This window comes from Macrotis lagotis, chromosome 8 (assembly GCF_037893015.1).
Source record: "Macrotis lagotis isolate mMagLag1 chromosome 8, bilby.v1.9.chrom.fasta, whole genome shotgun sequence".
Taxonomy (NCBI): Eukaryota; Metazoa; Chordata; class Mammalia; order Peramelemorphia; family Peramelidae; genus Macrotis; species Macrotis lagotis.
The window spans coordinates 78,337,728-78,409,816 of NC_133665.1; the positions used below are offsets into that span (position 1 = coordinate 78,337,728).

At 35.2% G+C, this 72,089-nt stretch overlaps 2 pseudogenes; one reads left to right on the top strand and one right to left on the bottom strand.

The window, feature by feature from the left end:
* Nucleotides 1-3,771: 3,771 nt before the first annotated feature.
* Nucleotides 3,772-25,888, bottom strand: LOC141496486 (GPI-anchor transamidase pseudogene; annotated as a pseudogene).
* A 19,322-nt stretch (nt 25,889-45,210) lies between these two features.
* On the top strand, nt 45,211-46,073 carry LOC141494860 (F-actin-capping protein subunit alpha-1-like; annotated as a pseudogene).
* The last annotated feature ends 26,016 nt before the right edge of the window (nt 46,074-72,089 follow it).

A 72,089-nucleotide genomic window follows, 5' to 3' on the forward strand; every position in this document is an offset into this window, starting at 1 on the left:
TCTGTGAGTTATTCCTTTTTTTTTGAAATAAAGCAAAAAAAATTAAAAGAAGTTACAACACATAAGAAGGGAGAGGGAGAGAAAAAAAGATAAAAGGACAGCCAAGCAGTATTAGATGAACCAACAGATCAGAGAAGACTGCAGCCCTGAGCAGGAGTCCAACCCAGGTTTTCATGTTTTCTCTCTCATTCGGGGGAAAAAGATGAACTCCCTTTCTCTTACCATACTGGGAATTAGGTAGAAGGTAAAACCTAAGGAGATCAGAATATAAATTTTACTTTAAATAATCAATGGTACATCAAGAATGGGGATCTCCACACAGTTTAATAAGATTCTACATTCAGAGTTCTTTATATCTTTTCTTTTCTTTTTTTGATAAGGTAATGGGGATAAGTGACCAAGGTCACACAGCTAAGTAATAATTATCATGTGTCTAAGACTGAATTTGAACTTAGGTCCTCCTGAATCCAGGGCCAGTGCTCTATCCACTGCACCACCAAGTTGCCTCTTGACATCTTTTCCATGGTACTCAAATAACATCTCTACCCAATTTCTTTCTGTTACATTCACAGTTTTCTTCATCTTTCCCCCCCTCAAAATTATTCAGGACCCAGATTCTTCTGGGCCTTTCAGAGTCCATTTGGAGATGAATGCATTACAGTGAAGACTTCAATGAGGCAGGGACCAGAGAATGATCAGCTAGCAAAGCTGGCTGGCATCCTATGGAGGCTGGTCTCAGAGACAGAGAAACAAAACTCAAAGGAAAAAAAATTGAGCAAGCAAAAACCAGGGATATTGGAAGAGAAAAAACTATTCAACAGAGGTCCAATATCTAGAAAAAAACTGGAAGGTTTATAAGGGATTAAGAATTATAAGCTAGCATCAAAATAAGAAAATGGATTCCAATATAAATTGGCATTTTCCAAAAAGTAATTTGCAAAAAAAATTTCTATTTTGCTTTGGCCATATTTAGAATGAACAAAAATTTCAGTTGAAGAGTGGATCTCTATTTAAAACAGTTAAAAATATTTATCAATAGGCATTATCATGAACCACTGGATCATTCTCATACTTAATTATGAAGAACCTGGAATGATCATGGAAATTTGCTATTACAGAACAGAGAGGGACATGATCCCTTATGAAGTCATACAGACAATCCTTTTCAATGAGCCAGGTGAGGGATTCCTTTAAGAGAATCCTAACCCATTTGCGGCTAGGGCTGTTATTTCAAAGGTCACTTACTCCATCTGCTGCAGCATTTAACAACAAACCCCATAGGGATGAAAGGTTTCATTGGCATACTGGTTTTGTATTTTAACATACCTGATGGCAGGCAGATCAATTATCAATACATTATAATATAGCACTTAGCTATAACCAGAGTTTCAGGTGGCTTGAGCACTAAGAGTGTACCAGGATGTAATTTAGTATAAGAGATCCAGGAAGAAAATTATAATCCAATTGTTTTTATAAAATCAACTTTTTGCAGTGAACCCATTTAGCTATTAACTATGGTGGTAGTAATTAAAGATCTCCTTTTGCCTAGGAAATTGCCCATCAACTCCATACTATTCATGTAACAATTGGCTAGAGATTGCCACAGAGAAATCTCAAATCACCATTATTTTATCTTTGCCATGTGACATAGGTACTTTTCCCACAAAGAAAATACCGCAATTTAGTCCCATTTGTCATATAGAGTTTTAAATATCTATACAATAACTTTTAACTACTAGCTTCTTTAAAATACAAATTATTACTTTCAGAATTGTTTTTTTCTTTAAGATTTTATTTATTTTGAGTTTTACAATTTTTCCCCCAATCTTCCTTCTCTATCCCCCCCACAAAAGTCAGTCTGTTAGTCTTTACATTGTTTCCATGATATACATTGATCTGATTTGAATGTGATGAGAGGAAAATCATATCCTTAAGAGAGGAAAAATAAAATATAATGGATAGCAGAATTACATAACAAGATGTTATTTTTTTCTAAATTAAAGTCTTTGGTTTTCTTCAGACTCCAAAATTCTCTCTCTGAATACAGATGGTATTCTCCAATCCAGATACCCCCAAATTGTCCCTGATTATTGAACTGATTAAATGAGCAAGTTCAACAAGGTTGGTCATCACATCCATGTTGCTGTCAGGGTGTACAAGGTTTTTCTGGCTCTGCTCATCTGGCTCAGCATCAGTTCATGCAAATCCTTCCAGGCTTCCCTAAATTCCCATCCCTCTGGGTTTTTAATAGAACAATAGTGTTCCATGGCATACCTATATCACAGTTTGTTAAGCCATTCCCCAACTGAAGGACATTTATTTGATTTCCAATTCTTTGTCACCACAAACAGGGCTACTATGAATATTTTTGTACAAGTGATGTATTTACCTTTTTTTTTCATAATCTCTTCAGGGTATAAACCCAGAAGTGGTATCGCTGGATCAAAGATTGTGCACATTTTTGTTGCTCTTTAGGCATAATTCAAAATTTCTCTCCAGAAATATTGGATGAGTTTACAACTCCACCAATAATGTTATAGTGTCCCAAATTTCCCACATCCCTTCCAACATTGATCATTGTCCTTTCTGGGCATATTGACCAGTCTGAGAGGTGTGAGGTGGTATCTCAGAGATGCTTTAGTTTGCATTTCTCTAATAAGAAATGATTTAGATAATTTTTTTTCATATGACTGCTTCTCTTTGATTTCCTCATCTGTAAATTTAGCTTTGCATATCCTTTGAGCATTTGTCAATTGGGGAATGGCTTTTTAGTTTGAAAATTTGACTCACTTCACTGTATATTTTAGAAATGAGTTTTTTGTCAGAAATTCTAATTGTAAAAATTGTTTCCCAATCTGCTGCATTTCTTGTTATCTTGGTTATAGTGGCTTCAAAATTCTCTAGTTTGTTTTCTTTTTTTTTTTTAATTTTGCTCTCTCTTATACTTTATTTTTCTTCCTTAAGGGTATGATTTCTCTCTTATCACATTCAACTTAGATTAATGCATACCATGGAAACAACTGAAAGACCAGCAAATTGCCTTCTGGGGCGGGGGGGGGGGGGAGCAAGATTAGGAGAAAAAAACTGTAAAACTCAAAATAAAGAAAATCTTTCTAAAAAAAGAAAAAAAAGAAAATCATTCCCTGACTTTCTTGTTCCTTCTAATCTTGGTTGCATTGCTCCATTTTACAATTTATTATGCTCTCTATCTCTTGTTTGGTTAAAAATTTCCCCTCATTCCATAAATCTGACAGAAGACTATTCCTGAGGCATTTAAGAATTGGTTCAAAGTGAAATGAACAAAACCAGGAGAATATTATGTATTAACAGGAATGTTTTAGGAATGATCAATTGGGAAAATTAGTTATACTATCAAGAAAATGATCCAAAACAATTCCACAGGATCCATGATGAAAAAAATGCAATCTACCTCCAGAGAAAGAACTGATGAATTCTGAATGCAAATCAAATTATATTTTTTAATTTTTTCTTTATTTTTCTTGTGGTTCTTTTGATCTGTATCTTCTTTTGCAACATGATGGAAATATGTTTTATATGACCTCAAATGTGTAATGAGTATCATACTACTTGCTTTCTCCAGAAGAAGGGAGGGAAAGAGAACATAAAAGTCAAAATTTTAAAAAATAAATGTTAAAAAATGTACAATTGGGGAACATTTAATGAAATAAATATTTAAAAAAAAACCACTTAAAAAAGCTCTGACCCTAGGGGCAGCTAGGTGGCACAGTAGATAGAGCACCAGCCCTGGAGTCAGGAGTACCTGAGCTCAAATCCAGCCTCAGACACCCAACAATTACCTAGCTGTGTGGCCTTGGGCAAGTCACTCAACACCATTTGCCTTGCAAAAACCTGGTGAATTATCTGAGCCACAGGAAGCTGTTCAGCATAATTGAGTGGTTCTGTGAGTTCTTCATCCTTTTGGCATTTGAGGTGACTGTATCCCATTGTGCTTAAATCACGCTTCAGTGAAACAGTCTCAGTGGTAATTTCCACCTTCCTCAAACTTCCAAAGAAATCTATTATTAATACATTTTGAGGATTCCTCTGAAAAAGGTCGGTCCGATGTCCAGGAGTCGAAACACACAAACTTTTGGGACACACCTGGGAAAGATCATTCATGTTGGCTTGACTTGCTGGGTGAATTTCTTCTAAAAATTCCAAGACATAAAATGTGTATCTATCCATAAGGTGGACTCCAATGGCCAGGTCAGGTTGATGTGAAAGGGAGTCTTCTCCTACTTGGCTACTGGCAAGTGCCATGACATTGGGGGAATAAAAGTGCTCATACATGGATGCCCCTTGACAAGTATGGATAATAAACAGTATTCCATGGTAGCGTCTTTTCTGCCACATTTGTTCAAATGCATCAGCAAGTTCAACATTGGTGATCTCTTCAGAGTCCTGGAATTTCAAGAAGCCATTCCCACCATGGCCTGTCATATAAATCAGAATATTACTTCTATCATCAGAAGACGTTTGGATGGAGGAGTGCTAGGTGGGACTCTCCCTGTTAGCACTCGCAAAAAATTCTCCACAGTCACCTCGTAGTTTCTATAATCAACTTCCACATCATCTCCATAAACATTCAGTTCCATGTTTTTGTGACTAAACACAGTGTCTGGCTTAGGATTTCTGGAGTTGCACGCCATGTCATCAGCAAGCATCAGAACAATGTGACTATCAGGAATCCCAAGTCTCTTGACACTTCTATAAACAGAGAGAGTGTTGGCCACATGTCTATAATTGAACCAGAATCTTGAAGTGCAGACCAGCACGGCCCAGTTGTTGTGTCCGCTCAGGAAGAGCTGCTCCGCTTGCTCCTGCGGGGGGGTGGGGAGGTCAGGGAGGGGCCCAGGGCCCCCCAGTCTGAGGGCCCGGGAGGGGGGGAGGCCCGTGCAGGCCACCCTGGAGAGGAGGGGGCACGGGGGGGGGGGCAGCACCCCTGGCCTCGGCTGGAGACCCCTCTCCACGGGGGCCCTTCTACCGCTGCCCCAACCCCTCTCGGCCCCCCACCCCGCCCCCCACGTCCCCCGCACCCCCGGGGGGTTCCTGGGGCCCCACTTTACAGAGGACACCCAGGCGGGGCCTCTAGTTTGTTTTCAATGATGTTCTCCATCTCTTCCTTGGTCAAAAACTGTTTCCTTTTCCATAGATCTGACAAGTAAACTATTCCTTGATCTTCTATTTTGCATATAATATTGTTTTTATGTGTAGAGCCTATATCCATTTTGATCTTATCTTTGCATTGGGTGTGAGTTATTGGTCTAATCTAAGTTTCTTTCATGCTAACTTCCAATTTTCCCAATTTTTCCAGTTTTTATCAAAGAGTTTTTATCACAATAGCTGGACTCTTTAGGTTTATCAAATGCCAGAGTACTATAATCATTTCTTGCTATTGCACCTAATCTATTCCACTGATCCATCACTCTATTTCTTAGCCAATACCAGACAATTTTGATGATTGATGCTTTATAATATAATTTTAGATCTGCTAAGGCTAAACAACCTTTTTTGGCACTTTTTCTTTGAATCCTGGGAAATTCTTGACTTTTTATTCCTCCATATGAATTTACTTACAACTTTTTCTAACTCATTAAAGTAATTTTTTGGAATTATAATTGGTAGCACATTAAACAGATATTTTGGATTTGGTAGAATTGTCATTTTTTTTATATTAGCTCGACCTATCCATGAGCAGTTGATCTTTGCCCAGTTACTTAAATCTGATTTTATTTGTGTGAAAAGTGTTTTGTAATTGTTTTCAAAAAGTTATTGAGTCTGCCTTGGCAGATAGACTCACAGGTATTTTATATTGTCTGAGATTAATTTGAATGGGATTTCTCTTTCTAGATCTTTCTGATGTATCTTGCTAGTCATATATAGAAAAGTTGAAGATTCATGAGAGTTTATTTTATATCCATCAAATTTGCTAAAGTTACTAATTATTTTTAGTAAGTTTTAGATGATTTGGGGAGATTTTCTAGGTATACCAACATGTCATCTGCAAAGAGTGAGTTTTGTCTCTTCCTTCCCTATTCTAATACCTCTGATTTCTTTTTCTTCTCTTACTGCTGAAGCTAACACTTCTAATAAGATATTGAATAATAGTGGTGATAGTGGGCACCATTGTTTCACTCCTGATCTTATTGGGAATACCTCTGGCCTATCCCCTTTGCATATAATGCTTGTTGATGGTTTCATATGGATACTGCTTATTATTCTAAGGAACAATTAATTTATTGCTATACTCTCTAGTGTTTTTATTAGTAATGGGTGCTGTATTTTGTCAAAAGCTGTTTCAGCTTTTTCATATTGATATGATCATATGATTTCATACTGATATAATCATATGATTTCTGATAGGTTTGTTATTGAAATAATTTTTATTGATATAATTTATTATACTTATGATTTTCCTAATATCAAACCAACCCTACATCCCTGGAATATATCCTATTTGGTCATAGTGTGTTATCCTAGTGATAACTTGTTGAAATAGTTTTGCTAGGATTTTACTTAAGAATTTTGCATCTATATTCATCAGGGAGATAGGTCTATAATTACCTTTTTCTGTTTTAACTCTTCCTGGTTTATGTTTTAGGACCATATTTGGGTCATAGAAAGAGTTAGTCAGAATTCCAACTTCACCTTCTTTTCCAAAGATTTTATGTAGAATTGGAACTAATTATTCCTGAAGTATTTGATAGAATTCACTTGTGAATCCATCTTGCCCTGGAGAATTTTTCTTAGGGAGGTCAATAATAGCTTTTTGTATTTCTTTTTCTGATTTTGGGTTGTTTGGATATTTAATTAACTCTTCAATTTAACCTATGAAACTTATATTTTTGTAAATATTAATCCATTTCACTTAGACTGTCAAATTTATTGGCATAGATTTAGGCAAAATAATTCTGAATTATTACTTTAATTTCCTCCTCATTGGTGATGAGTTCACCTTTTTCATTTATGATAATAGCAATTTGGTTTTCTTCTTTCTTTTTTAAACCAAATTAACCAAAAGCTTATCAATTTTATTGGTTTTATCATAAAAACAACTCTTGATTACATTAGTTCAATAGTTTTCTTACTTTCAATTTTATCAATTTCTCCTTTAATTTTTAGAATATCTAATTTGTTATTTAATTGGGGTTTTTATTTGTCCTTTCTCTAATTTTTAGTTGCATATTTAATTCATTGATTACTCTTTTACTAATTTATTCATGTAAGCATTTATAGATATAGAGATACAGTATTTCCTTACAGCTGCTTTGAATGAATTCCATAGGTTTTTGTATTTTGCTTCATTATTGTCATTATCTAGGATGAAATAATTAATTCTTTTTAAATATTGTTGTTTGATCCACTCATTTTTTTAAAATGATGTTATTTTGTTTCCAATTAGCTTTGGGTCTGTATCTCACTGGTCCAGTATTGCATATGATTTTTATTATATTATGATCTGAGAAACATGCCTTCACTGTTTGTGCCTTTCTGCAATTGATCATTAGGCTTTTATGCCCTAGTACATGGTCAATTTTTGTGTAAGAGCCATGTACAGCAGGAAAAAAAGGATATTTCTTTCTATCCCCATTAAGTTTTCTCCATATGTCTATCATATCTAAGTTTTCTAACAATCTATTTATCACCTTCACTTTCTTCTTGTTTTTTTATGGTTAGATTTATCTAAATCTGAGAGCATGAGGTTGAGATCTCATACTAGTACAGTTTTGATGTCTATGTCTTCCTGTAGCTCTTTCAAAAATCTCCTCTAAGAATCTAGATGCTATACCATTGAGTGCATTCATATTTAGTATTGAAATTACTTTTATTGTCTATGGTACCTTTTAGGAGATTATAGTTTCCTTCCTTATCTCTTTTAACACTATCTATTTTTGAAGCTGCTTTGTCTGAGATAAGGATTGATACCCCTGCTTTTTTCATTTTAGCTGAAGCAAAATATATTATACTCCAACCTTTTACCTGTACTCTATATGTATCTCTCTCTAATCCAAATGAGTTTCTTTTAAGCAGCATATTGGAGGAATCTGGTTGTAAATCTACAGGGCTATTCTATTACCTTTTAAGGGAAAGTTCATCCCATTCACATTCAGACTTATAATTACTAACTCTTTATTTCCCTCCATGCTATCTTCCTTCTGCTTCACTTTCCCTCTTCCCCCCCGCTTTATCCATATTCCCCAGTATTTTGTTTCTGAATACTGCCACCCTCATTGTGTTTGCCATCCTGTATTAACTCCCTCCCCTTTCTTTCCCCTTTTCCTCTTCCCCTTCTCCCTTTACTTCATTCTTTTATTTCCCCTGTTTCTCCCCCTCCCTATCCCCTCCCTGACCTTTACTCCTTTTAATACTTGAAAGGTAAGGTAAGTTTCTTTAGTCAATTGAGTGTTTGTGTAAGTTAACTTTAAGCCACCTCTGATAAGAGAAAGATTCAGGTGGTTCTCAGTTCCTCCTTTCCTCCCCTCTATTACAATAGGTCTTTTGTACCTCTTAATGTAATGAGATATACAACATTCAGTGTCCTCCATCCTCCTGTCTCTTTTTTTGTCCCCCTTTTAAAGGAGGCATTGTTTTTAAATCATTCTATCTGAGTCACACAAAAGTCATGAGTGTCCATCATTTCTGGCTAAGTATATTCTCTCTAATAGAGTTACAATTCTCAAGGTTATGAGAATCTTTCTCCATGGAGGGAATACAATCAGGTTCCTCTTAGTGGATAGCAGTTTTTTCCCCTTTAACCTTTGTTTTACCTTTTCATGTGTCTCTTAAGCCTCCTGTTTGATGTCCAAATTTTCTATTAACCTCTGGTCTTCTTATCAGGAAATATTGGAAGTGTCCCATTTTGTTAAATGTTCATCTTTTCCCCTGGAAGAGAAGGCTCAACTTTGCTGGGTCATGGATTTTTGGCTGCATTCCAAAATCCCTTGATCTTAACAATGAAATCCAGATCTTTGACCCCTTAATGTTGAGGCAGCCAGATCAAGTGTAATCCTTACTGTGTCTCCTTGGTATCTAAATTATTTTCTTTCTGGCTGCTTGTAGGATTTTCTGTTTTATCTGATAGTTCTGGGATTTGGCCACACAACATTCTTTGGTGCTTTTATTTTTGGATCTCTTTCCAGGTGGGATTAATGTACTCTTTCACTAACAATTTTGACTTCTTGTTCCATGATAATAGTGCTGTTTTCCATCATTAAAGTCTGTAATATGAAGTCCAGGATTTTTTTTTCCTTCTTCAGTGTTTTCATGTATAATTCTCAGGTTGTCCCTTCTTGAATGGTTCTCAAGGTCAGTGATTTTGCTGATGAAGTCTTTTACATTTTATTCTATTTTGGGGTTTTTTTGTTGTTGTCGTCTTGTTGTCTCATGAAGTCATTAGTTTCCACAGATTCCATTCTTTTTTTTTTTAGAGAAGAATGTTCTTCATTTACCTTTTGCAGCCCCTTTTCCAACAGGTCAATTCTATTTTTGAAAGAGTTTTCTATTTGACCAATTGAGGTTTTGAGAGAATTATTTTGTTTTTGCATTTGTCCAATTGAATTTTACAATGATTTGTTTTCTTGTTGCAAGGTGTTGTCTCTCCCATTTCTTCAAAGAAGTCTTTCCGCACTGTAGACTACTAGATCATATTCTCCTCAAAGGTTCTATGTCTCTCTGAGTTAGGATCTTTTCCTTCTAGGAATTTTTTTTAATTGACCCTCCTTTTCATTGACCTTTCTTCATTTTCCTAAGACCTTATGTTGACAAGGGGCTGGTTTATAGAGGTTTGGTGTTAAGATCCCTAGAGGCTTTACTCACTGGGTTTAGTAACTCCAAGTGGGATGGACAGTAGGCTGTGTTGGTTGCTTTCTCTGGAGTGTCTGTGACCCTAATTTGAGGTCCTCTTCTTTAGCCTGGAGGGGGTGGATGAAGCTTTTGAGTATTTTTATTTGTGATCAATGTTGGGTTTTGCCCTAGAGCAAGGTAATTGCTCTTCTTATTCACAGCTGAGGGAGGTCTGCTGCTCCACCTGTCTTTGAGGTAGAGGTAGGTTGCAATTGTGTTTGTTCAGGGATGAGGCTTCAGCTGAAATGAATGTATGGCTACAGCTCCCCCACATCAGAACTCTCCCTCCAGCTCTGCCGCCTCCAGACTGTCAGTGCCACAACCAAGGCCCTTGCTCTCTAGTTGGCCCACAGCCCTGTGGCAGATCAGGCTTGCCCCAATTTTAGGTTTTCAGGCTGTAGTCTGCCCCACTGATCAGGCTAGTTGAGCTCTCAGACCCACCCCATCATCAATCAGGCAGGTCCTATTCTCAGGGTCTCGGGATCTCAGCCATCGCACCACTCAGGCTAGTCAAGTTCTCAGGCTCTGACACTGTCCTGTGTTCCTAGTAGAGTCCACACTTTGCATCTAGCTCACCCACAATCCCAGAGGACAAACCCTGAGGTAGATTTTCTTCTCCGAGTTTCTCTTTCTGGGTTTTGTAGATCAGATTTCTGTTGAGAAGTTTGTTTCATATTATATTTGAGGGAAGATCAGGAGATTTTAGCACTGTTCCTCTCCTCTCTCCATCATCTTGGTTGGAAGTCCCAGAATTCTTTAAAAAAATAGAACATCTTAGGCAATCTAAAATTTCTTTTTTTTATTTTTTATTTTTTAAATTATTTCTCCAAATTTTTATTGACAATTCCTTTTTATTATATTTATATTTATTTTTTACAAATTATTTTTATATATTACTAAAATATTATTTTTAAGAGTAAACTTAATGCCCCCTCCCCCAAAAAAATATAGACCCTCATGTGAAATAAAGTAAAGGAAAGAGAAAAAAATGAAAATGAAAATAAAAAAATAATAAGGTATGGCTAGGTGGAGCAATGGACAGAGCACTGGCCCTGGAGTCAGGAGCACCCAAGCTCAAATCTGGCCCCAGACACCCAAGAATCACCCAACTGTGTGACCCTGGGCAAGTCACCCCAACCTCATTGACCTGCAAAAACCAAAACTAAAATATAACAACAATAATAATAATGATAATAAATGTGCTTCAATCTATGTTCCAACACCACCAGCTCTGTCATGGGTGGATCACATTCTTTATGATAAGTCCATCACAACAGCTACTTTGATATTTTTCAACTGTTGTCATTGCTGACTGCAACTCCCTTCATTCATACTTCCCTACTACCATACACAATATTTTCTCTCTCCTTTCACTCTGTCTTCTTAAATGTGCTGTAGGGTAGCTGAGTGGCACAGCAGACTGATCACCAGCCCTGAATCCAAGAGGTCCTTAGCCCACCTACCATCCCTAAGGCCCAGCAACCACCTGACCCTATGGTTCTGGATAGACCATCCAATCCCAGTCCCTTGCAAGAAGTAAAATAGAAAATGTGTTATATCTGACCACTCTCTCCCATGGTCTACCCTCTTCTCCATCACTCAAATCCCCCTTCTCTCCTTCTTACTCTAGAAGTCTATACCCCATTGAGTATGTATGCTGTTTTAGCCATTGACTCCATTTTTACAATATATTATATCTTCATATTCAGCTCTCTCCTGTGCTTCATCTATAAAAGTTCCTTCTACCTGCTTTAAATGAGAAGTTTCTTATGAGTATTATCAGTTTCATTTTTCCATGTAGGAATACATGAAGTTTATTATCATTAAGTCCCTCATATTTTCCCCTTTTCCTCCACTCTCTATGCTTCACCTGAGTCCTGTATTTGAAGATCAAACTCAGCGCTGGGCATTTTAACAGGAACATTTGAAATTCCACTAGTTCATTGAAAGTTCATCTTTTTTCCCTGGAAAAGGGCTTTCAGTTTTGCTGGGTAGTTGATTCTCAGTTGCATTCCTGAGCTGTTTTGCCTTTTGGAATATCATATTCCAAGCCCTAAGAGCCCTTAATGGAGTTGCTGCTAAGTCCTGTGTGATCCTGATTGCAGTTCCATATTTGAATTGTATCCTTCTGGATGCTTATAATATTCTCTCTTTGACTTGGGAATTCTGGAACTTGGCTATAACATTCCTGGGGGTTGTTTTTTTTTTTTGGATCTCTTTCTCAGGTAGATTGGTGGATTCTATCAATTTCTATTTTGCCCTCCACTTCTAGGATATCTGGGCAATTTTCCTGTAGGAATTCTTTGAAAATGATGTCAAGGCTCTTTTCCTGATCATGACTCTCAGGTATCCCAATAATTTTGAAATTATCATTCCTGAATCTGTTTTCCAGATCAGTTGTTTTTTCAATGAGATGTTTCACATTTTCTTCTAATTTTTCATTCTTTTCATGTTGAATCATTGTGCCTTTATTTCTTGCAAGGTCATCAACTTCCTTTAGCTCCATTCTGCATCTGAAGGATTTGTTTTCCTCAGAGAGCTTTCTTATCACTTTTTCCATCTGGCCAACTCTGCTTTTTTAAAGCATTCTTCTCCTCAATAACTATTTGAACTGTTTTATCCATTTGACCAATGCTAGTTTTTAACATGTTATTTTCTTCAGCATTTTTTTGGATCTCCTTGACTAAGCTGCTGACTTCTTTTTCATGTTTTTCCTGCATCTCTCTCATTTCTTTTCCAAATTTTTCTTCTATCTCCCTCACTTGATTTTCAAAATCTTTTTTTGAGCTCTGTCATAGCCTGAGCCCAATTTCTGTTTTTCTTGTAGTCTTTAGATGCAGGAGCTTGTACTTCCTCATGTTCAAGTTGAGTATTTTAATCCTTCTTGGGATCATAAACCATGTGTTTCTCAATGGTGTTCCTCTTTTTTTTTCTGTTTACTCATGTCCCCAGCCTGTTCCTGGTTTGGGGGTGCTTCCTGAGCTTTTTAGTATTATCCCCACTTGTATCTCAATGTGTGAGGCTCTGTCTTCCCCCTGGTCTGTGAATGACCACAATTGCACCCCTCTGCCATGAGATTGAGGTGGGGATGGGATGCTTTTCCATGGGGGTCCTACACTGTGATCATGATATGAATGTGGTCAGAACCCCAGAGTCCTATTCCAGGTACAGAGGACAGATCTCAGAAGTCTCTCTCCACTCCCCTCCATTTGGCAGGCTGAGCACTCAAGGCTCAATTGCCTGGGATCTTCTGCTTACTGGCTCTGCTTGCTTCTCTTTCCTGGATCTGGGCTGCCTCCACCAAGCTGCTTGCTGAGTGCCCTGAGGACTGCGTTTCAGACACTTGCTCTGGCAGAGGTTCCCCTACTGATTTTCCAAGTTGTACCCGGTGCTCCCAGGGATGTAAGTCAGGAAACTGCCCCAGGTTTTATGAGTGCCCTGGGGCTGCCTCCAGGAGGCTGAAATTTCTTCACTGTGGTGGCCGCCCCTCTAACTCCATCTAGCAGAGCCTTTCCACTATTTTCCAGGTTACCTTGGCTGGAGAATTGCCTCACTGGATCTTTCTGTGGGTTCTGTCTCTCAAAAATTTAGCTACAGTCATTATTTTATGAGTTTTGCAATATTAGAGAGAGAGAGAGAGAGCACCTAAGAGAGGTTCTTCTGTCATCATCTTGCTCTGCCCCTCCATCTAAAATTTCTAACATGTGTTGTTGATTCCAATGCAATAAAACAATAGTAAAAACAACCAGGCATTCAAGTCAATTAACATGAAATATTAAAATTTACAAAATAATATTTCCATCATTATATTATTCATGGATCCACAGGTGCATCTGAGGAGGTGTCATAATTGTTGATACTTCCCTTATCATCTCTTCAAAACAATGACATGTTAATCCAGGCTTTAACATTAAAATATTCAAATAGTTTACATGTTCACAAGAGAGCCAAACACTGTAAAAATGATTTCGTTAAAGTTACAAAAGAGTATTACATAACTGATAAATGTACAACAATTTAATATCAAAACAAATCACATTTAAAAATTTAGTACATTTCTCTTTCCCAAAAGAAATCAATAAATATATATTATATGATTCATTATTCCCAAATTTCTTGACATACAATTTATCCCAATTGTATTTTCCTTCTTAATATCACACCCAAATTCTCAAGACTTGTTACAGAACTTTCAAAGGTGACTAAATTACTCTCATTTAGCTCTCAGATATTTTCTTTTTTATAACACAAGGTGGTGAACTTTTCCTATCAAAGGTCTTTCTGCCCTCTTTTCAAATCCTCTTGAGGGTAGGAAGTCTACCTTAAAGTCTCAAGATAAGTTGAATATAGCCTTCAATCAATATTAGGTTAAAAAAAAACTTAGCTTACAACTGAAATAATTTCTTTTTTTTAAAGAAAGAATTTATTTGAGTTTTACAATTTTTTCCCATTCTTCCCTCCTCTCCCCACAGAAGGCATTCTGTTAGTGTTTACATTGGTTCCATGGTATACATTGATCTCAGTTGAATGGGATGACAGAGAAATCATATCCTTAAGGAAGAAAAATAAAGTATGAAATAGTAAAATTACATAATAACATAACACTTTTTTTTCTAATTTGATGGTAATACTCTTTGATCTTTTTTCAAAGTCCAAAATTCTTTCTCTAGATACAGATGGTATTCTCTGTTTCAAATAACTCAAAATTGTCCCTAGTTGTTGCACTGACAGGATGAGGAAGTCCATCAGGGTTGATCATTACCCCCATGTTACTGCTGAAATCATTTCACACACTTTGCCACTCACAAACTTTCAAATGATATAAGGGGATGGGCTCAGATCTCAAATTCATTAATTACTTAAAATTAGACCCTTTCAGGCAATTAAATTCAAAACCCAAACTAAAAGGAGTAACATTTAACTCAGATAATTGTAACTATTTCAGATCTGAGTTTACACACATAAGCAGACAGAGGCACAAACACACAGAAACAAATCTTTTGTACAAAAGTTTCAAATTTTATCAAAGTGAGAGTGTTGGACATCCTGATACCAAATCTCAGAATATAGAAACATTTTCCCACCTCTCCAGGCTAGTAGAGATATGTAAAAACATCTGATTGATGTTTAAATACATGTGTGCACACATATACACGCATATATTTATAGTATATATTTTTGAATGTACCAATTAAGATCAGTCAAAAAATAATTTTAGAAATCAATCAGAATTTCTTGAGGAACTCATATATATATATATATATATATATATATATATATATATATATATATATATGTATATACATACATATATATATATACTTTAAGATTTTGAAATAATCAATAGTTGAAATTGAATGCATTCTTAAGTAACTTTATACAGTTCAAATCTAGTTACTCGATTAAAGAGGTATCAGTTATTAGTACAGGCTTAATTAAAAGATGAAATATGAATTTCCTCGTCCCTGAAAAAGTTAGCTTCCTCTTTTTTTAACTATTTGATCACAAGACTTCTCAATCAATCTACCCATTTCCCCTTCCCTCTCACAAAGGTGGGACATTCTCAGCCCAGTTAATGTCTTTAGACAATGGGGCTCAGGATTGAAAACATGATCATTACCCAACTACCCCCTCCTCCCCAAACCAGGAAGATGGCATGGGGGTCCCCTGTTTTCTAAAACAAATTTTTTAGGGGTCTTACCCTTCCTGAGGTGAAGCATCCATTCCATCTCAAACAGGCTTGACTTTCGAAGTTCTGAAAAGGAATATTTCCTTTTCCCTCCCCCTTCCCTCTATAGAGGGTGGGGGCAACAGAGAACGAGAGAGAGCATTTCAAAGAGAGAGTCCAACCCAAAGATAATTTCCAGGAGCTCAGGTGTTTTGCTTTTGTCAAGTCTAATTCCTTCCAAGGAGCAAGCACACAGCTGAGAGCTGGGAGTCTTTGGTCCCAGTTTCCTCCCATATTTTAATTCTCCACCAATTTATAGGTAGGCAAATATATCAATTGAACATACACCAAACGTCCTTCTTTAACAACCCTCACTCTACAGTGAGGTATAAACCAAACACGTGTCAGAACTGCCTAGAAGAGTCAGTCTGAATAAAAGGGCATGCCCACATAAGGGCAGCCAAAAACAACACAGGCATGCCCACAGAAGCACTGCTGTGAAACATCACATAGGATCAGCTTAGCTGATTCCCCAGAAAACTCAACATTTTCCCATTTTCTGGAAAAAGGAAAACACAGAAGGTTAGCAAGAGGTGCAATAATTTTCCTATTTTTTGAAAAATCTAAGATCTAAAAAAAGGGGGCGTGCTTTTCACCTATGTAACAAAATCAAATTTTCTAAGTCTGGGCAGAGATTTTTATCCTAACTGGCTCGCCATTATGTGGCCACTGGTTACTTGAGTTCGATTCTGTCTATGAGGAATCATTATTCAGACTCAGGAAAGCAAAAATGGAAATAAAACAAAAATTTATTTAAAGAAGTTACAACACATAGGAAGGGATAGATAGAAAAAAAGAGGGAAAGATAAATGAACAGCCAAGCAACATTGATTGGATCAGCAGATTCTAGAAGACTATGAACTCTCTGAGCTATTTCTTTGAGAATAAAAGCTCATTCCCCCTCATCGTCCCCACTTCCACTCTATTACAAAATTTTTTCTTGACTTTTTTAATTTGAAATATCTTAGCCCAAACTACCTCTTCTTTCCCTTTTTCCCAGTACATTCCTATTTCATTCACTGACTCCATCTTTATATTATGTCATTATATTCAGCTTCCTCCTGCACCTTCTCTAGATATGCTCCTCTTAACGGCTCTTATAAATGAGAAGGTGCACATGAGTTATCAGTATCTTCTTCCCATGTAGTGATACTTGCAATTCAACATTATTAAAGTCCTCATAATTATCCCTTCCCGTCCACCCTCTCTATGCTCCACCTGAGTCCTGTTCTTGAAGATCAAACATTCTGTTCAGTTCTGATCATTTCAACAGGAAAGTTTGAATGTCTCCTATTTCACTGAATGCCCATTTCCCCCCTGAAAGAAGATGTTCAGTTTTGTTGGGCTATTGATTTTTGGTTGTAGTGCAGAATCTTTTGCCTTCCAGAATATCACATTCTGAGTCCTATGAGACCTTAATGTAGATGTTATCAAATCTTGTGCAATCCCGACTGTAGCACTATAGTAATTGGAATTGTTTCTTTCTGGCTACTTGCATTTTTTCTTTGGCTTAAGAGTTTTGGAATTTGGCTATAATATTACTGGGAGTATTTTGGGGTGGGAGGAGGATCTTTTTCAGGAAATGATCAATGGATTGCCTCAATTTCTAATTTGCCCTCTACTTCTATGATACCAGGTTAATTTTGGTGGATTATTTCTTAAAAAATCAAATCTAGGTTCTTTTCCTGATCATGAATTTCCATTAGTCCAATAAGTCTAAATTATTTCTCCTGGATCTGTTTTCCAAATCAGTTATTTTTCTAATGAAATATTTCACATATTCTAGTATTTCATTCTTTTGGTTTTGTTTGTTTATTGATTTTTTCATAAAGTCATTAGCTTTCCTTAATTCCATTCTTCATTTTAAGAAGATATTTTCTTCAGAGAACTTTCTTATCTTTTTTCCATCTGGCTAATTCTGCTTTTAAGACATTCTTGTCATTAACCTTTTCACTGTTTTTTCCATTTGACCTAAGTTGGTTTTAACATGTTATTTTCTTCAGTATTTTTTGTATCTCCTTCACTAAACTGCTGGCTTCGTTTTCATGATTTTCCACATTGCTGTCATTTCTCTTCCTAATTTTTCCACTACCTCCCTTCCTTGTTTCATCAAAGACTTTTTTTGAGCTTTTCCATAGCCTGAGATCAATTCCTATTTTTCTTGGAGACTGGATTCATGAGCTTTGAATTTATCATTTTCTGAGTGTACATTTTGAACCTCCATGAGTCCAAAGAAATTTTCTATGGTCAGATTATTTTTTTCTGTTGTTTGCTCATTTCTCCAACCTGATTTTGATGTGTTTGCTTCCAAAGCTTTTGGGGATTTGGGGGACACTCCCCCACCCCTGGGATCTTAATTTCTCCAATGTCATATGAGAAGCTCTGACCACTAGCCTGTCCTGTGGTCTGTGAATGACTACAAGGCACTCCCCTCTGCCCTGGAGCCTGAGGAGGATCTATGCTCTTTTATGGTAGTTGGAGGCCCAGACTGGGCCATAAATCTGAATATGAGCAATTCAGAACAATCCTGCCCCAGACATAGCAGAGGGATTTCTGCAGTCTCTCCCCACTTCCTTTCTGTCTCTGCTGAGCACTGCAAAAGCAGTTGCTGGGTGACTTCATAGGTTCCTGGGGTGGGCCTGCTCCAAGAACAGTGCTGGCTTGGGTTTTGTGCTCATTCTGGTGCAGCAGAGTTCTCCAGCTGACCCTTCAGGCTTTCCCTGATGATCCCTGGATCAAGAGGACTGGAAATCACTCTAACTGTCTTGGACCTAGGTGTCCCTAGGGACCCAGGCACCCTGCGGGATGCTCCTGGAGGGCTGGAGATAGCTTCTGCCAGTGCCAAGTAGCTGTGGCCTGGGTTCTGATGTTTTTTGCCTGGAAAATGGTTTCACTTAGTCTTTCTGTGGGTTCTGTCACTCAAGAATTTGATTAGAGTCATAATTTTACAGCATTAGGGTTTTCTAGGGAAGAGTTTCTAGGAATTCTAGGCTTCATGTCTCCATTTTAGTAGTGCCCCTCCCCATCATGGTCTTTTCCAGTGCATCCTATATTTTCATTATGTAGCCAACATATTTAAACTTCAGCTTCAGTATTGATTCTATGGCTCTCAGTTTTCCTTATAGTTTAATTCTCACAACCATATATTGCTCTAGCTATTATTCTTTATTTTTAAGGGTGTGTATATTATTGAACAAGTAGAAAAAAATACCTGTCTTTTGCAAGATGCAAGCTCATTTTCTTTAGCCTTATTGAAAGCCAACTATGAATAACTCTGAAGTTGATATTAACCTTGTACTTATTTTTAAATTTTCATGTATTATTATTATCATTATTATTATCATCATCATCATTATTATTATTATATCTAGACAGTAAAGGCTAGAGTTCTATTTAAATTAATGCCTTGTTTCAGGGTAGTTCAATCTGTTTAATCCTCAATAACATTTTGAAGTCTTTATTTCTAGTTCAAATAATGGTCAATTATTTTATTAAAGATAATAGACTTCTGGGGCAGCTAGGTGGCACAGTGGATAGAGCACCGGCCCTGGAGTCAAGAGCACCTGAGTTCAAATCCAGACTCAGACAATTAATAATCACCTAGCTATGTAGCCTTGGGCAAGCCACTTAACCCCATCTGCTTTGCAAAGGCCTAAAAAAAAGATAATATACTCCTGATATATAGAGATAGAGATAGAGATAGAGATAACGATACAGATACAGATACAGATATAGATACATATATATATATATATTATGTCATATCTTGCAAATATTAAGGGTCAAAGAATTATTTTTGAGGAAGATTATATCCCAGAAATTATAATGACATCCTTAAGAATCTTAGATTTACAGAAATAGAGACTTTCTGTTAAGGTAGAAAAATGACCATTACCTTCTATTTCTTCCTCTTCTTTTCTTCTTCTTATCCTCCTCCTTTTACTACTAAGCTATTATTAATACTAATAATACTATTAGTACTACTACTGCTATTACTACTACTACTACTACTACTACTACTACAACTACTGCTACTACTTCCACTGCTCCCATTGTTACTACCACTACTAATTCTACTGCTCCTGCTGCTGTTGATGTTACTACTGACTACTCTTATTATTACTATTATTGACAAAATATTTCTCATTAATGATAATAATAACAATAACCTGGACATAACAATTTAAGGTTTGCAAATTGCTTTATTAGTATATATATTTGATTGAGACAAAAACTTGTAAATTAATTCAAATTATTTTTCTTATTTTATTAGTGAGAAAACTGAATCTATGAGCCAATAAGCGATTTGTATACTAGAGACAGGTTTTGATTCTAATTCCTCTTGAATCTAATCTCTTGGAATTTTTACTTTCTCTCACCTTATCTTTTCTCCCTCCTTATCTCTTTCTCTCCTTTCTTTCTTCCATCTATACCTCTCCATTTTCTCTCATCATATATACAGATGAGTAATTAGTTTTCAAATTTAATCTACTTTAATTATTAAAAGAAACAAGGAGAGTATAAGCAATCTGTTAATTTTCCAGCACACAGAATCTCTCCTGGTTTAGTCAAACCCAAAGGTCTTTTATCTGCAAAGCACAATTGAGTGAGTCATGTTCATGAGCACACTACCGTTACTTCCCTTTTCTAAGATATATAGTCCTATAATCTTTTCAGGACATAAGTCTCTAAGATGTCTGTGCTTGACTTGATTAACCAGTAAAATCTTCAAAATTTCAGTTGTGCAAACAGAATGGCTTTATGCTCAGGTGCCAGGGCAAAGTTTAGAGAATGCAATCCTTGACAATGATATACATAGAGAGGACCATTCAAAGGATCATTATAATGTTGAGTGAACTGTCCTTGGTTTGCTTGAAATAATATATATATATATATATATATATATATATATATATATAGGCAGCTAGGTGGCACAGTGGATAAAGCACCAACCCTGGAGTCAGGAGGACCTGAGTTCAAATCTTAGTCCCATTGCTTTAAATAAATAAGAAAATTAAATATATATATATATATATATATATATATATATATATATATACACACACATATATATGCTCCTATATGCGTGTGTATATGTATGTATATGTAAAATAGCTTAGACCTTTCTGTCTTCCATATATGAGATGTTTATTGAGTTCACCTACAAAGCAAATGCAAGCTGCTCTATCATTCAAGAAACTGAAGTTAAGCTTTTGCTCCATTCTTTATAAGGTTATCTTCCCCATTTTCCAACCCCCCAAAATGATCATTTATTTACCCAAAGGTTAGTATGCTTCAATCTGTACAGAATATACACAGGATGAATTTCCATCTCCAATGTGAAAGGAGAAAAATCACTCAAATCTCAGTGTCTTTTTTGCCTACACATAAAATGATGCAAAAAGAGGCAGCTGTTGTTTCTCTTGATTTCCATGGTGGATTAGACAGTAAGAGAAATATCATTTTTGATGAAGATAATCATCCTTTGATGTTTCTGTTCATGGTTTGCTCATTTTTCAGCTTCTTTGATGCAAAGCAAATACTAATTTAGAATGGATGTGTCCAAACATCACTTTGAAGGCATATGAAAAGGCCCCACAAGGGTTAGCTCTGAAATTGTCTTCAGACAACGTCAGTTAATGACAGAATAAAAGGACTATATATTGAGAGTTGAAGGAGTGTGAATTGGTGAATTTCTCTAAGAGAGAACAGTCTGAGAGAACTTTGAGGTCCAGTCCCAGGGAAATTACCATCAAAGGAGGTGCAGCCAGAAAATGAATGAGGAATAATACAGCAAAATAAAAAAAAAAGGTTGAAATTTCAAAAGATTTAAGGAAGAAGAACAATCTGTTAAAGATCTTGAATATAAACAAATAAATCAATTATCCCTGTTAGTCTTCACTTTTTTACCTCCAGTCAATCCTAAAGATACAAAACTGATATGAGCTAGATTATGAGTTTTATCCTTCAGGCTTTATGGAGTGTCACATAATCATAGATGTGACCTCCATGAGTTCTTTTTGTTCCACAGCTCATTAACTAAATTCCATTGCAACAAAGAGTTCGGTTGCATCACTTTCCCAACCTGAGCAACCTTCTGCTTCTTTCTATCTCTGGGAGGAGGGGGTTGGGTAGATCTGGTTTCTATTGTGACACCATGTATTAGGTACATAAGTATTTGGAGAGTAACCTTCTTTGCTGTTAGTTCATTGAACTGTTGCCTAGATAGTGCTTTTGATGTACTAGATCAGATGTATCAGACTCTATTTTCTAAGTATGGGAAAACCAGCTTAAAATATAATAATATCTTTATTAATAATTATAAACATAATAGAAAATATTGATATTGAATTTTCTAAGTCAACACACACCCTTCAGAGATCCATTTGCTGGTTGAGTAGCCTCTATTTTTGAGCTTTACTGCAACTCTCCTAGGCTACGAAGACAGCTAAAATTATTGGATCTATTGTTCATAAGTCTATTTCAGAGAACTCTGAAAGATATTGAGGAACAGAGAAAATGTCTACTCTTCCATCATTTGGTTATATTATTTGAAAAATAAAATAAGATTAAAATCACTTTTAGAAGCAGTGTTATATTATAATTAGAGGTCAGAGTCTAACCCATTTTGGTAAAAATATTTTTCTCATCTGTAAATTTACTACATTAATGAAATCAATGGTCTTATCAGTATCATAGTGTCATAATTTACAAAACAATTTTATATCAAAATATCACTGGGACAGTTTGTTTTGTCCCATTCTGTTTTGTTCTTTGTTTTGTGCTATCATCACTTTAAAAAAAAATTCCCTTCTCCAACACTGAACATTACTGCTTTTGGATGAAAAAAAGAAATCAGAATTGGAAGAGATCTTAGAAGTCATTTGCCAGAAGGCAGAATGAAGATGACAGTGTAAAAATCATGGATTTGCTTAAGTTCTCCCTCCAAACCCTCCAAATAACTTTTAAATCATGACTCTAAACAATTTCTAGAGTGGCATAGCTTATAAGGAGACAGATTAAAATAATTTTCTAGCCCAAGACAACTTAGAAGGTCAGTGAAATGTCTGTTGCACCAAGGGAAGAGAGGAGGGCAGTATAGCTCAGGCCTCAGAAGCTCAGACCCAGTCCCAGCAAACCAGGAGCGGGGCTTTGTCATACATAAAAGCAGATATTTCCAGAGTTCTCAATTCACAAATAGTAAGAGGGTAGAATGACGAGTCAGAAAAAAGATCACAAGGATCACTGTGCTAACACTGAGGCAGAAATCTTCTGTTGTGCCAAAATCAAATATGGATTGTAGTCCTAGGTTGCAGCAGTCCCCAGAATGAGAAGGAGCTCTCGCACATGAGAGTTTGCTGCAGCAGAGATCCTCCTCATAGTTCCAGGGCAGAAAATGGTACTTGTGGTCACTTGCAGACCAGTAGACTAGTAAACAATTCTCCTTATATCATACCACTTTGGAATATCTAAAGATTTGTGGATCTCTAGGAGTCTCTCTGAAAGCATTTCCACAAAACCCACAGAAACTTAGGACAATGTGCCCTCCACATTAAACCCTAGTTTAACAAAGAGTTAAAATCATGTCATAGGCTGGGAAAATGAGCCAATAGAAAAAAGCAAAAGCTGACCATTGAAAGATGTTATAGTGACAAGGAGGATCAAAACACACATTCAAAATATAACAAAGCATTTCATTCAAAGCATCCAAAAAAATTTGAATTGGTCCCAGAGCAGGGAAGATCTCAAAAAGCGTTTTGGAAATCAAGTAATAGCAGTAAAGTAAAAACTGAGAAGAGGAATGTGAGTGATGAAAGAAAATCATGAAAAGCAATTTAGTGCTGAGCTTGATAAAGGAGGCACAAAAAATGATGAAAAAAGTAACATCTGAAAAAACAGAAGAGACCAAATAGTAAACGAGATCCAAAAAGCCAATGAGGAAAAGAATGTCTTAAAAAGCAGAATTGCCCACTTGGAAAAAGAAGCTCAAAAATTCACTAAAGTAAAAAACTTGTTAAAAAGTACAACTGAGGGGCAGCTAAGTGCCACAGTGGATAGAGCACTGGTCCAGGAGTCAGAAGGACCTGAGTTCAAATCCAGACTCAGACACTTAATAGTTACCTAGCTGGGTGACCATTTAATCCCACTGTCTTGCAAAAAACAAAGCAAAAAGTAGAATTGAACAAATGGAAAAGAATGTCCAAAAACTCAATGAAGAAAATAATTCCTTAAAAATCATAATTAAGTGAATGGAAACGAATTACTTATTGCAAAAATCAGAAAACAATAAAGCAAAACCAAAAGAATGAAAAATATAGTTCAATATGAAATATGTCTTTGGAATAAACAAATAATCTGGAAAATAGATCCTAAAATTTTGGCACCTGAAAGTCATGGTTAAAAAAAAAATAACCTAGAAATCATTTATCAAGAAATTATTCAAGAAAACTACCCTGATATTCTAGAACCAGAGGGGAAAATAGAAATTGAAAATCCACCAATCACCTTCTGAAAGAGATCCCTTAAAGAAAACTCCCAGAAATATTATATCTGAATTTCAGAGCTCCCAGGTCAAGGAGAAATATTGCAAGCAGTCAGAAAGAAATGATTCATGTATATTGAAGTCACAGTCAGTAAAACATGAAATTATCTTCTACTTAAAGGATTGCAGGATTTGGAACAGAGAAGACAAAAGTACATAAATTCAGCATGCTCTTTTCAGGAAAAAAGATTAATATTCAAGGAAATAAAGGACTTTCAACCTTTCCTGATGAGAACAGAGCTGAACAGGAGATTTGATTTTCAAATAGAAGGCTCAAGTGAAGAATATAAAGGGAAATAGTAAAGGGAAATCATAAGGGATTGATGAAGTTTAACTGTTTATTTTCCTATCTGGACTGCTAATGCACATGAACTTCCTCATTTTTAGAGCAGTTAGAAAGAGTATTTATAAACAGAAATCACAGGTGTGAGTTGATGATAAAGGTATGATATCTAAAAAATAAAATTGAGTTGATAAAGGGAATTGGGAGAAAGGGAAAGTAGATGGCACAATGGAATATATTACCTCACATAAAAGAGGCAAGAAAAAGGTTTTTCTGTGGAGTAGAAGGAGGGAATGAAAGAGAGAGTGAGTTAATCTTAATTCTCATCAGAATAGGCTCAAAGAAGGAATAACATACACATCAATTGGGTATAGAAATGAATTACACTATAGGGAAGTAGGAGGGAAAGGAAATTAGAAAGAGGGAGTGATGAAAAGAGGGCAGGTTGGAGAAAGGTGGTAGTCAGAAGCAAAACACTTCTGAGGAGGGACGGGATAAAAGGAGAACGATAATAGATGAAACATGGAATGAATAGGATGGATGGAAATACAGTAAGCAGTAGCAATTGAAAAACATTTTGAAGCAACTTTCTCTGATAATGGTCCCATTTCACAAGCATATAAAGAACTGAGTCAAATTTAAAAAAGAAAAAGCCATTCCCTAATTGATAAATGATCTAAAAGTATGAAGTTTTCATATGAGATTATCAATTCTATCTCTAACCATATTAAAAAATATTAAAATTCACTACTGAGTTGGAGAAATTCAAATTAAAACAATTATGAAGTACTACTTTATGACTATGATATTGACCAATAGAACAAAAAATTACAAATATTTGAGAGGATGTAGAGAACATGAGATATTGAGGTATTGTTGATGGGGCTGTAACTGATTCAATCATTCTGTAGAGTAATTTGCAACTATTTCCAAAGGATTATAAAACCAGCTATACCCTTTGATCTAGAAATGCCACTACTACGTCTGTTTTCCAAGAAATGGAAAGCAAAGAGGAAAAAAGGACCTGCATGAGGAAGGATATTTATGGCAATTATTTTCTGGTGTCAAGAAATTGGAAATTAAGGGGATTCCCATAACTTGGGGAATGGCTAACAAACATTTTATATCATTATAGGGGAATGCTACTCTAAGAATGATGAACAGGGACTTTGGGCCAAGATGGCAAGATAAGACAGGCACTGTGTGTGAAGGTCTCCTCTTCTTCCCATATACATATATATATATATATATATATATATATATATATATATATATATATGAAACAAACCACTTAAAAGAAATTCAATCAAGAAAACCCAGCAAAAGAAGCTAGGAGAAGAATATCTGCAAACAGCATCTGTCTCAGGGGATCATGGATGAGCCAGGGACAGAGAGGAGAAAACCAGCAGGAGTGGGGTGAGAGCTGAACTTACTTAAGATCAGCTGTGGAGGCTTTAACTGTGGAAGCCATGGTCCAAGAGCAAACGGGGGCACAGAGCCATTGACTGTGGGACTGATGATCTAGAGCCCTTCGTCAGGGCTGGAGGGCCAATTCCAACATGCTGAGCTCCAGAGTGCGACTGGACATTGATTCACTGGGCTTCTCTGGAAGACCTCAGACTCCATACATTCATTTCAGCTGAATGCGCTTCCTAGAACAAACACAGCAACAGTCCCACTCCTCACCCCCACCCACAGGCTTAGCAAGAGAGCAGCCTCAGATGAATAAGAGATTAATTATCTCGCCCCAGGGAACATCCCACTTTGTTTTGGGAGCTGCACCACCCATCCCCTCCAGGCCAAGGGAGAGGACCTCAAATCAAGGTCACAGACACTCCAGAGAAAGTAATCAGCACCCCCTACTGGCTGGCCCACTTGGAGCTACAAAACTCAGTGAGCAAAGTCTCTAGCATCCCCTACTGGCAATCCCACTTGGAAATACTTAACCCTGTGAACAAATACTATAGGGACCTCATCACCAAACCTCTGTGAACCAGTCCCTCACCTAACACAAGATATTATGAAAATTAAGAAAGGCGAGCTCCATAGAAAACTACCTAGAAGGTAAAGACCCTAAATCAGAAAGATCTAGAACCTCTGAGGAGAATATGACTTGGTCTCCAGTCCAGAAAGACTTCCTTAAAGAAATCTGAAAGGAGTTTAAAAAATCACTTGGAAAATTTGGGAAAGAAAATTAACACCTTGCAACAAGAAAACAAATCATTGGAAAATACAATTGGACAAATGCAAAAAGAAAATGATTCTCTCAAAACCTCAACTGGTCAAATGGAAAATTCCTTCAAAATTAGAACTGATCAATTGGAAAAGGAGTTGCAAAAGATAAAAGAAGAAAATTTTTCTCCTAAAAAAAAAAAGAATGGAGTCTGTGGAAACTAATGACTTCATGAGACAACAAGAATCTGTTAAATAAAAACAAAATATTGAAAAATTAGAAGAAAATGTAAAATACCTCATCAGCAAAACCACTGACCTCGTCAAGAAAATTAGGATACACAACTTAAGAATCATTGGTTTCCCTGAAAATATTAAAAGGGAAAGAAACCATAGACTTATTATTACAGCATTTACTCATAGAAAATTGCCCTGACATCATGGAACTAGAAGGCAAAATAGTTATCCTCTCCAGAAACAGATCTGAAAAGGAAAGCACCAAGGAATATTGTGGCCTAATTTCAGAATTATCAGATAAAAGAGAAAACCATACAAGCAGCCAGAAAGAAACAATTTAGATACCAATGACCACAGTAAGGATTACGCTGACCTGGCTGCCTCAGCATTAAGCGATTGAAGAGACTGGAATGCAATATTCCTAAAAACAAGGGAGCTTGAAATGTAGACAAGAATCTACTATCTGGCAAAAATAAGCCTTCTCTTCCAGGGGGACATGGACATATAATGAAATAGAAGACTTCCAAAATTTCCTGAAGAAAAGATCAGAGCTTAATAGAAAGTTTAGACTTCAAATAGGAGACTCAAGAGGCACATGAAAAGATTAAAAAGAAAAGGAAAAGAAAAAAGTCTGCTCTCCAATAAGATGAAACTGGATATATTCCTACCTGTGAGTAAGATTCTTATAACTCTTGAGAATTGCAACTCTATTAAAGAGACTATACTTACCCAGAAGTGATGGACACTCATGACATCTCTGTGACTCAGATAGAATTATTTTAAAAAATACCACCTTTAAAAGGGGGATAGTAAAGGGATAGAAGGATGGATAAGACTGAATGGAGTAAATCTCATTGTATTTAGAGGTACAAAGGACCTATTGCAATAGTGGGGAGAAAGGGAGGAGGTAAAAACTGCCTGCATCTTACTCTCATCAGATTTGTCTTAAAGTTAATATACATTCACTCAGTTAAGAAACTTATCTTACCTGTAAAGTATTAAAAGGAGAAGGGGGGAGGGGAACAGACAGAAGGAAGGGAAGGAAGGGGCAAAATGAAAGGGAAAAGAAAGGGGAGGGGTTGAATATAGGGGGCAAATACACTGAAGATGGTGGTATACAGAAATGAAATACTGGGTATTATGGATAAAGTGAAAAAAGGGGAAAAATAAAAGCAGAGGTAAGATAGCAAGGATGGCAATAAAGAATTATTAATTATAACTTTGTGTGTGAATTGGATGTACTCTCCCTTCAAAGGTAAGCAAATAGCAGAGTGGACTAAAAACCAGAATTGTACAGTATACTGCTTACAAGAAACTCATTTGAAGCAAAGAGATACATATAAGGTAAAGGTAAAAGGTTGGAGCAGAATATATTTTGCTTCAGCTGAAGTAAATAAAGCAGGGGTAGTAATTATTATTTTAGACAAAGCAGCTGCAAAAATAAATATTGTTAAATAAGGAAGGAAACTGCATCTTCCTTAAAGGTACCATAGACAATAAAGTAATTTCAATATTAAATATGTATGCACCAAATTCTTAGAGGACAAGTTGAAAAGTTACAGGAAGACATAGACAGCAAAGTTCTACTGGTGGGAGATCTCAATCTCCTTTTCTAAGATTTAGATAAATCTAATCATAAAATAAACAAGATGGAAGTTAAGGAGGTAAAATAGATTGTTAGAAAACCTAGATATTGATAAACCTAGGGAGAAAAATGAATGGGTAAAGAAAGGAATATAATTTTTTTTCCTGAAGAATATGGCTCTTACACAAAAATTGACCATATATAATAGGGAATAAAAACCCCAAAATCAATTGGAGAGAGGAAGAAATAGTGAATACATCTTTCTCAGAACATAATGCAATACATGTCATATGCAATAAAACAAATTATAAAAAGAATTAGTGGTTTCATCCTAGAAAAGGACAATAATAAAACAGCATATCAAAACTTATAGGATACAGGCAAAGCAGCTGTCAGGGGATATGTTATATCTTTAAAGATTCACATAAATAAATTAGTGAAAGAAGAAATCAATTAACTAAACATGCAACTAAAAATTAGAGAAAGTACAATTTAGAAACCTCAATTAAATATCAAATTAGAAATTTATAATAATTAAAAAAGAAATTAATAAAATACAAACAAGAAAATGATTGAACTAAAGAATAAAACCAAAAATAAGATCCAAGAGTTGGTTTTATGAAAAAACCAATAAAATGGATAAATTTCTGGTTCATTTGATAAAAAAAAAAAGAAGAAAGCAAAATTGCTAGCATCATAAATGAAAAAGGTGAACTCACCACTAATGAGGAGTAAATTAAAATATTAAATCAGAATTATTTTGCCCAACTCTATGCAAAAAATTTGACAATCTAAGTGAAATAGACAAATATTTACAAAAATATAAGTTTCCCAGGTTAAATGAAGAGGAAATTAAATACCTAAACAACCCTAGCTCAGAAAAAAGGAATTCAACAAGCCATTATTGAACTTCCTAAGAAAAGTCTCCAGGGCAAGATGTATTGATAAGTGAATTCTATCAAACATTTAAGCAACAATTGCTTCCATTTCTATAAAAATTCTTTGCAAAAATAGGTGAAAATGGAACTCTACCTAACTCTTTCTATCACACTAATATGGTTCTGATACTTAAATCAGGAAGAGCAGAGAAAGAAAATTATAGACCTATTTCCCTGAAGAATATAGATGCCAAAATCTTAAATAAAATCTTAGTAAAACAATTGCAAGGTATCACTAGGATAATACTCTATGACCAAGTAGGATTTATCCTAGGAATGCAGGGTTGCTTCAATAATAGGAAAACTGTTAGTATAATTAATTATATCAACAACAAACCTATCAGAAATCATAAGATTATATCAATAGATGCTGAAAAAGCTTCTGACAAAATACAGAACCCATTCCTACTAAAAACACTAGAGAGCATAGGAATAAATGGATTTTTCCTTAGAATAATAAGCAGTATCTATCTGAAAACATCAACAAACATTATATGTAATGGGGGATAGGCTAGAGGCATTCCCAATAAGATCAATGGTGAAACAAGAATATACATTTATCACCACTACTATTCAATATTGCATTAGAAATGTTAGTTTCAGCAATAAGAGAAGAAAAAGAAATTGAAGGAACTAGAATTGAGAGGAAGAGTAAAAACTCTTAATCTCTGCATATGACATGATGGTATTCCTAGAGAAACGCAAAATATCATCTAAATAACTACTAGAAATAATTAGCAACTTTAGCAAAGTCGAAGGATATAAAATACACCCTCATAAATCCTCATAACTTCTATATATGACTAGCAAAAATACAGCAGAAAGAGCTAGAAAGAGAAATCCCATTCAAAGTAACTTCAGACACTATAAAATACTTGGGGATCTACCTGCCAAGGCAGACTCAGAATCTTTTTAGAAAACAATTACAAAGCACTTTTCAAACAAATAAATTTAGATTTAAATAACTGGTCAAATATCAACTGCTCATGGATAGTTGGAGCTAATATAATAAAAATGACAATTCTAACTTAATTATACTACTTATTTAGTACTCTACAAACTAAAATTCCAAAAAAAATTATTTAATGAGTTAGAAAAAATTGTAAGTAAAGTCATATGGAGAAATAAAAAATCAAGAATTTCCAGGGATTTAATGAAAAAAATGCAAAAGAATGTGATTTAGCCCTACCAGATCTAAAATTATATTATAAAGTATTAGTCATCAAAACTGTCTGGTATTGGCTAAGACATAGAGTGGTGGATCACTGGAATAGACTAGGTGCAATAGCAGGAAATGATCATAGTAATCTTCTTTTGATAAACCCAAAGATTCCAGTTTTGGGGGATAAAAACTCTCTCTTCCATAAAAACTGTTGTGAAAATTGGACGTTATGGCAGAACCTTGGATTAGACCAATACCTCACATCCCATATCAAGATAAGATCAAAATAGATACAGGATTTAGATCAAAAATAACTATATTATAAGCAAACTAGTAGATCAAGGAATAGTTTACCTGTCAGACTGATGGAAAGGGAAGCCATTTATGACCAAGCATGAGAGGAAGAATATCAATAAAATAAACTTGAAAATTTAGATTATATTAAATTAAAAAGCTTTTGCACAAAAACCACTGTAACCAAGATCAAAAGAAATGTAATAAATTGGGATACATTTTTACAGCTAAGGTTTCAGGCAATGTACTCATTTCTAAAATACGCAGTTAACCGAGGCAAACTTAAAAAAAAGTCATTCCCCTACTGAAAAATGATCAGGGGATATGCAATGCCAATTTACAGATGAAGAAATCAAAGTGATCCATACTCATATGAAAAATTGCTCTAAATCATTACATATTGGAGAAATACAAATTAAAGCATCTCTCAGGTACCACTTCACACCTCTCAGACTGGCCAATATGACCAAATAGGACAATGATCAATGTTGGAAGGGATGTGGGAAATCTAGGACATATGCATTGTTGGTGGAGCTGTCTAGAGAGTAATTTGGAATTATACAAAAAGGGCAATAAAAATGTGCATGCCTTTTGATCTAGCAATGCCACTGCTGGGTCTCTACCCTGAAGAGATCATGGAAAAGAGCAAAAACATCACTTGTACAAAAATATTCATAGCAACCCTGTTTGTGTTGGCAAAGAATTGGAAATTGAGGTCCATCAATTGGGGAATAGCTGAACAAATTGTGGTGTATGTATGTATGTATGTTATGGAACACTGTTGTTCTATAGAAATCAGAAAGGATGGGAATTCTGGGAATCCTGAAAGCATCTGCATGAACTGATGCTGAGAGAGATGAGCAGAACCAGAAGAACAGCAGAGCACCCTAACAGCAATATGGGGGTGATGATCAACCTTGATAAACTTGCTCATTTTCAGTGTCACAATCAGGTACAATTTGGGGGTGTCTGTAATAGAGAATACCATATGTTTACAGTGAAAGAATTGTGGAGTTTGGTCAAAGACCAAAGACTATTACTTTTTTTTTTAAAAAAGTCATTATCTTGTTATGCAATTGTGCTATCTCTTATGCTTTATTTTTTTCTTGAAAGATATGATTTCTCTTTCATCACATTGAACTTAGTTTAATGTATACCATGGAAACAATATAAAGACTAACAGAATGCCTTCTGTGGGGGGTAGGAGGAGGGAAGCGAGATCAGGGGAAAAAATTTAGAATTCAAAATAAATAACTAAATTAAATAAAAAATAAAAAGAATGATGAGCAGAATGGCCTTGAGATGATGATTTATGAATGACTAAGCTTTTCTCAACACAACAGTAGAAAAACCAATCAGTAGTAAAAACAATGGTGTCATAATAGAGATTGATGCATACTTTAAAAAATTTTCTTGAGATTTCCTTTTTGATACTGTGGAGTGACATACTGTAGAGAAAGTAATATTAAAAAATTTTACAAATGAATCATAAGAGGTAAGGAAGAGTGAAGAGGTGAAAATAATGCTGAGATTAATAACCAGGAAGACTATAAGGAATGTGGTCCTTTAACAGCAAAAGGAAAGTTTTGCAAATGTGATGGTTTGAGGAGAAAGATAATGAGGTCCTTTGTAAACATGATGAGTTTCATTAGTCTCCACCACAATCTGCTTTAAATTTCCAATTGATAAATTTTATTCATCACTAAAACTGTGGAAGGAGTTGAGAATCTGGGACTGCATAATAGATCTATAAAGTCATTGATACTGCATTGATAAATGCATGAGAACTGATGAGGTTAGAGAGAGAGAGAGAGAGAGAGAGAAGAAAAGGAAAACACAAACAACCAAACTTAGAAGGTATCTTAAAGAATAGCCTTAATTAGAAAATGTGATGTGGTTGACAATCCTGTCCTGAAAACACATAGAGGTGATAGTATTCAGGGGGCAGTAGTGCTCAATATAATGAAATGCTGTAGGTATTTTGAAAAAAAAGAGTGGAAGAATGAGTAAAGGACCACCAATTAAGAGATCATAGATAACTTTATTTTTTTCTATTTTTATTTTATTTAGGTTTTTGCAAGGCAAACAGGGTTAAGTGGCTTGCCCAAGGCCACACAGCTAGGTAATTATTAAGTATCTGAGATCGGATTTGAACCCAGGTACTCCTGACTCCAGGGCCTGTGTTTTATCCACTACGCCACCTAGCTGTCCCTCCACTACACCACCTAGCTGCCCCTATAGGTAACTTTAAAGAGAAAAACTTTATTCATATGATAAGGTTGGAATTCAGATTTCAATGAGTTAGGAAGAGAGTGAGAAGAAAGGAAGTAGAAGCAGCAACTATACACAGAGTCATAAACTCTAAGGAAGTGATGTCAAAACTAAAGCCTTAGTTGCTCCTCAACATTCCATAGTTCAGCCAGAATCAGATTAAAATATAATTGGTAAATAAGAAAATAAATTAAAAATAAATAAAAATAGATAACTTACATTTTAAAACTATATTAAGAGCAACCCCACAGAAATGGAGTTTAATATATAAGTATGGATTAATGGCTCCATTTTATATCTGAATTTTAATATCACTAATCTTAAGGAAACTATGCCAACTTATCCCCATAACATGGCTACTATGTTCCTTCAGAGTTCATGGGGTATTCTTGAGACACTGGGGACTATGGCATCTGATTACTTAATATTATTAAATTTAGGATAGACTCTGGAAAGTAGAGTAGGGAAACAATTAGGAAGGATTTTTTTTTAAATCAACACACTGAATTGACAGATCAAATGAAATCAGTTAACATCTATTTAGAATATAGCTAGTCAAGGCAATTAAAAACTCCCCCCCTTGGGGTTCATCAGACAATAAGTAGAAAGGAGGAGGTAGTAGTAATATAGGACTAATTTTTGATAAAAGATAAGTGGTGGTAAAACAAAATAGTCAAGAACTCAACAATGCCTTTATAGGGTTAAAATGACTAATAGTGGAGACAAGTTACCCTTCATGACAACAATTTTTTTTTAACCCTTAATGACATTTTGCTACTATTAAACTTCACTAAAATTATATCTGTACTACTAATAGTCCTTCCGTATAGAAACTAAACAATCAAATGATTAGATGCAAGTGGGGCATATGCTATGCAAGGCATCCTTCTCTATTCCTTCAGAGTTCGTGGGGTATTCTTAAAGGAAATAGGACTATTGGAAATGGTCTGACTGCTACAGGAATATCTTGCCCTTAAGTTATTTTCAATTCAATAAGTTATTTTCAATTCCTCACTATTCCATGGCACTCCATCAACACTGGACAAGCACTAGCATGTGCTAATTGTCAACAGAATGTGATTACTAATATATTCTAACTTATTTCTTGATGGGCATGAGTGTGAGCTTTCCACATAGTAAGTCCTTGTTTATGCATCTTCTATCAGGGAAGTACCATGTCACACTATCAATACCAGACAAAAAAAAATGGAAAGATTGTGGTCTCTGGATGATGGGACCTAGGTTCAAATCCAATTTCTAGTACTTACCATCATTGTGTAATTAAGCAAGTTCCTTGATTCCCTGGACTTCAGTTTCTTCATCTCAGTTTCCTTCTAGATTTATGATTCTATGTTTCTATACATATTTAACATAAGTGATTGAAAGGCCCAATAATTTCATTAATCAATCACAGTGATTTCAGGTATTCATAATGCAAAAGAAAAACTATATGCCTAACATTGATCAAATTTCTCTAATTTGAGATAGCAATAGTTCCCTAATGTTGATTGAGTCATATCATATTCCTTTTTATTCCTATTCCTATCTATTCCTATCTATCCCCAGGATCTAAATCTCAACATTAATTAAAAATTCAGGGTATCACAATAAATTTCAAATATTACTATTGTTATTATAATTTTTGCCATCTTTACTGATAAATTATTCATCATAATGAAGTTAGTGTCAGTGCCACCAATCCCAGTTTTAGGTGAAAAATAAGTGAAAAGATGTTGATTTGTTTTATGCATTAGAACTCATTAGAGATAAAATACAAAATAGAATAAAGCTGCTTAAAACCACCATTCCACTATGTGTTTGTTTTTCCATAAGAACAAATTAATTCTATAATTATTTTGGTGTGTCCAAAATTAAATAAGAAATCTTAATGGAGACTACAATATGCCTCCTTTTCCAATCACATGTCAGAAAAGTATTGATCATCACTTCATTTTTTTAACTTGCTTATGTGAAGAAATGTTTCTCAGAACTGCTTCCTCTGTAGGATGATTCTTCTAACAATGATCTTTCAATGCCACAAATGCTAATTTGCTAGGGCTATATCATCAGTCGAGGAAGCTCTTCTGTTGGGAGTGATGTCACAGCATGGCAAGTTGGCCATTATTTGAGGAGTTATTTCAATAACGGCACAGCTCTTTGTCTGATTAATGAAACTGCCAATGGATTTATACCTCCAGTTAAGGAAATGTATCACTGGAGATTTGCTGAATGGTTTGTCATAAATTTCAGGCACCTGAGAACTTGAGGCAGAATGTGATTAGAATGGCTATTTTCATCTGCGCCCTTTCACTAAATTCACTTCTCATTATCTACTGCTCCCACTGCCTGCACTGAAGAGAGAGAGGAGAAGGAATAAAGCTATCTGTGACAAAGTATTCTGCTCACTAAACTCATTCATTCACACAATCTAAATTTTATTCTGGATATAGTTCAAAATTCCCAGAGTATCAAACTGAAGGACTCAAAGGAGGACCAAGGTCACAGAAGAGTTTCTTTGGTACTTATTATGTTCCTCATGACCAAGGGTGGCTATCCCAAATGATGGTGAAACTAAGCATTATGACTCAACAGTACATGAGCTATGGCACAAATATGTCATGCACTGTTAGGAGAGAAGCCTTGAGCTTAGTGTTGTAAGATACACAGGGTGTGAATTATTGTCCCATAACTCAAAATGGGAGGTACTAGGATATGATTATAAAACAGCAAATATTTTTGTTGTCCTTTTAAAAGAAGACACAAAACAACTCATTTTGAAAAAAAAGGGACCAAACTGTTCTTAAGTTCATTTCTTTAAACATCACAAAATAAGTTTTAAATAAAATTAAATCCCTAGAAAATTTTCAACTTTACTTAAATTAAGTGAATGTTCAGGTATTAAGAGTAAAACAAGCAAGTATCATTTAAATAAGTTCTATTACCCCCTCCACAAAAGGAGACTAGTGCTCAATATAGAGTGGCTATATGGAAACAATGGCTAATCATACATTAAGAAATTCACTGAACCTATATGACATGTTTATTGTATACATATACCTAGATACTAGTGGAATTACAAAGTTGAGATGACACAAAAGTTTCTGCCACTATGGAGTTTAAATTCTACCAGATAAGCCAAAATGTAATTATGATGTATCATGACGATCAGTATAATGGAGAGAAGAAAAACAAACACCATCAATAGTCAGAAGAGGATGAACATTGCAAGGAATGGGAAATTTCAGGGAAAATTTAAACAGTACTAGGCAAATTAATTCAAAGTCAATGTAAAAAGCATTGGATTAGGCCTCATGGCAAGTGGTTTCAAATGCTGGCTCTGTTACCTATTTATTTTGTGACCTTGAACAAGTCATTTCACATTCACTGAGCCTTAGTTTCCATATTTCTAAAATAATGGGATTGGGGAGGACCTCCTAAGACAAATTTCAATTTATATCCCCAAATTAATCCTATTTCATTTGATAATGCCATTATTTTGTCAGTAATCCAAGCTTAAAATTCTTATTTTCATATTCCAGTAGCCTCCTATTTGGATTCTTAGTTTCAAATCTTTCCTAATTACAATTTATCCTTAAATCAATGACCAGAATATTTTCCTAGAAACCCAGTTCAGACTATATCAGAGAGGTCCCCATTGGTTCATTAAACTTCAGTGGCTCATTCTTACTTCTAGAACACTATATAAACTCTTCTATTTGACTTTTAAAGCTTTTCCCAATTTGACTCACTGTTATTTTTCCCTTTCTCTCATACATTAATTTCCAAATACACTCTAAGATCTAGTCATTCTGTTCTAATTGCAGTTCCTCAAAATATCACTTGGTATTCTATTCCCATCCATTTGCACTGGCTGTCCCCCATACTAAGAATTCTTTGTCTCCTCATCTTCACCCCATAAAATACCTTGCTTCCTTCAAGACATTTCAAATACCACCTTCCACAGAAGAACATTCCCATCTCTCTTTCTATTAGTTCGTGTCCTCTAAAATTATCTATCCTCGGTATAATCTTGGAAAATTATAGATGCATAATAAAGCTGGATGATAGAATGATTTGCTTTTTTTCAGTTATGATCACCTATCCCTATTGCCTTCTCCTTATCCTTCTGCTGGACTATTGGAATATACTTCCATTGGTGTCTCTTTCTATAAACTCTCCTTCAATTCATCCTTAGAAGTGGCCTAGTGATTTTTTGGTTGCTTTGAGTTTTATTATTTTTTTTGCTTTTATACTATATAAATTTATAGGTTATCCACATTTCAGTAGAGTTCTCTTGTAACAAAGTAAAGCAGTGACTTCACCTGATAGCATATTCACCCATTTCTCTTATTTAAAAAAAATAGATTTCAATTTTCTCTCCCTCCCTCTACCTACTCAATTGGAAAAAATTGAAAAACAAACAAAAAAAATTCTTATAACAAATATGCTTAGTCATCAAAATAATTTTATTCAATACTTATATAACTACAAACATACTGGTATATGTCTGTGTTTGCGTGTTTGTATCACTGAAGATATGAGTTTGTCCCTATCTCTGATGCATGTTGTTTGTATGCTCCTGAGTAAGTCAAATTGATATACATTTATTAAGCGCCAAGGATATCAGGATAAAAAAAGTTTCTGTTCTCAAAAAGAGAATGAAAATATGCAAACAAATATGTACATACAAGATTTTTTACAGAATAAAGTGTAAATAAATTCCAAGAGAAGGTACTTGCATTTAAAAGGAGCAGGAAAGACCTTTTGTAAAAAAGTAAGATTTTAACTGGTACTTGAAGGAAACAAAGGAAGCCAGGAACTGAGAAAAGAAGAATTCCAGAAATGAGAAAACCTCAATAAAAATTCCCAGAGGAAGGAGATAGACTTGTTGTGCAAGGAATAGCAAGGAAACAAGGCTCATTGTGCCATCCAGTATCTTTGGGGAAGTAAAGGGGATGAAGTTATAAGAAGACTGAAGGGGTCAGATTATGAAGGACTTTAAAAGTCAAATAAGTCAGCCTTGTATTCAAGAACATGCCACATTCTGATGTCAATTTACCTTTTCAACATTATTTCAGAATTCCAGCACATTATTGTGCTGAACTATAGGAGAGATTATTGCCTGGGTAATCTCCACAACAGTGAATCACAGGTCAGTTTCATCTATATGTATAGCTTTTATTATGGATTCATTTGAGAGATGACTACAGGCTACAGAATATTCTGATTTTGATCTTATGTGTAATATTTTAATGAACATGAAGAAAGAACAAGAGCCATTTTCAGATATACCAAATCTACTCTGATAGAAGAACCCTATATTGAAAATTCATTTCAGTATCAAATCTCTCTCTACATGCTTTGTATGAATGAGTTGATTATTGTGTTCTGGAAATCCCAACATTCATATTGCATGGAAATCAAATAAGGAAAAGTTATTTGCTATTAATTTTATGTAAAATTTAATTAGTAATCATTGCATTATGAAAAATAAATCTGGCACTGAAAAATGGAAACAAAATAAAGGGGAGAATCAGCTGGCATCCTAAACATATTATGTTAACAGGAAATGAGAAACAAAAGATTTGAGAAGCTTCTAAAGTCAGATGTTTCTCTTCTTTTATCCAGGAAGCCACAAAGGAAAATATGGAAGGGGGGGGGGGAATGATAAATGTCTTTGTGATGTAAATAGGACAGATATTCTGTAAGGAGAAACTTAAGGATCAGCAATATAGCCTGAATCCTTTGGCTTCTGCTTTTGGAGAAAATCTCAACCTGCGCAGAGTCATAGAGCTTTAAGACCCAATATGGAATTTTTTAATGTTGCTAGAATCAAGTTCATATTATGTAGGAAAGATATTGGCAAATTAGAAGATATTCAGAGTAAGGTGACCAGCATAAAGAGAGAATTGAAGACTATGAAACTGGATGAAGGAACTGGATTAGAAAAGAATACTAGAGATAGGAAGTTAAGAGAGGAATTATTATTGTATCCATTTTTCAAAGTGCTGTCATGAATAAGATACATTCTGCTTGAGCTTAGAGGGCAAAATGAGAAACAAAAATAGAAGCTGAAGAAAGCAAGTTTCCATAAATGTGTAAGGAAATATTTTGTAAAAATTAGAGATTTTTACAACTGAAATAATGTATCAAATAAAATTCATTTTTCTTTGTCTCCAAAAAGAGACTAAGGTTTTTTTTTTTTTTGGTCAGGACTAATTCTTATTAGTCTCTTTGCCATTGGAATGTAAGCTTCTTGAAAGACTATTTCATTCTTTACATTTGTATCCCCAGAACCCAGGGTGCAGGTTATGTTAAAAGTAAACTAATCTCTTGTGGTCTAAGGGCTGCCAAGTCCTTTTCAGGGCTTAATTTGAAAAGGCTACAAGTCAAGACCAAAATAGAGGGAGTTTTGGTGTATTATTTTCTATTTGCTGATTGTGCAATCATTGCAACCTCTGAAACTGAAATGCAACAAAGTCTGAATTGACTCTCTGCTATTTGTGCTTTTACCTAACAATTAACACCAAGATAATACAGTTGCTCCATCAGCCAGCACCACACCATCAGTATGTGGAACCATAGATCACAGCAAATGGAGAAGTTCTGAATACTGTGGATAAGTTCATTTACCTTGGCAGTGTACATTCCAGGGAGGTAACACAATGTTAATGAGGTTGATACATGCATTGCCAGAGCTAGCTCAGTATTTGGGAAGTTCCATAAGAAAGTGTGGAAGAGAAGAGTTTTAATTAGACTGACTACCAAACTGACATTCTTCAGAACCAATGTGCCAGCCTCATTGCTGTATGACTGTGAGACTTGGATAGTCTACCAGAGTCAGGCCAGGGACCTGAATTACTTACATTTAAATTTTCTTAGGAAAATACTGAAAATAACCTAGTAAGAGTAGATATCAGATACTAAGGTCCTTTTTCAAGCTAAACTGTCAAACATTCAAATGTTACTACAGAGAGCATGCATTTGCGATGGGCTAGTTATATTATTCAAATACTAGCATGCTCTTGCCAAAAAGAAAATTTTATGGATAAGTGACAAAGGACAAGTGCTCACAAGGGAGTGATACCAGAAGGCCAGGAAGGTCCCTCTGATCACAGCATTCCATGCTGGGCAGACTTGTGTTAATATCTCACCTACTGCACAATAAATTCTAAAGTTCTTAAGAGAGACCTTTAGGATGTCCAAATATCATTTTGTATTTTTTGATAATGAAGACATGAACTAACCAACCCACCAACCAAACCAACTAACCCCAGAACTCAGAATAATATGTGTCATACAGTGGCCATGCTTGTTGACTGACTTATGGTCAAATTGATTGGTGAAATATGATACTTTATAAAAAAGAGACTTGTAAATATTTCATAGTCTTCTTAAGATATCATTATTATGGTATTGTTTTTTATTATTTTGTATCAGATGCCTTCTTGCATCAGTTGCTCTTTCAAACTTCTGTATTACTGTAGGATCAAACTTTCCTTCCAACATTATAATAAATAAACCCACCCCTACAGAAATTATTATTTTCAGCACAGCCTAAAATAAATTTCACTTGTGGATGTAATACTAAAGACATTCCAGGTGGCTTTTACAAACAGGAATGATTCCTCCTTGCAGAGACCTTGAGAAAAATAATGCCTAATGGCAATTAAGAAGACAATGCTCCTTAATCAGCATTCAAGTGAAGATAAAATGGTAAGGTAGAAAAGCACAGGTTCTGGAATCAAAAGATTCTTGCTCCAATCCTCCTTATACCTATGTAACCTTGAAAAAGTCATTTATTTACCATGACTATCAGTTTCCACACCTATAAAATGAAAAGTTTTTGATTAGATAGGCTATTAGGGTACAATGAATCTCTAAAAGATGTTAGTCCTATTATTTGAGTCTTATTATTTTATAGCTATTATTACATACATGCTATACATTTTGAATTGCAGAAACTTTGGTCATTCTCATCCTCCTTTATAGATTAAAAGAATTCCTAATCAATGATTAAATGTCTTTAATAATATTGATCATTCAGCTTGCTCTTATAGTAATATGTCTTAGTTCTCAGAGATGAACTACCACTATAGAATTCTATTCAGAGACTCTCAGGAGACTAGATATAAATCTACTGAGGGAAAATAAATTTTCCATATTCAACAACATAGATATTAAGTACCATTCCCAATTATTTTCAACCAATAAAAAATAACAGCTTAATGAAGTCTTCCTTCAGCTGAATGATTCAAACACACAGACTTCACCTAAGCAACTTTTCAGCTAGCCTTGCACTTCTTCAGCTCCCCTTGTCCCCTTTCCCTCTCCTCAGGTTCTTCTTCCCTTGAAACTCAGATATATATATATATATATATATATATATATATATATATACATATATATATTTTTTTTTTTGCAAGGCAGATTGGGTTAAGTGGCTTGCCCAAGGCCACACAGCTAGGTAATTATTAAGTGTCTGAGACCGGATTTGAACTCAGGTACTCCTGACTCCAGGGCTAGTGTTCTATCAACTGTGCCACCTGGCTGCCCCTCAAATATATTTCTTATAACCTTAAAAAGAGTCCCTCCTGATCCAGAGTGTTTCATTTTTTAATTAAAAAGACATAACTCCTCCAATTTTCCCTGTTAAGTTGATACTCATCCTAGAAATATCTATGGGTATTCTCATTTTCTTAATTTTGCCATCTTTAGTCATAAAACATGTACCCATTTTACCTCTTTTCTGAAGTCTCCAACTAGAGAAAAATCGCTAACTTTTGTGCTTTTGAAAATGTATATTTTCAAATTGTTTTACATTTTAAAGTAAAATTCCTCTGCCTCTTCATAACATTAATCTATTCCTATGAATAATTATTATTCAACATGATTAACAAAAAAGTATATCTTCACATCTAGACAAAAATGTATTTATTCTCCAAAGCTGTCTAAAAATCTTATCTCATGGTTTATTCAAATAAATATTCTAATAGTTTATATTAATTGCTATCTATTTTACTTGTGTCAAAACATCAGAATCTTGGGGCGGGGCAGAGCCAGCAGGAAAACAGCCTCTCTCTGGTGCTCTCAACAAAATATTTCAAAAACCTTAAAATTATGACTCTAACTAAATTTTCAAGAGACAGAACTCACAGAAAGATCCAGTGAGGCAATTTTCTATTCGAAGATAACCTGGAAAATAGTGGGACAGCTCTGTTCCATGGGGTTGGAAGGTGGCAGCAAGTGGGATCAAAGGAATGTCAGCCTTCCAGGAACAGCCCCAGGGCTCCTGGGTCCCTGGGAGCCCAGGCTTCTGACAGCAGAAGCAGTTTCCTGACCTGTCACTCGAGGGAGTACCAAGCACAACTTGAAAGATCAACAGGGTGACTTCTACCAGAGCAAGCGCTAAGCCCAGGCCAGTACAGCCCTCCTTGTCCATGGTCCTCAGTACATCCCAGATCCCAAAAAAATGGAAGCAGGCCTGTGGAGCCTCCCAGAAGGAGCTGCCCAGCAGCTGCTACCTGAGCACTCAGTCCAGGGAAGGTAAGGGAGTGGAGGGAGACTGCCAAGTTCTGTCCCTGGGACAGGACTCTGGGGCTTAAACTACATTCAAACCCTGGTTGCAATCTGGTGCCACAGAAGGGTGAGTTTGTGGCCATTCAACAGAAAAGGAGATCAGTCAGAAGTCCACATACTGATGTCCTTGCAGGGATATCCCAATAATACTCAAAAACTCAGGATGAACCCCAAAACCAGACATAGGCTGGGGAAATGAGTAAACAGAAAAAAGGAACCTAATCATAGACAATTACTTTGGTCCCATGGAGGCCCAAAATATACAATCTGAAGATGGGAAAGTCCAAACTTCTGCATCTAAAGATTCCAAGAAATATTGAATTTGGGTTCAGGCTAGGACAGAGCTCAAAAAAGATTTTGAAAATCTAAAAGAGGTAGAAGAAGAATTAAGAAAAGAAATGAGAGATGCACTAAAAACTTGAAAATGAAGTCAGCATCTTAGTCAATGAGATCCAAAAAATGCTGAAGAAAATAACATATTAAAAAACAATTTAAATCAAATGGATAAAACAGTTCAAAAAGTTATTGAGGAGAACAGTTCAAAAAGCAGCAATGGCCAGATGGAAAAGGAGATGAGAAAGCTCTCTTGGAAAACAAAACCTTGAGATGCAGAATGGAGTTAAAGGAAGCTGATGACTTTGCGAGAAATTAAGAAACAATAGTTCAACACTTGAAGAATGAAAAACTATGGGGAAAATGGGAAATATTGAAAAAATATTGAAAAAATGAATGACCTGGAAAAAAGATCCAGAAAAGATAATTTAAAATTATTGGGTTACCTGAAAGACATGATCAGGAAAAGAGCCTTAACCTCATTTTAAAAGAATTTCTACAGGAAAACTGCCCTGATATCCTAGAAGCAAAGGGTAAAACAGAAATTGAGAGAATCCACCAAGCTCCTCCAGAAAGAGATCCAAAAAATACCAGGAATATTATAGCCAAGTTCCAGAACTACCAAGTCAAAGAGAAAATATTACAAGCAGCCAGAAGGAAACAATTCAAATATTGTGGAGCTACAATCAGGATTACCCAAGACTTAGCAGCATCTTCATAAGGGCTCGGAGGGCTTGGAATATAATATTCCAGAAGGCAAAAGAGTATGGAATGCAACTGAAAATCAACTACCCAGCAAAATTGAACATCCTTTTCTGAGGGAAAAAATGGACTTTCAATGAAACAGGAGAATTTCAAATGTTCCTGTTGAAACAACCAGAGCTGAACAGAAAGTTTGATATTCAAGTATAGGACTCAGGTGAAGCATAGTGAGGGAGGATGAGAAGGGTAAATTATGAGGGACTTAATGATGATGAACTGCATGTATTCCTGCATGGAAAGATGATACTGATGATATTCATATAAACCTTCTCATTTAACAGAGCAAGTAGAAGGAGCTTTTCTAGATGAGGCACAGGAGAGAGCTGAATTTGAAGACATAATATATTGTAAAAATGGCATCAATGGATTTAAGAGAAATGTACTTGGAGTAAGAGAAAGGAGAGGTAGAATAGGCTAAGATATCTCATGTGAAAGATATTTCATGTAGCTCTTACAATGGGATGGAAAGGGGGAAGGTGAGGGGGAATGAGGGAGTCTTCATTCTCACCAGAAATGGTTTGGAAAGGAACCAGCATACACACTCAATAGGGTGTGAACATCTAGAAGGAAAAGGAGAGAAGGGGAACAGGGGGAGTGGAGGGGGGTGTGGGTGATTGAGGAGTGGATAGATCATAGGAGAGAATAGTCAGATAATAACACATTTTCTTTTTTGTTGCTTTTTTCAAGGTGGTAGAATTGGGTCACTTGTCCAGGACCACAGGGCTGGGTGGGTCTCTGGGATGGGATATAGATTTTGGACCTCTTGGCTCCTGGGCCAGTGCTCTGTCCACATCACCACTTGGCTGCCACACAGCATATTTTTCAAGAGGGACAGAGTGAAAGGAGAGAGAAAACATAATAGATGGTAGAGGGGAGAAATGAATGGAGGGAATTACAATAAGCAACAGCAACTGTGGAAAAATATGGAAGTGACTTCTATGATGGAATGATGATAAAGAACGTGATACACCAGAGACAGAGCTGGTGGTATCAGAACAGAGACTGAAAAAGGATTTTTTTTCCTCTATTTTTCACTTCATTTCTCATGAGGTTTTATATTTTTGTGGGGGAGAGGGTATTATGTTTACTCAAACAAGAATATTTTAGTAATGTGTAAATAAATTAAAGAAAAGTTTTTAAAAACATCAAAATGTTTAGCCATAACTTTGGTAATATTTTATCTACATTGACATTATTACAAATCTCTTTTTCCCAAACCATTTTTTCTGACCTTTTCAACAATAGTTGTAATATTTAAAAACGGCTTTAAAAAAGCTCTTTACTTCAGGATAAGAGAAAACAGGCCATGAAAGAGGAAATAAAACACCTACATTACTTTCTATTCCAGGAAGTCTATCTTTTAATATCAGTGGAAATGCCTCAGACCCTAAGCAGGGATACTTCATTTTTTCCCCCTATTTATAATCTTTTTGAAAGTCAGAGAAAGTTGAGAGCAGCCCAGGATGGCCGACTCCGAGGATCAGGTTTCAGATGAGGAGAAGGTATGGATAGCTGCCAAGTTCATAACTCGTGCTCCCCTGGGAAAATTTAATGAAGTGTTTAATGATGTCCGGTTACTACTTAACAATGACAATCTTCTCAGGGAAGGGGCAGCTCATACATTTGCCCAGTATAATATGGATCAGTTCACTCCAGTGCAAATAGAAGGATATGATGATCAGGTCTTAATTACAGAACATGGCGACCTGGCTAGTGGCAGGTTTTTAGATCCAAGAAATAAAGTTTCCTTTAAGTTTGATAATGTACAGAAAGAAGCAAGTGACCCCCAACCTGAGGACATAGATGGAGCTCTGAAGTCATGGAGGGAATCCTGTGACAGTGCATTAAGGGCCTATGTGAAAGATCATTATTCCAATGGCTTCTGTACTGTTTATGCTAAAATTATAGATGGGCAGAAGACTATTATTGCCTGTATTGAGAGCCACCAATTTCAGCCTAAAACCTTCTGGAATGGTCGTTGGAGATCAGAGTGGAAGTTTACCATCACCCCACCTACAGCTTAGGTGGTTGGAGTGCTAAAGATTCAGGTCCATTACTATGAAGATGGTAATGTTCAGTTGGTTAGTCACAAAGATGTACAGGATTCGGTAACTGTTACTGATGATGTACAAACTGCCAAGGAATTTATTAAAATCATAGAACATGCTGAAAATGAATATCAACTGCGATTAGTGAGAATTATCAGACAATGTTGGACACCACATTCAAGGACTTGCACAGGCAACTTCCAGTCACCCGAAGCAAAATCAACTGGAACAAGATACTCAGCTACAAGATTGGCGAAGAAATGCAAAATGCTTAAGTCTGGATATGAAATTCTCTGATTGTAACATGCAAAAAAGAAGAAGAAAGGGGAAAAAAAGATTCAAAATTTGGTCTTATAAATAGGTGGTTTATAAACAAGTGCAATCTTTTGCTAGGGTTTTCAAAGTTAACAGGTTTTCTAGCCTCTTGGAATACTATTGAACCAATAGCATTTGTCTTGATTTTTTTTGCGTGGTCCTTACCATGTAACTTCCTATTGTGACTGTATCTACTTGTAGGATTTTTTTTTATTCAATTATTTTTAACATTGAAAAAAGAAAAAGAGAAAGAAATATGTCTTGGAATTTATGTACTGGTTAGAAAATTTCCTAGCCATGAAAGCCCTCTCACAAACAGGCAGGTAATGTTTCCAATACTCTCTCACCTTTATCCTTAATAGCCCTCTGCTCTGGTACACCAGTGGTTTTTACTGATCAACCAATAGCTAAAGATGCTATGCTGCAAGATAAATCTACAGACATCCTTTCTCTTCTGACTGCTGATTGTCACTTCATGGCATATTGATAGCTGTAGATTCTTAAATATTTGGAATGGGGTTTTTAAGGTCCCTTTGGTAGAAAAGGGTTTTCTGGAATTCCATAATGACCAGTTTCTCTGGGGAAAATTTGGGGGGTTTGTGTTGTTGTTTATTTTTTAATCCAAAGACTTGAACCACATTCATTCCAAGTGAACTTGTTTGCTTTCTTCTTTTTTCTTTTCAAAAATTCCCTTCCCTCCAATAACTTGGTTGTTATAGGCATCTGCATTTTTAGAATATAGTTACCCCATTTAAATATTTTTTTTTATATTCAAGAATTGCTGACACAGTCTGGATGTAGAAGAATAAACATTAAAACTTGAAAAATGCAGATGCCTAATGAATAATAGGCATATTGTGCTTTAATGCTTTGTGGCAGGTTTACTAGACTTTGTACTGTAAATGTATGAATCAGACAATTGCATAAATCACAAATAAAAACAAAAAAAGATTTGCACCAAAGTGAGAAAATTAACTTCTAAGCAGTGTCTTTCTATTGTTACCTGTTTCTTAATGTATTTAAAGGGAACACTGGCAATTCACTCTAAATGGTTTGTAAAACTTGTTTGACATTCTTCTTCATTCCTGCCTGCCAAGAACTTAACTTAGACTGTGATGCAGCAGCCCTTCAGGAGGGTGAGTGAAGGTATGTGTTCCATAGATCTCAAAACACAGGGACACCATGGATTTGCTATAGCTAGTATCTGAACTATGTATGGTGAATTCATTCTACATTGTTTACACTTAGGTGACCAGTCCTTAACATGAGGTCATTTTTTTTTAAACCAAGTGCTGTCTTCCTATCTCCAAATACTCATTGAGGAGGACACTGTGCTTAAAATGGCATTGTTTTTGTTCAATAACATGATTAATAAGCAAGAGTGTTTCCAAAGTGTCCCGTTACTTATGTAAACCTTTTTTTCCAAAATAAAGTACATTTGTATTATTTCCCATTCATAATATCCATTCATATTACAAAATCTTCTGTACCTACTAGTAGAAAGAAATACAATGGTTTTGTTCTAAAAGAAAAAAGAAAAAAAAAGAAAGTCAGAGAAAGTTTATGTACAATTTGTAATATATTTTAAATACAAAAATTATGTAGATTACAAAGAAAGTCAATTATTTTGAAAAATAGTTACTTTTAAAAAACTACCTCAAAGACTGCAATTTAAGTCTATGTAATGGAAACTTGGGGGGGGGAATGAGAAAAGAAGTCATTGGTGATATAATCTGGTTGCTAATGGTTTCTAATCAAATGAGGTTTCTAATATTCACTGAATCTTAGAATTCTTCTCAAGAGATTACCACCTTTCAAGACTATCTAAAACAAGAAGTACCTAAATAAAAATGCCTCTCATAATACAGCACCAAAATATTCATATAACCTTTACCTGAATAAAAGGAGAATCTCACTTCCTCTAAAGATGGTCCATTAGTTCTGATATTACTATTTTTATCAAGAAGTTACATAAAATCAAATTCGGGTCCCCTGAAACTTGTATCCATTTCTCCAATTTACCAAGTCATTAGGCTTGCCCTATGAGGACAATAGGAATAAACCTGATATCTACCATGTCAGTCTTCAAATTTTTAAAGAAAGGTGTTTGAGGAAATGGCATTTCTTCACATTCTTGTTTTTCTCAGTATATTCTCCAACTCAGCATTTGCATTCTAAGATGATGGCATCTGGAAGTAGTAGAGTAGTCCAAGAACAAAGCAAAGTGGATCTATTACTTCTCCATATCTAGACACTATGACTCCCAATGGAGTTTATGATCACATTAGATTACCATGTCATAATGATGATTTGATGATTTATATTAAGCTTGCAGTTCACAGAACCAACTTAGATTCTTTCAAATGAAGTGCTATTAAACCATATTCCTGCCAGATTGTTGCTGCTATTGCTGTTTTTCTTGCTACTGCTTTAATATTTATCTATTAAATCCCAGCTTCCTAAATTTGATCTATTGCTAGCTAATCATTCTGACTCCATAATACTTATGTATGAATAGTACAGACTACCATCCTTCCCATATTTGTGTTATTTAAAAATCGGATAGGCCATATCATCTATATATTTTTTTCAAGTTGCCAATAGTAATTTTTTTTTACTGTGCTCCTACTGACTGGCCCAATATCTCTATTATTATGATTGGAAAAATTGATTTCTAGGAAAATCAAGTTGAGCTTTTTAAAGTTCTATTACTATGCATTTAAGCTACTATATAATATATTTTTATTCTGTTTTATATATTCCTTAATATTTCAAATTGCTTTTTAAGGGTTCTCGTATGTTAAGGGACACGGAAATATGCAATCTATAAAAACAAAGTTCATAGATAATTCTAAACTAAGGAATTTAAGTCTGGAGTCTGGAAAGATTAGGAAAAAAGTCTGTATACTACATGTTCAAAATTACACCTAAATTGTTTTTCTCCATTTTTTTTATGTGTAACTTTTTTTTTAGTTTTTGCAAGGCAATGGGGTAAAGTGGCTTGCCCAAGGCCACACAGCTAGGTAATTATTAAGAGTCTGAGGTCAGATTTAAACTCAAGTACTCCTGACTCCAGGGCCAGTGCTCTATTGTGCCATCTAGCCACCCCATATGTAACTTTTTAAAGGAAGTACTTAATTGCTTTTTGAATACTAATAATCCTCTAACCAAACTCTGCTCTTTAACATATCCATGAACACAATATCTAATATATATATATATATATATATATATATATATATATATATATGTATATATATATAACCTAGCTCTAACATCACAACATGGAAAATAAGAGTTTTATAAGAGGAGAAATTATTTATTCCAAGCCTAATCTTTACAAAGTTGGATCACTATGTATCCTAATAAAAGATCTTGAGCTTCTAGATTGATTGGGAGGGAATTTCTCCTTGAAAGAGTTATTAAATCTTTGAAATATGAACCCACACAAAAGAAATAATTGCTTTCTTGTTTTATGCATATCTAAGTTTTCCATTTGGGGAGAAGATTGCCTGCCACTCCCACATCTTGATTTTGATGTTTTATTTTCTAGATTCACTACTTATTTCTATAAGATTTTCAGCACAGGAAACTGGGACATACTAACATCAGAGGTCCTCAATGCTTATAAGTAGGGCTGCCTGAGAAATAGACAAATTCTGTGGAGACAAGATATGAGATATAACAAATATTGTGAAAACTAACTCATAAGATCAATGCATAACCATCAAGGTCCATGCCCTTCCAGATATGGGGAAATTAGTGATTCATTTTGAGAAGTACAAAAATAACACAAGCACTAATTCACAATTTAAATGATAAAACAGGCTTTTGGATCCATAAAACTGCAGATGTCTTCTTATCTTTAAGTGTGTTTTTAGCTGAAAATCTGAGTGAGAGCAAGAAGGCATACAAAAAAGTTGCCTTTTAGATTTGTTTCTATAAATAAATTATTATTAATAAAAAATATCTATATTCAAAGGAAGAAAAATGGATCCAAATTAGCTAATAATCTGAAAAGTCAGTTGTACAATTAATAAATAAGTGAAAAAGCTAATGAATTAGTCACATATCTTGCATATTAGAGTTGGAACTTGAAATTCAGCTGCATGTTTTATTTAAAACGCAATGTACTATATAAATAGATCATTAAAATGTACTTCTAAATAAAACTGTAAATAAAAATGTAAAGAATAGCAGACTGTATGAGAAAGTAGGGAAGATGGTTAAATGACCTTGTACATCAAGACCACATAGCAAAAAAATGACATGGAATGTGAAGGCAGAGGAAGAATGAGAAAGGAAATGGACAAAAAGAATTATCAGCAAAGCATGCATTCATCATCAATATTTAGAGAGTTATTTGAGTGTCTATGCTGCACTATGCTGGGTGTGAGGAGGTTGTTCTCCATCAGCACGGATGTCGCTGACTATGTGGAACTGGAAGTAGGTCAGAAACAGAGAAAAACTTGGTTGTCGAAAAAGAAAAGTTACTTCAGTTATTTATAATGAACTGAGAAAAGAAAATACTCTTAGTTTAGAGCCCCACACTAAAACCATGCAAGAACTAAGCCAATTATGCATGTATTTTGGGCATTAAACAATCACAGTCTTTTTTAAATTGTTATTGCCTACATTTTTTCTCCATGTTATCCATTTTTTCACTTTGGGTACCAAGCTTGAAATGACTAAGATCTCTCACCTCTATTATTTCTCCCTTCTAAAAAAAACCCTTCAAAAAAAAACTATTTGATCATTAAAGGAAAATGAGTAATCATATTTTCTGCTGGCATCTCTCCTGATTGTGCTCCACCCTATCTCTCTCTCTCTCTCTGTCTCTCTCTCCTCCCTTCCATAATTATTTTCTATAAATTTTATTGCATGCCATTAAATGTTGGGGAAATAGAAAAGGAAAGAATAGATCATGGACTCTATTGTAATAAAGTTTTCAATCTAATAAAGAATAATGATTTTATATATATATATATATATATATATATATATATATATATATATGAAGGCAAACTAAGATTTAAAGTGTTAGAGCAAAGGAGATAGCAATATATTATTTAAAAATGTGTTTTTACTTTGACCTCTATGGAAATGACCTATAAGGAATGAATTCTTGGAGGAGTTTGCCATTAAGCTCGGACAATATCAGAAGGTTTAATGGACGGTCACTAAAAGAGATGGTATTGACATTTTATATTTTATTGCCATTAAGTATATATTCCTCTTCCATGTAATTTTTCATGTTCATGTTTTTCTTCCCCAATCTAAAATGCTAGATCTCTAGACCAAATTTCCAAAGACTATTCCCCACTCCTCTCTGGGGAAGCACAATTTACATCATAATGACTATAGGCTAAACCATGGCTTAAATTCATCTAATATAATACATTTAATAAGCACCAGACTATATTCATGACTATACTGCCATCTACCAGGCAGCAAAAATTACCAGTATCTTGAAATCTGCCCTTTTGAAGAGACAGAACCAAGATGGCATGAGCTAACATGCTCCCAGAGCATTTCCCTACCAAAGATAAATGAAGTCACTACTCTGACATTCATACTACAGATCCCACTAAGAAAAGGAGAAGATTCAAAAAGGTTTTTAACTGTAGACATTGTGGAAGATCCTCAATGAAGTTCTGTCTCTTTGAGGGAAATAGGGAAGTGAATCCAGGAGACAGGAGAGGTGGAAAGCCTACAGGAGGCTCTTAGCCACAGTGCAATCCAGGTCCACACAGCATAACAACAGGAGAGGTCCTGGCAGCTAGATTGCAATATAGCAGGGAGGATCCCAACCCCAAAGTCTGAACCCTGAGAACACCATAAATAAAAGACAGGACTGGGTCAGGAACAAATCACTGTTAAGTCAGAACCTTAACATAAAGGAGGGGGGTAAAAACTCTGCAAAGGCAAAATCTGAGCTGCATAGGCAGCATCATAACATCATGTCTAACAACAAGACAGGGATCAGACCCCAGCCCCAGCAAAAAAAAAAAAAAAAAAAAGCTTGGATCTATACTCCCTATACCCCAGGAGCAGAGCTAAAAATAACAAAGATGAGCAAAGAAAAAAGATAAAAGTGTGCTCACTATAGAAAACTACTTTACAGACAAAGATGAAAACAATGAAGAAAAAAGCAGTGAAAAATCACTCCAAGGCTAAGTAACAAAACAGTATTTAAACTGGACTCACAAAAGCTCATTGAAGAGCTTAAAAAAGAATTTTGGGGGTGGCAGTGCTGCTAGGTGGTGCAGTGGATAGATCACTGGTCCTGGAGTCAGGAGTCCCTGAGTTCAAATTCGGCCTCAGACACTTAACAATTACCTAGCTGTGTGGCCTTCGCCAAACCACTTAACTCCATTGCCTTGCCAAAAAAAAAAAAGAATTTAAAAACCAAAGAAGAGAGGAAGAAGAAAATTTGGAAAAAAGAAATGAAAGTCATGCATGAAAATTATGAGAAATTAACCAAAGAAATCAAATTGGTTAAAAGTAAAAAATAACCAACTGGAAAAGGAAAAACAGAAGCTAATTGAAGAAAACAAAATCCCCCAAATTAAAATTGAACAAATAGAAACCAATGAATCTACAAGACTACAAGATTCCATCAAACAAAATTAAAAAGCTGAAAAATTTGAAGAAAATGTAAAATACTTTTTAAGGAAAATGAATGAACTGGAAAATATATACAGGAGAGACAATTTACAAATCATCGGACTACCAGAAAATCTGGAACAAAAAAAGAACATGGAAAACATCATGCAGAAAATTATAAGGGAAAACTGTCCAAATCTACAAGAACAAGATAACAATATAGGCATTGAAAAAATCCACAGAATCTCTCCAGAAAGAGATCCCAAGATAAAAACTCCAATGGCTATAACAGCCAAATTCTGGAACTCTCAAAGAAAAGACAGAATTTTGCAAGCAGCAAAAAGAAAACAAATCAAATACAAAGGGAATACTATCAGACTCACACAGGACCTATCAGTCTCAACACTAATGGATCAGATTCCTGATATAGCATAATTCAGAGAGTAAAGAACCTAGGATTACAACTCAGAATTTACTACCCTGCAAAATTCTGCATATGCTGCCAGGGCAAAGGATGGGCGTTCAAAGAAAGTAGAGGACTTCCAGAATTTCCTGACACAAAGACCAGAACTAAACAGAGAATTCCATAGCAAAATACACAACTCAAGTGTTGCAAAACAAAAGGGAAATGAAAAGGGGAAGGGAAAATAATACAAAACAAAACAAATGATGGTCAAGACCATCAAATTGTATAAAACCCTAAAAGGAAATCTATAACACTGCTAATTCTTTAGAACTTTACTTCTCAGGAAAATAAATGGGTAGAATATAATTAAAGAGAGTGAACCTAATAGATATGGGTATAATTGGTTTTTATCTCTCTATTGAAGAGGTCCACTATGACATCACTATGTTTGAGACAAAAAGCCGTGAAGAAAAGCAAGGGTGTTAACTGTAAACTTAAGTGCCTCATTATCCTTTGACTCACTTTAAACACATGGTGCTTGGCACTTTGTCTGATGAGGGCTTCATAAACTTCCTAAGTCTTCCAGAGTCTCTGCAATTTACTCTCATTTGTGAAATTCTCAGGTGAGACCTCCAGAGCCTAACAAGTACTTAGAGATCATTAAGATTCTTGCAGTTAATTAGATCAGGTTTTGATTTAACCTATGCTTCACTTAACAAGGGTTTAAATGCCTTGAGTGGGGAAGAAGGACTTGAAAAAAGGGAAGGCAAAGGTTTAAATGAAAAGAAACTGAAAGTTAAATTTTTTAAAAGAAAAGTCAAAGGGGAAAGGTAGTAAAATTTTGGTGTTGAGGAATCAGAGAAGAGTAAAGAGAAAAATATAAATGAAGAAAGATAGCATCGAGGAAAATACAGAATTAGTAATCTTAACTGTAAGTGTCAATGAGATGAACTGTCCCCAAAAAAGGAAGCAGATAGCAGAATGTATTAAAAGCCAGAATCCTACAATATGTTGTTTACAAGAAACACATTTCAAGTAGAGAGATACACACTGGTTAGAGGAAAAAGGTTGGAGCAAAATATATTGTACCTCAGTTGGAGTAAAAAAAAAAAATAAATCTGGAGTAATAATCCTAAATCTCAGATAAAGTAAAAGCAAAAATCAATCTCATTAAAAGGGATAAGGAAGGAAACTACATCTTCTTTAAAAGGCACCATTGGTAACGAAGGTATATCATTACTAAACCTGTATGCACCTAGTGATATTGCATCCAAATTCCTAGAGGAAAAGTTGAGTGAACTACAAGGAGAAAAAGGCAGCAAAACTTTATTAATGGGAGACTTCAATCTCCCTGTCTCAGAACTAGATAAATCTAACAACAAAATAAAGAAGACAGAAGTTAAGGTGAATGAAATCTTAGAAAACATAGATATGATAGCTCTCTGGAGAAAACTTAATGGGATAGAAAAGAATATCTTTTTCTTGGCAGTACATGGCACCTACACTAAAACGTATCATGTACCAGGAGAAAAATACCTTATAATCAAATGCAGAAAAGCAGAAATAATAACTAACCAGTTCGCAAAACATGATACCATAAAAATTGCATGTAATAAAGGGCCGTGGAAAGATAAACCAAGAAATAATTGGAAATTAAAAACCTTTATATTAAATAATGGATCAAACAGCAAATAATAGAAATAATCATTAATTATACCCCAAAAATAATAATAATGAGAAACATGCCAAAATTTATAGGATGCAGCCAAGGCAGTTTTGAGTGGAAACTTTATATCTCTAAATGCCTATATAAATAAAAGAGAAAAGAGAGATCAATGAATTGGGTAGATAACTAAAAATGCTAGAAAAAAGAAATAAGAAAAATTAAAGAAAATTAAAGAAAAAAGAAAAATTAAAGAAAATTAAATAAATAAATTAAATACCAAAATACCAAATTAGAAATTCTGAAAATCAAGGTAGAGATTAATAAAATACAAAGCAGGAAAAACCATTGATTTCATAAATAAAACTAAGAGTTGGTTTTATGAAAAAGACAATAAAATGAGCAGTTAGTTTGATAGTTAGTTAGTTAGTTAGTTTGATAAAAAAAAGATGACCAAATTGCCAGTAACAAAAATGAAAAGGGTGAACTAACCACCAATGAGGAGGAAATTAGAGATAATCCAGAGCTACTTTGCCAAACTGTAAACCAATATTAACAGAAGAGGAAATAAATTACTTCAATAATCCCATTTCAGAAAAAGAAAATGAAGAAACCATCAATATACTCCCTAAGAGAAAGTCTCTAGGACAGATGGATTTAGAAGTGAATTTGACCAAACTTTTAAGGGACAATTAATTCCTATTCTACATAAACTATTTTGAAAATAGAGAGGAAGGAGTTCTGCCAAACTCTTTTTATGATACCAACATAGTGCTTTTACCCAAACCAGGAAGAACCAAAACAGACAAAGATAATTATAAACAAATCTCCTTAATGAATATTGATGCAAATATCTTAAATAAAATTTTAGCAATGAGACTACAACAAGTTATTGCTAGGATAATACACTATGATCAGGTAGGATTTATATCAGGTAGATAAGGATGTTTCAGGTTTAGGAAAACACTCAATGTAATTAAACATATCAAATAGCAAATCCAAAGAAACCATATAACTAGCTCAATTGATGCTGAAAAACCTTTGATAAAAGACAATATCCATTCTTATTACAAACACTGGAAAGTTTAGGAATAAATGAAGTTTTCCTTAAAAAAATAGTATCTAAAATTATCACCAAATATTATATGTAATGGGAATAAAGAACATTTCCAATAAAATCTCAGGTAAAAACATTACTAGTCAGTGAAGTATTAGAAATGCTAGCAATAGCAATAAGAGAGGAAAAACAAACTGAAGGAATCAGAATTGACAATGAGGAAGCAAAACTTTCACTCTTAGAGATGATATGATGGTATACTTTGAGAACCAGAGAAAATCATCTAAAGAACTCCTTGAAACAATTAACAAATTCATCGAAGTAGCAGGATATAAAATAAACCCACATAAATCATCAATATTTCTATATATGAACAACAACCTGCAAGAGCATGAGATAGAAAGAGAAATTCCATTTAAAATAACTATAGACAACATTAAATACATGGGAGTCTACCTCCCAAGAGAAAAACAGAAACTGTATGAATACAATTATAAAGCACTTCTCACCCAAATATAGTCAGAGTTAAATAATGCTCATGGTTAGGTTGAGCTAATATAATAAAAATGACAATTTGGTCTAAATTAAATTACTTATTCAGTGGCATACTAAGCAAACTACCAAATAACTACTTTACCAAGCTAGAAAAAAAATAATAAAATTCATCTGGAGCAACAAAAGAAGAATAGCAAGAGAAATTATGAAAAAACGTAAAGGAAGATGACCTAGTTCTATCAGATCTAAAACTAAAATATAAAGTGGCAGTCATTAAAACATCCTGGTTAAGAAATAGAGTAATGAATCAGTGGATTAGGATAGGTTCAAAGAAGATGCAGTAAATGGCCACAGCAATTTACTATTTGACAATCTCAAAGACATTAGCTTCTGGAATAAGAATTCAGTATTTGACAAAAATTGGAAAATATTATGCAAAAACCAGGAATAGATGTATATCTCCCACTCTATACCAAAAGAAAGTTGAAATAGATAAAGGATTTACACATAAAGAGCAATAACATAGAGAAATTAATAGAGAAATTTTCTATCAGGTCTATGAAAGGGGGATAAATTTATAACCAAGTAAGATTTAGAGCACATTATGAACTGCAAAATGAATGACTTTGACTTTATTAAAATAAAAAAGGTTTTGGAGGGTCAAGCCAAGATGGCTACAGGAGAGGATCCTCTCTTAGGTGCTCTCTCTGATATTTCCAAACACATAAACTAAAGACTCTAACTGAATCTTCAAGAGACAGAATCATCAGCAGGATCCAGACAGACAAATTCCAGCCCAAGGTAACCCGGGAAATAGTGGAAAAGGATCTGCTCCATGGGGTTGGAGGGGAGGCCACCAGACCGAAGGAACTTCAGCTGCCCAGAGGCAGCCCCAGGTCACTGGGGAGCCCAGCTCAGAGCAGTGGGGGCAGTTTCCTGATCTACACCCCCGGGAGCACCAGGCACAACTTGGAAGATCAGTGGAGGACCTCTGCCGGAGCAAGCCGTGAAGCCAGCCCTCAGGTCACACAGCTAGCAGCATGGCCCAGCAGCCCATATCCAGGAACCAGAAGCAGACAGAGCTGGTAAGCAGGAGTCCCCAGGTGTGAGTGCTGAACCTAGGTAGGGGAGTGGAGAGAGAGACTGAGGTCTGTCCTCTGTCCCTGGGGCTCTGACCACATTCAGAACCTGAACACAGTCTAGGACTTCCATAGAACAGCAGGAGCCCCCTCACCTCAGGCTCATGGCAGAGGGATGCGCTTGTGGTCATCACAGACCAGGAGGGAAGACAGAGCCTAACACGAGAAGATCCTTGTGGGGGGTGTGTGCCATAATACTCAAAATCTCAGGAAGCACCCCCAAACCAGGCACAGGCTGGAGAAATGAGTAAGCAGAGAAAAAAGAGGAACATCATTGAGAAATAATTAGTTTATAATCCCAAGAAGGATCAAAATACTCAATCTGAAGATGAGGAAGTACAAGCTCCTGCATCTAAAAACTCCAAGAAAAACAGAAGTTGGGCTCAGGATATGACAGAGCTCAAAAAAGACTTTGAAAATCAAGTGAGGGAGAGAGAAGAAAAATTGGGAAAAGAAATGAGAGAGATGCAGGAGAAAACATGAAAAAGAAGTCAGCAGCTTAGTCAAAGAGATCCAAAAAAATGCTGAAGAAAATAACATGTTAAAAACCAGCATAGGTCAAATGGATAAACCAGTTCCAAAAGTTATTGAGGAGAAGAATGCTTTATAAAGCAGAATTGGTCAGATGTAAAAAGAGATAAGAAATCTCTCTGTGGAAAACAAATCCTTCATATGTAGAATGGGACTGAGGGAGGCTGCTGATTTTATAAGAAATCAAGACCCAATACTTTAAAACCAAAAGAATTAAAAATCAGAATAAAATGTAAAACATCTCATTGAAAAAACAATTGATATGGAAAACAGATTCAGGAAAGATAATTTTAAAATTATTGGAGTACCTGAAAGTCATGATCAGGAAAAGAGCCTTGACATCATTTTCAAAGAATTACTACAGGAAAATTGCCCTGAAATCCTAGAAGCAGGGGGCAAAATAGAAATTGAGAAAATCCACTGAACTCTGTGAGAAAGAGATCAAAAAAAAAAAACAATCCCCAGGAATATTTTAGCCAAGTTCCAGAACTCCCAACTCAAAGAGAAAATATCACAAGCAGCCAGAAAGACACAATTCAAATATCATGTAGCTGCAGTAAGGATCACACAGGACTTAGCAACAACTACATTAAAAGCTCATAGAGCTTGGAATATAATATCCCAGAATGCAAAAGAGCTCAGAATGCAACCAAGAATCAACTACCCAGAAAAACTGATCATCTTCCTCCAGGGAAAAAGATGGACTTTCAATGAATGAGGAGAATTTCAAATGTTCCTGTTGGAATGACTAGAGCTGAACAGGTTTGATTTTCAAATACAGGATTCAGGTGAAGCAAAAATAGTGGAGTAGAAGGGGGAAAATATAAGGGGCTTAATGATGATGAACTACATGTATTGCTGCATAGAAAAATCATACTGATAATACATATATGAGCCTTCTCCTTTAATAGAGCAGGTAGATGGAACTTCTATAGATGAAGCACAGGAGAGAATTGAATTTGATGATATAATATAATGTAAAAATGGAGTTAATGGCTAAAAGGGAAATGTTATGGGAGAAAGAAAAAGGTGAGGTAGAATAGGCTAAGATATTTCATACAGTAAGATTTTTTTTATTACAATGAGCTATTGAAGGGAGGAAGGCAAAGGGGAGTGAGGGAAACTTTACACTCATCCAGAGGTGGCTAGAAGATGAAACAGTATATATACTCAATGGTGTATAGCCATCTAGAGTAAGGAGAGAAGGGGGACAGGGAGAAGGTGGTGATGTGAGTGATGGAGCAGAGGATGCACTGTGGGGAGAGAGGGGGAGAGTGGTCAGATATAACACATTTCCTTTTTTACGTCTGGCAAGAGGCTGGTATTGGATGGCCTGTCCAGGACCATAGGACTAGGTGGATGCTGAGTCTGAGGAGTGGTATGTGGGCTTGGGGCCTCTTGGCCCCAGGGCTGGGGATCTGTCTGCTGTACCACTCAGCTACCATACAGTACATTTAAGAAGAGTGAAAGGAGAGAGAAAATATAGTATATGGTAGTGGGGAGGCATGAATGGAGGGAGTTGCAATCACCAATGGCAACAGTGGAAAAATATGGAAGTAACTTTTGTGATGGATTTATCATAAAGAATGTGACTCACCCATGACAGAGCTGGAGGTGTTGGAACACAGATTGAAGCACATTTTTAATTTTATTATTGTTTTTTTTGGTGGGGGGCATTGCAGGGTAAATGGGGCGGGGTGGCTTGCCTGTGGCCTCACAGCTGGGTGATTGTTGGGTCTCTGGGGCTGTATTTTGGCTCAGATGTTCCTGGTTCCAGGGCTGGTGCTCTGCCCACTGCACCACCTGGCTGCACCTATTTATTAATATTATTAATATTATTAGTAGTAGTAGTAGTATTTTCAATTTTAATTTTTTTCTCTTTCCTTTACTTTACCACTCATGCGGGTCTATATTTTTTGAGAGGAAGGGAATATTATGTTTAATCTTAAACAAGAACATTTTAATAATGTATAAAAAATGATTTGGACAAAAATAATAATAAATAAATAAATATTTTTTTTTAAATTAAAAGAAGGTTTTCCACTAATAAGATCAATGCTGCCAAAATTAGAAGGAAACCAGAAATCTGGGAAACAATCTTCATAGCAAGGAGTTCTGATAAAAGTCTCATTTCTGAAATATATATATATATATATTTGCATCAAATTTATAAGTCCACAGGTCATTCCCCAATTGATAAACGATCAAAGGATATGAACAAACAGTTTTCAAATGAAGAAATTAAAGATATATATAAGCATATGAAAAAATGCTCCAAATCATTATTGATTAGGGAATTACAAATTAAAAGAACAAAGGGGTATCATTTCACACCTATCAGATTGACCAAGATGAGAAAAATGGAAAATTATCAGTGTTGGAGAGGTTGTGGGAGGACTGGGACATTGATGCTTTGCTTGTGGAGTTGTGAATGGATACAACTGCTTTGGAGAGCAATATGGAACTATGCCCAAAGAAAAATAAAACTGTTCATATCCTTTGACCAAACAATTCTAATTCTAGGTCTATATCCTGAAGAAATTATTTTAAAGCCAGAAAAGTCCTGCATGTTCCAAAAATATTTATTTTAGCTCTTTTTGTAGTTGCAAAGAATTGGAAATTGAGGGGATGCCCATCAATTGGGGAATGGGTAAACAAGTTATGGAACATGAATACTGTGGTTCTATAAGAAATCATAAATTCTCAGATTACAGATAAGCATGATTTTAGATACGCTTAGAATGATCTGATGTTGAGCAAAGGGTTTAGAACCAAAAAAACAATGTACATATCAACAACAACATTGTGTGATGAACAACCTTGATGGAAGTAGCTCCTCTCAGCAGTCCAGAAAGCTAGGGCAACTGTATTAGACTGGCTATGGACTATATTATCCCCATCCAGTGGAAGAAACTCAAAACAACACAAAAAACATCCCTTCATAATCTGATGATCACTTTATAAAAAATATCTTTAATGTATCTCTTTTCCTTAATCCTAATCCCTCAGTACAAAAATTATAAATTTGTAAGCATGTTTATCAATATATGTATGTATAATGCTAACCTGACTATTAACCAAGAGGGGGGTGAGAAGGGAGGGTGGAAGGAAATTTTGTAACTTAAAAATATACACATGCATATGGATGAAAATAAATAAATTAATTTTAAAAATTAAAATAAAAAAATAAATTTGGCCTTTTGCCATGAGTCTGCCTTTTCCATTTTTTTTAAATTTCTTGCTTTGTGAACAATAACAAAATCAATTCTAGCATTATTGTGGTCTACTCATAGTCTCTATGACTATCCAGACTAGAATCAAGTTTTCCAAACCTGGGAATTCACTCCAAGGACTCTGATTTTGTATTTGGATGCCCAATACATAGTATAATTGCTGACAAATAGTATTAACTTAATAAATATTATTAATTCGTTTATTTACATAGAATTTTAAGGTTGCCATTAATATAACCCTGCTATATACAAATATAGGCACATAATAAGGATATAATTTTGATTTTTTATTTTATCAATTGTCATTCTCCTTTTTGTTGTTGTACAATCCTCATTTGGTGTTTTCTTAGCCAAAATACTGGAATGATTTGCCACTTCCCTCCCCAGATCATGTTAATGAAAAACTAAGGAAAACATGGCTTGTCCATGGTCACAAGACTAATAAGTATGAGAGGTTAAGTTTGAGCTCAGGAAGAAGAATCTTCCAAATACTAAGCCCAGTAATCTAACCATTATACCACCTAGTTGCCCCACCTTCTTAGTTACCATTCTGAGGAATTAGATGAGGTCATTGACTTCTAGCAAAAAGAAAATACAGGAAATGAATATTGAATCAAAACTCAACAGTACAGAAACTTTCTATTTCTGATTTATATTCCTATATACAAAAAGTCAAAAAATATAATATTTTAAATTGGAAATGGCTATTTGTCTAAGGTTAACTCCCTTTAGTTCCCAAAGCTTGACTGTGCTTTGTTTTTAAATTAAATTCAATCATTCTTTTGATCAGTCAGAAAATGCTAAGTTCTGTTAGTCCCAGGCAATTCATTGTATTCTTATGCTTAGCAATGATAGTAATGCTGCCTTGGAGCTGCATACCACTGCATTATTTCATTTGATATTCTTAACAACCTTCTGAGTGAAAAGTAGTGCAAGTGCTTCATCCATAAATGTTTCTAAGAAAAGGTTGAATGAGTATATTTTAATGAGATTAAAAAATAATTTCATGGAAATGTTTTACATAAATTCACATGTATAATCTAAATATTACCTAAATATAATTATGCAATCTATATAAAATTACTTGCCATTTCAGGGAAGAAAGGAAGGAGGGAGAGAATTTGGAACTCACAACTCTGATTAAAAATATTTTTAAAAATTATACTAAAAGAATTCCTCCTCATATGCAATTTCTATTATATGGCTGAGACTCATTTCTACTCTGAATTGTTGAAATCCTTATTTAATTTGGAGAACCTGAGCTTCCAAGACATTAAATGACTTGCCCAAATGAATTTGGCTAAGTGCTATCAAGGCCTGTCAAAGTCATACATTCTCATTCCAAGATCAGCATTCTCTTTTCATTATTCCATATTGTTGAAGAGCAACATGTTTTACTCTATTTGACAGTCTGTCCATTCACTTTCAGAAACACAAATATTTTTTAACAAGGAACACTAATTGGAATAACACTATAACAAATATTTATCACAACAAATTGTCCAGGCTTCATAAAATCTATGGAATGAAAAGTTTATTTCCTCATAATTTCTCAGAAAAAAATTTTATTGTGAGAAAAAGAAGTATTTGACTCAATTTCCCCAAGAAAGTGTGGGAAGTATGGAAGGAAAAATGAGTGCTTATAAATATAAATTCTTTTTTTTTAGGTTTTTGCAAGGCAAATGGGGTTAAGTTGCTTGCCCAAGGCCTCACAGCTAGGTAATTATTAAGAGTCTGAGGCCAGATTTAAACTCAGGTACTCCTGACTCCAGGGCCGGTGCTCTATCCACTGTGCCACCTAGCTGCCCCATAAATATAAATTCTAAAAAAAATGGAAATCATAGTCTGTTCTATGACAGTAAAAAAATCAAGAAGCAACGACCATCTTGCCAAATGATGAATTCATCATTTTAAAAATGAAGCAAATATGAATTATCAAAAAGTACATTGTATGTGAGATGATAATCCTGCCTAATTTATAGAAAATACTTGGTAACATGAATGTCTGGGAGGTAGGCATTTCTGGTGGAGGGGTTCTGTCAAGATTTCTGGGGTTCATTTATTGATGAAGAATTCACAAGTTTTTCAGAAATTTAAGAAAAAGCCATAAATTTCAATTTGCAGTTTACTGTCAAAAGTTACAAGTTAAAGTTAATTCAGAGTTCTTTAAGGAGACAGCAAGATAAAGTGAACTTTAATAATATATTAAAGTTAAAAAGAAGTGGAAAGAGTTACAGGTGTGAGCTGGTGAGAACAGAACAACCAAACAAGTTAAGTTGAGGGGAAAGAGGTAGGAGAAAAAGAATAAAAGAAAGAACAGCCACAAAGTAGTAACTGGGCTGAGATTAACATAGATCTGTAATGTGACTGAGAAGGGGGAAAGATTTTAAGGAGTCTAGCATATTGACTGTGTTGGAAGAAGTCAAATGAGAGGCCAAGGAATGGTCAACATTTGTACTTGACCAAGATCAGGCAGAACCTTGGCAGAACATGTGATATGTGCAAGGAGGTAGAGGGAAACTGGGGAGAGACTGAAGAGGGGTCCATCTCTGAATGGATAAGAGAGAGGAATAAGAGGAAGTATATTCTCATAATCTGACTTCTCATAACTCTTAACATAGGACAGTGTCCACCTCACATCCCTGAGGAAGTTATTTTTATAGAGGACCTAAGGAATTCATAGCACCTCAACTTGGAGGTACCAATTCAACTAGGAGTCAGAGTACCAATGAATACAAGGTAGTCTCTAGGAATTTATGATTAGATAGGAGCACATACCAAACCTTGTTCGCACAGGGTTAACAGAAAATGGAGGATTAACAACTTTGAAGAATTGTTTGAAGTGCTTATTTGTAATAGGATGTGTTAATTGAGCAGAGGACATCCCTTGCTAATAGGGAGTTTACCTATACATTATAGAAAGAAAAGCACTATAGAAATGCAGAAAAGAAAAGGGGGAAAGTTACAATATTTGTCTCTCTGCTTCAATATGTCCCCAGTTTTCGAAAATAATGCCAGAAAGAACATATCTTTTTCTCCTGCTAACTTCAAGTGTGAAAAAATCTGTTTCAACATCAAATAAAAGTCAAAGATAAGACAAAAAGGAAAATGCAATGCCTGGTCTCTGTTTATATGCATAAAGGAAAGAGAACAAGTTCACTTATGAGACTTTCATGTCATAGAGTTTGAAGGCAGAGTAAGATCAGAGAAAAGGAACAGCCATGTTTACTGAGAAAGATCCAGGAGGAAAGGGTATACTATGTCCCAAGGGATGTTTAGGATTAAAAAGGCTCTAAATTGCTATTCATATATGTTAAAAATGGAGATTAGTTTTCTGGGATATGCTGACAGAATGATAGTTGCTTATAATGATGCCTTTTATTGAAAAAAAAACAGAAAGAAAACGCGAAAATGGAGTCACAAGAATGAGGTTTAAGGTCTGTTTCTGTAACTTCTATATATGTGACCTCAAGGAAGAAACCTCTTGGGAAAGGGTAAGGTACTAATTTCTCCATCTCTAAATGGAGAAGAGAGAAGAAGAAGAGGAAGTATATCCAATTCTCATAGCCTGACTTAGTATAACTCATTACATTTTCCCCATGTGTTTTAAATTCTATTTCATTTTCTATGTCTAACAAACATGAGAGGTAGGAAGGGTTAGTCATAGTGAAAATAGAGTTATCTAGAGAGTCAGGAAAATCTGAATATAGTAATGGTTTCTAAACTATGCTGTCTTTAGTATCCAGATCAAATAATTTAACCTCTCTATTGTCTAATCAGTTCTCTTTGAAAAGAAATTTCTAGCTTGCATTAGTAGAAGTGATTTCCTTACCAAGAAATTCTCTATTCTAGAGAAATCACAGGTCAATTCCCCATCTGAGTAAAATGGTACTTTAAGAAATTGAGTCAACTTTTCCAAGGTCAAACACAATGATTCAGGGAGCTAAAATTATAGCTATGAATTGTATTTTCTGACTTTTAGTTAACTGTAATTTCTGGTTTCCCTGATCGATTTTTTACCAATTTATGCTATTATAATCATACCAACACTTTAAAACCCATGACAAATGCAACCTCTTCCATAAAGAATTATTGCTTCCCCCAATCAGAAGAAAACTATTCCTCCTGTGAATTCTAATAATCCTTTGTTCATCTATGTACTTTATTAAAGGTTTGCAGATATAGAGTGTCAATGGTCAAAGGGTAAATGCCTCATTTCTCTCAAGGCTAAATAAGCAGGTAAAATAGAATCTAGGTCAGTGTCTTTTAATTTAACTATAAAAAAAAGAAATAGAAAATGAGAAGAATAAAGTGGCCTGTTTTAAGTCATAGAACAAATATTATGTGGCAGAACTCTAGTTTAATTTTACATCAATCAATTAATAAACTTTTTTAAGCAACTACTCTGAACCAGGAATAGTGCTAAACTCAAAGAATAAGGAAAAAAAGAATACAAAAACAAATAAATAACTTGTGTGTGCATATTTGTTTGTGAATTGAGAAAGGTATAAAGAGGGAAAGAGATAGAGACAGACAAACAGAGACAGAAAGATAAAAAATATTTAACAGAGGCAAGGCAACAAAATTATGAGGGGAAAACCTTCTGATAAAAAGTGACATTTTAACTGGTAGTTAAAGGAACCTAGGAGTTCAGGAGTTAAGTGGAGAGAAAATATTTCAGAGAGAGAGAGAGAGAGAGAGAGAGAGAGAGAGAGAGAGGAAGAGGGGGCACCACAGAGAATTCCTGAAACCAAGAGATGAAGTGTGCTGAACATGGAAAAACCAGGAAATCAAAGTCACTGGATCAAAGAGACCAAATGAAGAAGAAAGGAGAATGAAGACTAGAAAACTTAGAGAATGTTAGGTAATTATAGACTTTGAATGTCAAACAACATTTTTTAAAATTTGTTTCCAAAAGCAATGGGAAGCCATGGAGAAAGAATTGGACCTCAATTTAAGGAAAAGTATTTTAGTGACTAAATGGAGGCTAGATTAGAGTAGAGACAGATTAAAGGCAGACAGATTCACCAGCAGCAATAATCAAGGTTTGTGGGTGAAGAGGTTTAAATAACTTGAAAATGAAATGGATTTAAGTGAGGTAAGGTTGTGCAAAGTCATTAGTTTCACTCTTTAATCCAGAATCATTGGAGTCCTGTGGCAAGCCAAAAGGTCAAGATTTCTGGCAAAGGTCCAGGATATGGTGGATGAATTTGGTCTTTTTAAATTAAGGTCTTTCCCAAGTCTCAGTTTTTATGAGTTAATGCCTATTCAATGACAAAGGACTAAATAAGAATTGAGATAAATAAGCACCTGGTTTACCATCACAAAAATATCAATTTGGGAAGGGAAAGATCAAATGTAAGGTCAGAAATCTGGAGGTATGAGGAGGACAACAATAGATAGGAATGGAAGGGAAATATAAAGCTGTTTATTGAAGGAAGGAATGGCAGGTTGGATCTGAACAGACTTCAGCGGGTGGTAGCTGGACAGTAATATGGTATGTGATATAGTAAGCATGGTATTGTGATATCCATAAGTTCACTGCAATTTCTATTTGAAAGCAATTTCTAAATCCATAAGAATTGAGAGAATTGAGAGTCTCTTGGTATCTCCATGGAGTTTATGAATTGTTTGAAATTTTTATAGAGGTTAGGATTCCTTTTCTCATTTAAGTTTCCCTTCTCCAAAAGCAATACTGAATTGGACTCAACTGGGCAACAGTAAAACCTAGGCCTGAATGCAAAAGGAAAGAAAACACCCACTGAACTTCTAGTTTGAACTTAAAATAATTGTTATTTTAACTCACTCTAAGTCAGCGTTGGAGAACCTTTTTTTCATTCAAGGGCCATCTGGACATTTATAACATCATTCACAGGCCTAACAAAATTTTCACGTTAAAAATTAACCTGCTTTATTTGGTCAAGCATTTTATTTCTTCATCCCTAAAAAGTTCTAGATTTATTGAATTCAAGACCCACCTATGGTTGCCATGGCAACAACTGACCTAATGATTTCACAGGCTTTGTAAAACTCAAAAGTGGGAAATTCCCTGCCTGAATTCTAGGTCATCAAAATATAAGCAATGAGCAACAAAGAGTAGAGTTGGGGGTTATTATAGGTCTTTCAATAAAAGTCCAAGTGACTTGTGTTTGAAGGCATAATCAAAAAGATCTATTTGAATCACAATAGACTTTTTTACAAGTATTCTTCATGCTTCAAGAAATCACAAAGGAAAAATCACATACTAAATTATCTCATATTTTATAATAATAATAATAATAATAATTTCAAAACTAGAAAATAGGAGAAAAATCTAGCCTCCAAACTCCAATATATTTTACCAAATATAAGCAACCAAAAGTGATGCTCCTTTGGACTGAGCATCCACATACAATGATATTGCACCTCAAATGTAGGGAAGGACCACATATGTCAAGGGGAGTAGAAGGAGGAGGAAGAGAAGGAAAACAAGAGAGAAAAGAGGAAGGAAAGGGAGGAGAAAGAAGTAGGGGAAGGAAGAGAAAGAAGGGGAAGAAGAGGAGGAATAAGAAGAAGATGATGATGATGATGATGATGTTGATGATGATTTTTCAGCCTTCATTCTCCAAGAGAAATTTCCAAGCTTTCCAGATTTCCTCCACAAATAGATAAAAATTGTCCAAAAATGGATTTAGAGTAGCAAAAATAGATAACGGTGTGCTTCTTAGACAAGCTGAGAAGACCATAAGAAAGAGGAGATCTTCATCAAAAGGGTAACATCTTGACTTGCAAGTAAATTGGATTTAAGTGAGTCAGAGCTTTGTAATGTTATCAGTTTTGTTCTTTCCTTCAGAGTTATCATAGTGCAGTGGCAAGAAAAGAGCTCATGTTATTACCTACTTGAATAAAAAAAAAAAACTATAGTGTGGTGAACAGAGGACTAATATTGGCATCAAGGACAACTAGGTTTAAATTCCATTTCTGGAACTTAACTTATGGGAGTCATGGTCAAATTGCTTGACCACTATGTTTCAAGCTTCAACATAGGACTGAAAAACTATAAAGGGTGTTCACAATCTGCACTGATGGAAGGTATTCCTACACTAGAAATCACAGTGCTGACACACATACTCATATGTATGCACATACATGCTCATATATACATATACACACCTATATGCATATACATACATATGTATGTGTGTATGGATGGATATATACAGAATATGTGTGTGTATGTGTGTGTGTGTGTGTGTGTGTGTGTGTGTGTGTGTGCTTTTTTGATATTCTGCCCTGGTGACATCATTAGCCTTCATATCCATTTTCATCCTCATCTTCCTCAACATATTTCTATAGTGCCAGGTACTATGCCTAGTACTGTATGATTATTATCTCATTTGATTCTCAGAACAACTTTGAGTGGTGTTTGATAGTATTATCCTCATTTTACAAATGAGAAAACCAACACAAACAGGATAAGTGACTGACACAATTTTCACACAACTAGTGAGTATTGATAGCCTATTTTTGACTCAGTTCCTCCTGATTCCATGTCTAATAGCTGATTATTCACTAAACCAGTTAGTTACCATATCTAGAGTACTGTATTCAGATTCTAACTGATACCTTGTAATATATCCATATGCAAACCACTTTGATGATTAGCAGACAGAGAGATATACTACATGAGCATCTATTGATGGAAAAAAGAATTTGAGTATTTTAAATAACATTTTATAATTTGTTTTTATATTACCTAGATTCTTCCCTGTATTTTTCCTCTCCTCATCTCAGATATCCCTTTCTTATAATAAACAATTTTAAAAAAGAAAAAGGAAAATCAATTGACTTGGTAACAAAATCTTTGAAATCATAAGCAATGCTGCATAACTATGTAACCTTTCTTTACCAAGTAGTTTGTTATGTTTTCTCATGTGTATTTTCCTTGGGAGTATTTGTTCTTTATACTGGCACATCATTCGTAAGTGATTTTTTGTGGTTATTTTATTGCAGGAAAATTTATTGAACTTAGAGAAGAAAAGATTTAGGTGAGGATGGGGGGTACACACTAGCTATCTTCAAGTCTGTTCCACCCCTAATTCCACAGATAGCTTCAACATCTCTATTTCAGTGCTCTTTTCATGCTCATTGACCTTCAACCCAATGGTTGCCTCCTCTGACTGATGAGTTCCTCCTAGAAGACTGTTTGAGAAAGCAGTCACAAGGGTAATGCTGACTTAAAATCTACCCTAGGCCATGACTCCCCAATATAGTCTTGATTTATCTTGATCTAAAATTGGTTACCCCTCCCCACCTTTGTGTCCAGCTAGAATTTATTTGTAATCTTTTCTATTGAAATGAAAACTCCTGGAGAGAAGAATTTTCAATTTCACTTGTGTTTATTTTCCTACCATTTAGCCTAATGCCAAGAAAACAATGAATGCTTAAGAAATACTTTCTATATATCTATCTGTCTATCTATACACCTATCTATTCCATTTTTAAAACCTTGGGTTACTAAAAAGGGAGGTTAGATCTGCTCAAAGAAGAAAAATAGTTGTGATGAATAGACACTGCAGAGTCATATTTACAGTCTGAGCAAAAGCCTTCCTCATAATGCTATATAAAATAAAATAGACTGACACAGAATGTAGTGGGTTCCCCATTACTAAACATCTTCAATTAAAATTGAATGACAATTTGTTACTGATATTGTAGAGAAGATACTTTTTGGGGAAGAATTTGGCTTGTATATGTACACATATACATATATACATATTGCATACTTTATCCAAATACACATGTGTATAAGATGTGTATATATCCATGGACATATATACATGCACACACACACACACATATATATATATATATATATATATATTATATATATATACATATATGTAATATATGTATATTTAGGCTCTTTCAGAAAATTTATGCTTTTATTTTTATGATTATGTACATTTCTATTCCAGGGATAGATAGTTACATTCCTTGGATAATTTGAATACAGTTTAGTACTGACACAAAGGAGTGGGTGAGATGCATTTCTGTCTTATGACTACATGAATAATAAGAAAAAAATGAAGTTGAAGGATGTATTACCCTTCTGAATTCTGAGAATTCCCTGATATAAAACTACACTAAGGAAAACACTAACCTGACAAAGTAATGACCCAGTTACAAACTAAAGCATAGAAACTATTCATTTCCATTTACTACCAAAGGTTGTAAGTAATGATAAATATATAAATACTGAACCTTGTTTGGCATTTTGCATAAAGCTTGCAGCATTCTGTGCATAACAGTTATATTTTTGAAAGGTGCTTAGTCATCTCCTAGACCCTATTGTACCTTTGTGGATAAATTATGATATTTACTTCCAGTCTTAGAACACCAATTAATTTCCATTAGATCTCCAATAATTCTACAGTTTATTTCAGAAAATGGACTATTAAAGGGCATAGGTTAATGTAAAATAGATGAGAGTAGGATCAAAAACTTCCTGTCATCTCAAAACACATCTATTTATTCCTATAGTGATGAAGAAGATTTGGGTGGCTAAGTCTATAGAACCAACAAAAGATCAGAGTGAGAAATTTTTCCACTCCAATACAACATAAAAGAAAAAAAAATGTGTTACATTGGGGAGGATGTTGGCCTGGGGCCCATGTGAATGAAACATTAGGGGTGGGACTTGATGGTGGACAAAAGTAGAAGCAACTTCAGAAACTCTCAAGTCAGAAACTATAAGGGGACTTGACAACTAGTTCAGAAAGAGAAAAGCATATACCTCTGTGCTTACTGAATATGGGATCGTGTATTGTTTGGCAACACCATTGCCTATAATAACTTCTGGATTATAGTTAGGGGCAAGTGGTATAAGCTGTGTTCAAGGAAGACTGGTGTGAGGTCTACCAAGCCCTTTTTAGGGTTGCTTTCCACCTTTGATGTCCATTTGAGCCACCTAATTCTCACTTGTGGTTCCAATAAGTGCAGCATGGACAGTGGCCACACCCCGGTAAACCATTTCAGCAGGGCAGGTTAAACCAGGGTAAGGGCATCTGAGGGAGTCTCAAACTCATCTGTGAATAATGGGAGGTGTCTACCCCAAGCATGCGAGATTTTCCACTGGTTGAATGGGTAGAAAGGAACAATCCGTCCCAAAGACCAGAAGCCAGCTGAAGCAGGTACTGAAGAGTGCTCAGAGCTTGGTTAGGCATTATAGATGGCAAGATCATTCACTGAAATTAGAACCATCACCAGTTGTCTTGATCCTGTCTTGATATGCAGGATCATGATGACTTTGGAAGAGAGAGTGAGTCACATGACTGCACTCTGCCTCACTTAAATCTAATTTACGCAAAAGGCATTACTCATAATCATTCCTCTGAGTCTTGTGGTGACAGACAATTGATGAATCAACACGTGCAGATACACTGGAAGCTGCAGTCACAATCCTGCACACAGGCAGCCCTAGTCATTGGGATGTTTCCCCACTGAAAGCAACAGTGAGATTCAGCAGCCCCCTGAGTGACTGAGCAGCCCTTTTATGGATCACACTGCTCACTTCCTGATGTGAGGAATGGATTAGAAAAGGAGACCTAAAAATTGTTTGCTTGACCAACCCTGGCCTGATTATTGCAGCAGTCAAGTGTCACAGAGTGTGGTCAAGACACACACACACACACACACAAACACACACACAAACACACACACACACACACACACACACACATCTACAAAAATTTCTTCAAAGAAGATTCCACTCACCATCGGTGCATGGAATGTGCACACATTCATTGGCCACACAAAATCCAATAGACGTGAAAGACAAACAGTTCTTGTTGCAAGAGAACTCAAC